Genomic DNA, 72,089 nt, shown 5'->3' on the forward strand with positions numbered 1-72,089 from the left:
GGTCATAGGTAAGGGATGACATTGGTCTATTGGGACTTTATTTTGCTGAGTGGGACACAGACCTTCTTTGAAGTGAACACACTGTCCTACGTGGTGTTAAGTTATTGGAAGTACATGATGATTTGAATAGTCTCATTGACCTTTTCTCCACCGTCTTGTGATATCTGTCATATTGCTTTGCAATTTTAAGGATGTTGCATGTCAGCTGTGTTGCTGTTGTTGTCTCTGGCATAGTCAGTGGGAGTTCTATGAAGAACAACTTTGACCCAAAAAAGTTAGCGATAAAATTTTGTATTGGTAACTTCTAGGACGCATAGAGAATCTTTGTCTGGTCTTGTCTAAGTTTTCTTCAGATGTTTGGATTAGTTCTGGAAAGAAATAAAACTAGTACCTCTTAGGCTAATGGTAGCCGTGCTGGTTTCGCTCCTACTCATCGTTAAAAAATTATGCTTTTTTATGGTCTCTGTGTTGTTGTAAGACGACAACGTTTGGCAATTGGATGTGGGCTGTGCGTTGAGTACTACTGCGTGGCATATGATGATGCAGCTTGAGTAGGAACCTGACATGGAGGTGTTCTGTGAGAGAGCAGACTTATGACCCAATTTGCGGGCAATTTTAGGCCGAGTCACTTTGCAGGCATTTGCGTGGATGAATGTGAATTGTTAGTACTGTGGGTCAAAGCCTCTGAATCACTTCCTTTCTTTGTTACTCCATTTGAACTACTTTTGCTTATCAATGTGTAATATGGAAGAATTACATCCACGAGAACAGGTAAGTGGAAGTATGGCTATTCATTCCTTGTTGTATGAGGTTTTTGGAGTACGACCTTCTCAGCTGGTCATGGTGGAAAATTTTCCTCCACGTGTCGGAAGAAGTACGTGCAGGGCTTCGATTATCAATCCGTCTACGTTTTGCATCTCCACTGTGAAGTCGCCATGATGGAGATCAGAAGAAATGTCTAGAAAGCTGAAGAGTTTGTATGTCTAGTAGGTGGCAAGTGTGTAGGTGGTAGTAGCTTCATTTAAAAAACAACACAGCTTTGCTTCCCTGCTCCTTCTGTCCCAGAAAAGCAACCGCATCCAAGGGACTCTTTAGAAAGAAGCTCTTACAGCTGTGATGTCCCACACCAGTTAGCATGTGAGATGAAGTGCTTGTGCCTTCAGAACTGACACCTCCACTCTTGTTTGAAGATGTCATTCTTTTCTGTCCTCCTGAATAAGTAAAATGTTATGTGGATGGCAGGATGACCATTAAACAGTTTCAGGATTTTGGCTTGAAATACGTTGAGGCTATTGGTGTAAATAAATAATTTGGGGCTTATGGTGACATTCCAAAGGTGTACTACACTCCTGATTCCCCCTTGACTCCATTACTAATATCCGAGTCCTTCAAGGATTCTTACTGAACTTCAGCAAATAAGACGATAATCACCTCTGCAATTGGGACCATTTCATACTGGCTGCAAAATTATATTTGTTAAAGCCAATCGTCATCCTGGTGCCATGATAAAGCACACTAAAAAGTACAGTCCATATTACTTATACTAACTTCTCATATTTTGGTGGCACTCAAGGAACTTAAGTATAAAATTTTAAGTTTTGGAAATAGATGTGCATATATATCCAGTAAGTTCATTCATTTTCTACTGCTGTGTTATTTTAAAAGGCTTTTCAACCTTTTAAACTTGAAGATAAATTCAATTAATATCTTTATGTTGAAGCAAAATAAGATCACAGACAAAATAACCTCAGTGTTTGGTTAACTGGCTGCCTTTTTCTAGTTAGACATGGCTTCTAATCACCTGAAATACCTCCTATTATATTTCATTTAGGACTGTGAAACAGGTACCAATTTATTCTAGAAGCAAAAGAACACCCATTGGGAATTCTGTGTTTACTGGTAGTCAGTTCTAGATTCGTGTATAAGAACCAAAATACTTTACATCAAAAGAGAGTTCCATTATATGATAGAAAGTAGGTGTTAGTTTTGAAGTTTTATTTTTAAGTAAATATTTTGTTTTCTTTAACAGTAAGGAATGCTGTATATATTTTAGTGTAATTCTCAGGCTATATAAAATACCGGTTTGACTTTGCTTGACTTCCGTGTGCTTATGACTTGATTTTCTGAGTGCGTGAGAGTGTCATGGAGTTTTGGTGGTTTTTTTTTTCCTTCTCTTTCTCATAAGAGGTAACCCGTTAAATATTAAAGAACTATGCATATTCCTTAGAAATAAGAAACTGAAAATAAAGGACTTGACAAAAGGGTATTCACAGTGGCCTTCAGTAAGGCAGCCCTATTTTGCTTTATGATTCAAATACACTGTTGGTTGCGTTGATAGGAAATCCTCATTAATTTTGGTAACAAACAGAAAGGTTAATGTATTTGCTCTTAAATACCAAGTTTGTTGATTCACATTAAAGTTGTTGTCAGTAATTTGAAGTAATATTTTGTGTTTTCCATGTACAATTTAGTTCTCATGTTATCTGAACCTAAATAGTTCTCTCACAAAGGCTCTGGTATTAAAAGTATATGAGATGGCTTTAGAGGGGAAAAAAATTCAATATGAACAGTGCACCTAACTTTATTTTTCCTAGCACAGAGCATCCCATTTATTGCAATGAAATTCCACTTTATTGATGAGTATATGAATCAGTTATCAGTATCATAGAGATGCTCATGAAGCTGACTTCGGTGCTCTTTTAATTTAAAGTTTTGGGGAGTTGTCTAATTTTGTTCACTGTATACATTTGGGGACAATGGTGTTGAAATCTAAAGTCTTACTTTAACATTGTGTCAAGACTCTATTAGAACACCTTAGGTAAGTGATCTAAAGATTATAGCTAAATCTCTGAAGGGGACTGTCGCATGCGTGTATTTCTGGATCACAATAATAAAATCGGTCTTTAAAACTCAGCAGTTTTTACATTAAAGTGTTGCTCTTTGTGGAAAAGTGATGTTTTAAAAAATGGCATCTTCTCACTGAAATGATACAATGCCCACGGATCAGAGCCTTGTCCATCATAGTCACTGGTTTCAATTAAATCTTAGTATGTTTATGCAGCTGTGTAAGAATGAGTTGCGGTTGACTTTAGCTCACATGATCCACCAGAAAGATAACGTATTTCCAGATGGGTTACAACATCTCCCATTTATACCTGTGCTCAGGTACCAGCAAAGTCAAAACTTGGAGGTAATAATGGCGCTGCTTGGCCTGCTGAATCTTTATTACATGTGGAGACGTGCAAGTTAGAGAGAACACGGCTCAGCTTTTGGATGCTAGGTTTGGTCTGCAGATGCAATGCTTAGAAAATAATTGTTGTTTTACATAGTGAGGAAACGCAAGTTTTTGACCATTGTGGCTTTCCATGTTGCATCTCTTTCAATGGAGTCACTTTTTAGGAGAGACACATACTTAAACCTGCATATTGAACTGGAAAGCAGAAATCTATTTTCAGGTATTTCACACATGTATATTTTAAGACAGATGACTTGCAAGAAGAGGGTATATTTAAGTAAACGTTACTATTTCTCAGCTTAAATCAACCTCTTTATTGATACAACAGTTCCATGGTGAAGGAATAAGACTGATTTCACAAGCAGGAAACAGTAACTTGAAATAGGATCTGGGGAACGTAGAACAGAGTTAAGCACCTACTCCTGTTGAATGGCAAGCTATGGGTGCAATGCTGACTTCAGTGACACTGGGTTTGTTCCCACCAGCTAAGCATCTGGTCATCTGTAAGTAATGCCTTATTTTTTTATTATTTCTTTTTTTTAGTGAAAGAGCTTTGCTAACAACTATTTTGAAGAATCAGCTATTTCTTCATATGTTGTCATTGATCTGTTATCAAAATCAGTTTTTAGAAGACAACTGTCTTCAAAATAAGATAACTTGTGAGTAATACTACCTTCAGTCAGTAGAAATCTAGAAATCTTGCTGTCTGATGAAAGTTTTCAGCACTCTGTTCCAGATTAGGTGTGATATGCAGTGCAGGCAGTATTCTTCAATCCTAAACTGGGCAGTCATCTGGACAATAGATTAAACTGACGTATAAAGCCAATAACAAAGAGTTAACCTGAGGTCCCTTCTGCCCAGGTCTTGTAGTTCTCTAAATTAAAGATACTGAGTGAGTTTCAAAAGTGTAACTGGATAACTCTGGCAATATTCATTATCTTACTAAGAAATTCCAGCATCGAGCCGCATATGGAACATTACAATGCACATAATGACTGTCTTGTTTACCTACGACGTCACTGTTACCACGATTCCAACTTCCTCATTACACTGTAAACTGCTTGGCTTATTTTGGGATACTGAAAACCAATTGATTTCTTACGCATGTTACAGTTTTGTTACAATCTTGATGAAGTGTTTTATCTGGATCAAGCGTAGTTTATCTCAAGGTGCATGTCGTAAGCATACTCCTGCTTGGAAGGGCTACTGAAAATACACTCTGTATAGCTCTCGAAAGCCTAAACATTTGCAGTGAAGACTTTCCCACCACCAAAGACACTGAACTGAACATGCTTCCCTTTGTTGTCCAGATTCAGTGTTCATACCTATCCTAAGATTAAAATGACATAAATTTTTGTAACACTTTCTGAATGACGAATACAGTGCTTTACTTTGGGCTCGTCTTTGATTCAAAATTAAAATCCAGCAGTAAACTCATTGTTTAGTAATTGTTTCTGAAAGTTAAAATATTTAGAAAGAGACAGTTCAAATAATGGCAAAATTTAAATGTGGTCTAATATTGAAAGAAATTGGCTAATTATTTTTTTAATCAATGGAGTAATTGTGATGGCCAGCTATGTTGTAAATAGCATTTCTTTGTCCATTCATTTGACTTTTAGCAGAATTACAGTTTCTTGGTTCTGAACACTTTCATCTGTGCAATCCCTTCTTCTTGTTCCTTCTTACCCATATATTTTTCAGACAATTTCTGCAGCACGTTTTATGACACTGGCAAAAAAAGATTAAATAGTTAACTGTTCCCTGTGTTTAAACTGTTAGAACAATGTAATATATCGTACAATCTAAAGTGAAATATTTGCAATGTAGGGTGACTAGTAGTGCAGTATGTGAATGCTGGCTTGCTTTACATTCATGCAAATAATAATATTCTGGTTTTGATGAAAGGAAAATTGTCCTTTTGGCCTGATGAATAACAATGTCACACTGTTTATTATCAAAACTTTAGACTCATAATATTGCGAGCTGAAGGGAAATACACTTCAATCTATTTTCTTCTATTACACAGAGAAAATGCGGATTCCAATACTATTTCAATACTATCTCATGATGAGTCATAATATAAAATGTTGTTGCAAATCTATTGGGTCTCTCAAAACTTTCACAATAAGTTGATATGATTGACCTGTGTAGGAAAAACTTATTCTTCTTGTGGCTTACTAAAGAAAGGAAAATATGTTGACTCTTGCAAAACTGTAAACGGTAGCAGCATGATCAGTAGACTACAACAAAACAGTAAAACAAAAACAGCATTGACAACATCTGTCAGAAAGACACTTGAAGTTGCCCCACTTGCGCTTTGCTAGATTTCTCACAGCCCACCCACAAAACTTGCAGCCCATTCCTTCAGAGGGGCAAAACAGGAACAATGAGGATATTTTCTTCCATGAGGCTCATCACTGCATTTATTTCAATTTTGTGAGGTTTAGGTGAAATCATCTTATACTAATGTAATCACTCACGTGTGCTCAGCACCCAGTGGATTAAGAAGGGATGCAAGAGACTACACACCACCAAGTCTGAGCTCCATTGCACGCAAATTCCTAGCACCCATAAAAAGAAATGGAATCAGCAGATATACGTGAACATGTCTTGGTTTGGAGAAGAGTTAACAAGAATTTTTAAAGAAAAGGCACATCTCACAGAACTCTTAGTGAATATCTGGATAAGAATGGCTCTGGCTGGTGTAAATGGATTTTCAAAAAACTTTCTTGTAAGATTCCACAGGAGCAGCTGCTAATGAAATAAAGCTGTGGTCCAGAAGGTTTGGTCATCTCGTAGACTACCTGAGAGGAAGCAATGAAGGGTGGCTATGACAGAGTTTCCAAACATCAATGTTGGGACCCGTCTTGTACAATAGAATCATCAATTATTTGAAAATAATCACATTTACTGCTGATAACTTATAGATTATTACTAGCATTGTCAAGAGAAAGGTTGACAGTGAAGAGCTGGATGACAGCAGCTGAAATTCAGTGTTTATAAATGCAAGCTAATGATCAAAGGAAAAATAATCCTGACTATACATGCATACCAATGAGCCCTGAAGAAGCCGTTACTGTTCAGGAGAGATCTTGGAATCATTGTGGAAAGTTTTTGGGTGTGTCCACAGTAGTATTTTAATTTGGATCAGGTGTGTGCTTTTGAAGTGAATCTCCCTGTGATCCCCATTTACCACACCTCTGTTTGCATCACAGAACTGTCTTGGAGAGCAGTGACCACATTCCCTTCAGATGAAACTCAACCAGAAAATGTGTTCCTGCTCCTAATGGGTGTCCAGTCCATGGGGCCAGTCTACTGCTTATCAGAGGTAAACCTCAGGCAAACAGAATTTTGTATGTTGTTAAAAAAGCAATTGAGAATGAAACAGAAGATGATCATCACCATGTCACTGGGGAATACTATTGTGCTTCCATATCTGCAGTACTACAGCCGCTTCAAGAAGAACACAGAACTAGAAGTAAGGCAGAGGAGGGCCAATGGGGTGTTGCACGATATGCAACGGCTGTCGGTGAAAAGACACCCTGTGACAACTTTCTGGCTGGCAGAAGAAGTGATCGAGGAAGATACGAATGGTACGGAAAAGACAAATGGGGGATGATTAGTTAATTCAGTGATGAATGCTATTTCTCATTGCACAAGAAAAGGCTTGCAACAAATGAAACGATTAGGCAAATGACTGAGACAAAGGAAGTACTTCTTCACAGTATTTAAATCTTGGAACTCATTGCCATGGCATGTTGTGGAAGTCAGAACCGTAAATGGTTTCAAAGAATGGTAAAACAGCTTCTTGGAGGATAGATCCCTTTATACCTTTCAGCACCAAAAAAAAAAAAAAAAAAATCTTTAAACTCCTAATCACCAGAAGCTAGGAGGGTAGAGCAAGGGCAGCACTTACTCTACAGATCCTGTTTCCTAAGCATCCAGTACTAATTTCTATTAGAATATACAACACGTTGAGCTAAATGGACCTTTTGTCTGACCTCCTATGGCAGTTCTTAGTTTTGTACTTACTGCAGTCATTAAACAAACATAGGTATTGACTAAGATGTTGATACGGTCTGCAGAGATCACGAACGTACTTGCCTTTCAAGTTGTATGCTGGTATTCTAATTGCTAATCATTGTCGGTTACTATCCTTGCAAACTAAAGAACAAATCAGAATAGTGGGTTCAGTTTCCAACACAGAAAAATTCAGTTTCTGTTTTAGAGACTTTACTGTCTGGACTTCTAACAAGATGCAACAGGTGGTAGAAGGAAACAAAAGAGTAGAAGAAGGGAGGAGGTGATGAAGTAACATTGAATCAAACGTGCATAATAAGAATGAAGTTTTGGCATGTTGCCGTAGCTCTGGCTAGTAAGTGGGGTAAAAGAGATAAAGATAAACTAGAAAACATTTGAGTAAATGCATGGAATGAGGCAAATGATCAAGTCAGTATTATTAGAAAGTTATATTAATATAATAAAATGTTTCTAGTGAACAAGAGCAGCTTTCTCCTACTTCTATGAGAAAAGCATTTCAGCACCTAAAATGGTTTATCCACAACTTTTCTGTATTTACACTTTTGGATGGTGTTCATAAGCTTCCTTGATGCTGTACAGGGTTGTTAATACACATTTATCAATCTTTAAAGGCCTTACCTGAATATACATTAAAAAGCCACTAACTTCTAGTAAACCCATCAAGTTGCTATTGGATTGGGGTTTTTTTCCAGAAATTATTATTAATATACTGAAATAGAAACAGTCTAATTTCTGACCAGCTCAACTTGTCAAATTCTTTCACGTATACAAAATTAACTTTTTTTGACATCACTTTGCAGTCACTGCGATGAGCAGTGGCATTGTAAACTGTTCTCAGATGTTGGGCTAACTACAAAGGAGAGAGCTTTGCCTATGTATCTTACTAGTCTTAGCAATAAGAGAGAGATTACAAAATAAAGTGTGACATTACATAGTTTTTTTAAACACTACTTTGTAACATTTGTTTGACTGTGCTAACGGACTTTCCTTTAAATGTTACGCAGTTGAAATTTGCTCTAATAATATTTTTGAAACGGTTAAATCTTTTCCCATTTTGGAGATGGGACTGTTTTGCAAAGTATAAAATCACATTATCATATTAATACACCTGATAAATTTGTGTTTCAGAAATCTTTCTGCAATAGGTTTCAGGTGTTTTAGCACAGGAAAGGTGCTGGGGAATTGCTGCTAAATACGGTTCACATGGAAAGAAAATGCACATTAATGCTTACTGGGCTCGTAAATGGATTCTGGGACTCTTAGACTGCAAAGATGTTGATCACAAATTTTTTTGGTGATTAATGTAAGGGAGGAATAGCGGATTCCAATACAAGCGTGAATACATGAATGTAGGATGACACAGCATGAGAAGACCTTCTTTGATGAGAAGGGATTGAACTTATCTCTACCTAAGGAGAGGAAGTAGCAACCTTTTAGGTTCAGCAATGGTACAACATAACAGTATAGCTTCAAATCAAATAGGAATATGACTCCAGTATCAAATCCATACAGGGAGGAGGATGGAGGCTTTCTGGATCCCAAATTAAGTACTAGGAATTACAGGGAAAGCTATGTTTATGTACTAAAATGCCTTCTCATGACTCCAGGGAAATAACCGGGAAGTTCTTGAAGGAATAAATACTGGCTGATGAGGGGCAATTAAAACGTTGCGATTTGACTGCAGTAACTGGAAGTGAGACTGTAATAGAGTCTGGGTGCACAAACTCAAGCTTTTCACAATCCAAAAATGTGAAAAGTTGAAAAGCAGCTGCCAGTCTTGTGTAATTAAACATTACCACTAGTTCATAATATTCTTCTGTGCTGAAATGTCAGAACTGATGTACTATAACAGTCAGAAGAGGAGATGGTAGAGATGATGAGGAACTTGGCAATGTTTTATCCAAGTAGTCACTATTATATACCTAATACTACTATATGCTGCAGATTAATACATAATAGTATGCAGTATTTATATAGTCAGCAAAATACACCGTACTATGGAAACAGTGATAAAAGTAACAGGAAACTGAAAGAAGCAATAGGTATCAGCTTTGGCTCTTTGGCAGCAGAAGAGGTGAAAAAAATTTTTTTTGTTTGTTTTTACAGTGGAAATACAAAATGACTGCATTATCTATAAAAACAAAGCGTGAGACAGGCAATTAAATAAAAAATAGACAATTCAGGTTAACGCTGAATGTTCAGTTACTTACCTTTATGGCCTGATAACACCTTACGTACAATAGAAGCCCTAATCATCTGTGTGCTGATGATACATAAAAGGTGCAACAGAAACACTGGAGAAAGCTGTGTTTGGTAATGTATTTTTACATGTACCAGGGAATAGCATCTCTTTCGCTTTATACCCACAGAAACACTCATGTTTCTTAATAAAATAAAAAGGGCGAGGCTCTTGGCCAGCTTTTATGGCCTTCTCACTGCTGCATTTTATTTGCCTCTTGGTGTCAAGAATGGTAATCGTCAATTAACTGCGGGAAGCGTGGGTCTTGGAGTGAAATTGTTCAGCATCACAGGGCTGAGCAATGCCTTCAGAGCCCAGGTGATTTGGATCAGCTCCTTCCTCTGACTTCCCTTTGGTTTAGGACCTGCTGTAGCATTTTGTACGTAATACTGATGGGTTAGAACTTTTAGGGAAGCTGGAGTATAGATACACCCTCAGGCTATGTGGTGGGCAGGCTGCCTGTGTGACCTGGTGGCAGCTAAGGAGTATCAGAGTGCTCTGCTCCTCCGGTGCCCTCGCTCAGCAAAGACCATTCGGAGGAGAAGACAGTTGGAAGGAGACTCATCCACCACCCTCCTGCCGTCTTCCCCGCTGCCTTCTCACCAGCAGTGAATGACTTCCAGTGCTTTTCCCATGCACTGGCGTGCACTTGTATCAGATGACAGGTCAAAGCAGGAGCACCAAGGTGGCTTTGTCATCTCTCCCTGCTGACTAAGGCCTGTGCAAACAGGATGTTATATGGATTTGTCAAGTGGATCAAGATAACAAAAATTCCAAGTTCCAAGGAAGACAGCCTTTTCTTTTTTTTCATTGTACATGTCACAAGCTTTGGATTATTATTCTCATCAATCTTTCGTTACACTGATAGAATGCACTTTAATCAAAGAACAGCATGGCTCAACACGTGGACTGCCTGTTGTAGTTCATAATCTTGTAGGAACTGTTGTTCTTGCTGCTTCAGAAAGCTTGAAGGAATTAGAATTGATGGAAGACTGCTGTTTCTGCCAATTGAATAACATGTCCCCTAGCTTTGTCACGAGCACCACAAAGGATGCCGGATCTTTTTCCTACATTGTTTGACCATCCTACACCTTGGCTTTCTGACATGACGTTACTTCTAGTATTTCTAGTGAGTACCAGTGACACCACATTTCTCACTCTTAGAAGTGGTATCAAGTATTGCACTGTGTGCATGGTTACCACTTATTGACAAGCTACTGTGGACTGTGATTTGAATTGTTCTGCAACTGTGCTGCTGTTAATTTTTGTGCTTCATCCACTCATATCCAATACCACGGACAACCTGCTCTGTTTAGAAGACAAAGGCAAGCCGCCTTTTAATGTGAACTGGACCTTCTGTTTGTACCATGAATGATGCAGTTTTCCTCCCCTGCTGTTAACTGTTGCTCTTGTAACCTATTTAGTATACAGGGGAAAAGGTCTTGCTTACTGATCAATTAAGATGTGTAAACTACTCTTCTGTTTTGGATGTACAGTCTGCATTGCTGTTGTATCTTGGAGTATGCACACCTTGATTTTCTACAGTCCATTTCAAGATACGTGTCCAAAGTACAGTTGATAAACCAAGGACAACATTCTTTAATCCTGTTTTATCCCTGAGCCACAAAGCAGAATTCCTTAGGTAACTGAAATACCTTCTGCCTTTACATAACACTTCTGTAAAATTTCTAAATTCCCTTATTAATTCTAGAGTTTTGTGCAGCTCAGAACAGCTCTAGCAGAACTTTCCCTAAACATCTTACTTCACGTCCAGCTGCTGTTGCTCCTGTTACCACCACAAGGCAGCCATTCCAAGATCACAAGCATCTTCAGTAATCAAAAGTCGCAGCCTAATGGCAGTTGATCTCTCAAAGTGCAGGGTTACGCACTGAGGATACTGTTTAGTACTGAGAATCACAAAGGTACGTTTTGGGTGTGGATTTCAATGCGCACACTTTTACAGGCATCGAGGGGATATCTGGGGATTGCCTAGAGATATTTAGTATTTGATATATCACTTATTCAAGATTTGGAAAGTACTTGAGTAGTAAGCCTCAAGGTTAGCAGAGGAACTGGGTGATAAACCTTAGATCTCACAGAAGAACTGATAGCAAGACCTACCTTTTCATTGCCCCTCTGATGATACAATAGTGTAATAGGGCCTTGCAGTGACAAATACAGTGTAACTGAGGGAGCCAGAGGGTGAACCAAGGCTGTTTTACAGTCAGTTTTGATGTGGGGGGTTTTTTTGTCTTTTGAAGTGACTAGTCTTTAGCTCCATTCCTGAGAAGGTTACTTGAACCTCTGACTCAAACAGAGACATCTCTGAATGGGGTAAACCGGTAGCTGCAGTGCTTCTGGGACAGAAACTGCAGGTTAGGAGCACGTTGTCCTTTGCGAACATGGTGACAGCTGCTTTCGATCTGTGGCTTCTCGCTGCTATTGTGTGAGGGAATCACACTCTCTGAGTTTCCAGAGCCACAACAGAGAGTAAGTAAAGCTGCGGCTCGTTTAGGACTGGGTGTTATTTTAATGAACTTAATAAATCCTATATAGGACTGAGAGTTTCTTTGGAGTTCTCAGTCCTGCAAAGCAGCGCTCTCAGGCTGACCTTTGAGCCTTGTACACTGTAGAGCTCTGAAAAACTGCACCAGTTCTATGCTGCACCAATTTCAGCAACATCAGCAACCCTGGTGTAAGTAGCTCACCCGCTTTGGTGGCTGTTTTCAGCATCAAGTTGATCAGACTTCTCTGAACGGAGCTTAAATGACATTGTACTGCAAATGGCTTCCACTGCCCCAGATCACCATGTTCACAGACATTCACAGAAGTCCAGGAGGTCCATACTCATGTAGCAACAAATTGATTTGCTTTGTGAAGTAAGTATCCACAGAAGATAAGGAGTTGGCATTTTTGCTAATCAAATTCCTCACATGATTAAAGCTGAAATGTTCATGAATGTTGATATTGTTCTTGTAAAACATGAATGGCAAGGATTCGTTTCATGCGCAGTATGGACACTGACCTTCAAAGGGCAAAATTCATTGCAGCACCATTTATCTCACTTTTCACAAAGCGGGATGGAATGATATCTCCTAAGTTATTAATTCTATAGTCATAGCTGTCAACTCCTCATCACAGTTAGCCACGTCATATAATCACTGTCATCAAAAGAAACAGATATCTGGATCAGACTCTGTCATACAATGAGCAGGGTTCTCACCGTCTCTTCCTAAAGGTTGCTTCTGGAAAGGATTTCTAACACCTATCTGCCATAGTGGTTAGGACTGAAAATGCACTGGAGGAAAGACTCAGCCAGCCAGCAAACTCTCAGGCCTCTTCTGCAGAAAAAACATACACCATAGAAACCTAAAAATGACTCAGGGTGATGAACTGGTATCATTTTAAAAGAAAAGTACTATCACACCTGTGTTCTGGCTACAGTACAGTTTTATTAATGAATGTGTATTGTAAATTATATATTCTTGGACAGTCTACTTTGGAACACTCAAACTAAAAAATTACTTTTATAAAATTATTCCCTTGTGCTTTAATACCAAAAGCTGAGAAATATGGTAGATATACCAAGAAAATTAAAAGCCCTAGGGCTAAATATTTTTATAAAAGTAATTTAAAAAACCAGAACTTCAACTAACCAAGTTGACCTTGCTCGTTACAGTGCTGGAGAGATTTGGTTGTACATAGCTATGAGTGTAGCACTGTTTAAACAACATGTCAGAATGTACCAGTGGTGTAATGTTTTGTGACTTCTACTAAGACAAAATCTGTATCTTTTGACTCGGATGATTAGGGAAGTGTCTGACATGCTAGGTTCTACTGTCACTTACAGGAACATAATTTATGTATATTAAAAAAATTAATGCTATCCTACTATTTCATAAAGCTATCTTTCCCTTCCTTTTTTATGAAGCCCTTTGAAAAGGTTTTCAGGTGTCCAAAGCCAAAAGATACCTGAAGGTCTGACCCTTAAGTGAAAATACAACTTTCCAAAATACTCATGGTGTAAAGTCTTGTGGCTCTTTTTCAGGGAAATGAAGGCATCCTGGAACACAACAGGATTGCTGCACCTCTCCTTATGATAGATCTGTGCTGCTCATTTTTATGTGTGTGTAGGTCAAGAAAGTAGTAAATCTCCCATGTGACATATGGATAAGGCAGTCGCTTCACCAGCAGGGATATACAGCTTAGGCAATACGTACCGTGATTTCAAGATCATTCCTAATCCCGAACCGCTTGTTCTACTCTGAAGGCTCTAAGGCACTTCCTCTGAGCTCAGCCTTGCTCCATGCTCTTCCCAGCCCATCCCTTCCCTTTGTGCTGCTAGTGGAATTTCCCTGGATGTTGCTGGCCTTGTCTTTGGGAAGTCATCCGGCAGCCCTGCATCCCTGCTGCCCATCTCCGGCACCCCACCGCCTCTCTCTGCTGCCTCCATGCATAGGAGAGCCTGGAAAGTAAGACAGGTTGTCCACAGCTGAGTCCACAGAAAACTTGGCTTCAAAATTAAGCTCAATATGTACAGCTTTCATGTCAGCTACAAAAGTATTACAAGGACAGGGAAGTGTAGTTTAGGTACTTTCATCAGTGAATGGAAATCTCACTGATACTCGGTTGCCTGGGACCGGTGAACTCGTGTACCACTAATGCAAACTACTGACTGACTTTACCCCATGGAGTTCCCTGATCTTTGAAATGCGGAACTGGGTTATTTTTGGAGAAATTGATTCACTAGTCATGAATTTCATTGGAGAAAATTGTGTAATTTTTGGTTTGCTGTCTGCTTTGAAGTGACAGCAATTCTTGTACACACCCCAACAGTCTCAACAAAGTATTTAATAAGTTTGAGGTAGAGAAAAAAATGCCGTTACTTCTTCAGTTCCCACAACACAGTTCATGGTGAATCACGTGTGCCTAGTGAATGGTTTCTCAGGTCAGTAAAACCAATTCCTTTCTTATTTTCGGGCACATATATCCAAAAGATACTAATCCTTTGGGTGAAAAGACTTGAATGTACTTTACTGTGTTAAAAAAGATACAAACCAGTAAATCCCAAGTATTTAAACTCTTTTCTCGTATTTGATTATGCTTTCTATGCCTGCTTTGAGAACATTCCTAAAGTGTTCTGTTTTAATTTGTTTAATTAGTATTTTTTAATTCATAGCATGTGGTTTTAAAAAACCCAAACACTGAAAATTTAATTTTTTAAAAAGCAGATTATTAAATTTTTACAGAATGTGTAACTTTCATATATGACTTCTTTTTAAGGTTTTGCACTACATAGTATTATGACTCTAAATAAATTCAAATAAGTATTTAGCACTTGAATTTTTCACAGAGGAATGAGGATATTGTTGTCCTGTTTCAGAAGGGGTACAGCTTTATGCGGATGTAAAGCAGTTTGTAGACAGATGTAGGTAATTATATAGTTGTATGCAATGATCCAGTATAGCACAGGGGAAGGCTGTTCTCTTTGTCCATATGACTGAACACATGGGTACAGATTTAAAACAATAAGTGGTAAACTTCTTGCATAGCGGGAATAAAACTGGGGCACAGAACTGAACACTGCACATCTTCATCACATTCAGTTTTTCATTTTTCTCTAGTCAAAATTGTGCCTTCTTTAAGAGGTGCGTTATTTTTCTAAGCAATAAATCAAAGAAAATAAGTGACTTGTATTGATCTGGTGAATGCAGTTATTACAGTCCTGCACTTCATAAAAATGTTCTCCCTTAAAATTATATGAAATAACGTGAATTTGAACTTTAAACACAAGCGATGAACCCTAACACTTACTATGAAGTTTTAGAATATGGCTTCTGAAGCAGCTACAAAATTTTAGACAGAGCCATCACATTAGCACCCAAATTTTACAAAACTTAAAGAAATATGGAGACCATCTGTTCAGTTAGCTGCAAACCACTTTGCAGGATTTAAGGACTGGAAAATGAAATTAGCTAACAGATATAAAAGGTGCCAGTGGCTGGAAGTTTACCCTTCATAAATTAGAAATGAGATGCACTTTTTAATGTTAAGGTTATAGCATTTTATTATAGCACTTAGAAAGTTTCACTAACAGCAATGGTGCACTTTCTGTGAATCACTTCAAATAAAGATGCGATGATTTTCTAATAGATGTGGTTTAACTAAATCAGAATTTGGGACGTGGTGTGGAACTGCCAAATGAAAAACATTCCTGTGTAACCCAAGACAGCCTAGATGGATATAATTGTCCCTTCTGGCCTTCAAATCTTTGAATCTGTGAGCGTGTAAGCAATATCATGACAGACGAATAATCAAGTCTGGGCCATCATACTGAAAAGGAACATAGGTTCCTTTTAAATGGAAGTGGCATTGGTACTTCTTTGGTGCCGTGGTATCTAAAACTTATTCTAGATCTGTATTCTAGTTTTATTCTAGTTTTTTTCCGAATGTTATCAAGATACTACATCCCCAAAAGTTTTATAGCCACAGAATAATGATTTGTCAAAAAAAAGGAAAACTTTGGTGACATTGAAAAAAATTTTGTGGTATCAAATGTCATTGTCATGGTTTAACCCCAGCCGGCAACTAAGCCCCATGCAGCCGCTTGCTCACTCCCACCCCCGCCCAGCATGATGGGGGAGAGAATCAGAAGAGTAAAAGTGACAAAACTCATGGGTTGAGATAAAGACAGTTTAATAGGACAGAAAAGGAAGAAAATAATAGTAATGGCAATGTTAATAATAATGATAATAAATAAAGAATTAGAATATGCAAAACAAGCAATGCACAATGCAGTTGTTCACCACTTGCTGACCGATGCCCAGCCAGTTCCCGAACAGCGGCCCCCGGCCAGCTTTCCCCCCAGTTTATATGCTGAGCATGACGTCATATGGTATGGGATACCCCTGTGGTCAGTTGGGTCAGCTGTCCCGGCTGTGTCCCCTTCCAACCTCTTGTGCCCCTTCAGCCTTCTCGCTGGCAGGGCATGAGAAGCTGAAAAGTCCTTGACTTCCTATAAACACTACTTAGCAACAACTAAAACATCAGTGTGTTATCAACATTATTCTCATACTAAATCCAAACCACAGCACTGTACCAGCTACTAGGAAGAAAATTAACTCTATCCCAGCCGAAACCTGGACAGTCATTCACTCTGGAAGGTCACTATTACTTTAATAGTTTTTCATTTTTAGACTATACTACACAATAAACACCTAAAATGCTAGAAAACTGGAGCTCAAACATGCAGAGTCTCTTTCACCATTATTATTTGAACATCTGATGAACAGGATATTACTAGCTTTTTATTTTAAACAGTGGTTAAAAATCTATAGTTTTAAGAAAGGCATGGTGACCAACTGTTCGAGAATGAGTTCTAGTGTGTGAATAAACTATAAAGCGCGTATCACTCTCATGTAGCAGAAATTTTCAGTACTTTATACTGTTACAAATAAGAAAGAATTAGATTCTTTAGAATTATAAATTTTCCTCACTGTACATGCAGCATATTTGGATTCTCACAGGATGCCATTCATTGAACAATGCCCACAATTACTTACAGAATTAGATTTCATGTTGCTGTCTTATGGGTCCTGTAACTAGACAGGTATTAGACATGGAAAGAACCTAGATCCTAAAATGCAAACTCTGGGATAGAAGAGTGCCTGAAAAATCTCTTTGCTCTCTAGATACCTACCATAAAAAAACTGAAGCCAAATAGATTTTTATGTTGAAGAAAAAATGTGGTTGTGTTCCTTACACAAACCTAGAGTGGCTTGTTGATTTAACTTGGACAGGACTCTCCATTGTTAATTCATATGTTATTATGAAGTGTTTAAAAAATAAGAAGGTACATCACCAAAGAACTGCAGGTGGAAAGATTTCAAACATTTGATTATCTTGAGTAAAACGTTATTTGATATTATATGGCCATCAGAGCAATCTACTAAACACCTCGGAGTGCTCATCTGAGTAAGGAAAATTTCCAACAAAGTGTAGATGTAGAGGTGATTTATACACTTTGTTCTCCCTTACCGTCACCTCCAGAAGACTCTTTCTAGCCATTTAGAGAGAAACTGAAGAACGTTCCATTCATTTTTCCCCAGTGGCTGTCACCTAACTAGCATATGTCCTTACACGTGTTGTACAAGATCTCAGGTTCCCTTTAAAAGTAATTCACAGGTGCGAACTTGCCTTTTAAAGTCTGCACTGACTATTTGTAATTGTGTGCATTAATGGAATCAACAAGGCAGAAATCGTAAAGATAATGCAGCATACGGTACTGCATGTGTTGTATTTGCCCTGTACTGCACAGTGCATATTCTGAATACTGCATGTGACATTGAACAGCCATGGGCAAGGTCTTCTCCAGAATAATGCCAAATTTTTATACTGCAAAACTAACGTCTTTGTCTTTGGGGCACATTAAGCAATCATTAGCACTTATGTGACAGACACTCTATTTTACATTTTGTGGTTAGCATATTCTGACCATTTAATTTTAAGAACAAGTAAAACATTATGGCACACTACATATTAAAGTAGTACATATTAAAGGAAAGTGCTCACTGCTCCAAGCTCCACCTGTTATGCTGTTAAATGATAGTAATGAGCATTAGTATCCATTTAGTAGGATAGATTTGCCTGGTGCTTTGTAACGATGAAAATAACATTTCAGAGTAGTAATTGGGGAAATACATACTCTCTAGGGAAATTCTCTGATTATTTAAAGACAAACTGTCAGTTTGTTTAAATCCTTCCTCCGCAACCGCCTGAAGTTTCTTGTTTCCTTGGAACTAAACTAAAAACTTTAACCATGTGCTTATCATCTTGAAATCTTTAAAGCATCAAAACATAAAATGCTTTCATCTTCTTATCTAGAAGGCAAGTTTAGTTGCGTTCTAGATACCTTATCAAGTTTAGTTAACATCCCTAAAAATATTCCAAAAGGATGAGGTTTATATTCCTTCATTAGGCTACAGCTGGCAAGCATCATAAAAGCAATACTTTCCCCAATATTTATTAGTATTTCTGTTGAAGTAATAAGAATATAACACTCCATCATATGTGTTACTGTTTATTTCTACATTTTTTTCCTATGTATGCCTTTGTACACAACTGCTTTTTGGAGAAAAAGAAAGGTTGAAGTGTGATCAGAAATTTCTTATGTAATTCCAGAGCCATCTAATCCAGGTGTATCATTTTTCCCAGCAAAAAGAAATGTGTATTCATCTTATGAGTCTCTTACCCCTCCCGAGCATGCTAGGAACCTCTTGGTCTTGTCAGGACATTATACTGCATAATGTACTACAAAACTGCTAAATACAAGCAGCAGTTAGCACAAATACTAAATGTAGATATACAGCAGAAATTAATCTTGGGGTTTTTTTTCTGTTTTTATATTGCTCACTAGGCTTCAAAACAGATTTGCTTCATCAAAAATTTCATTTTGCAGTCTGCTGTACGTAGAAATTATTTCAATGCACCTTTCCCATTTTCAACACCAGGTCTGAAATCACTTTACAGAGAGGGTGTTCTTTCCAGATAAGACACATAAAAATGAAGAGAACAGCTGAGGTGGTGAGGAGGACTGGAAACAGAAACTCAGCCTTTCAAGCTCCATCTAAGCATCCCGTCCTGCAGAGCATTCTGTTACTGTCTTAGCACAAACCTCCAGGATAGGTACCAGAACTTCAAGTATATTTTTATTAGCATGTTTCCTCTTATCTTTGTGGTAAATATATGGTAACTTATCCCTCTTATCTATCTTTAATTCCTTCATATTGGATGAAGAGCAAATACAGAGCTGCTATCACGGAGCATGTTCTGTGTTCACACCCCAATTTAGCACATTTCTTGTTCTGCTTATACCGTAAAGACCGAATGTTCATACAAACACTGAAAATAGACTAATTACTTCACAATGTATCTCAGTATTAAAAAATGGCCATTTAATGAGTAAGAAAATCTTTTTAAGCTTGCAATGAGCTGACCTTGGTCCTCCAACCCATCTCACCCTTGTACATCTCAGAGAGTAGACTGCTCTTGCTATATGACCTGAAAGTCAACAAACCTTCATGGTATCAAGTCAAGGAAAGAAGGAAGTTCAGAGCTGCTTGTGGGAAACTCCCTTCCAGCTGCCTGATAAATCTAAACTCATCTTAATTGAGTCAGTTCATACACCCACTTCCACAGATCGCATAGAACTGTTTTCCAAATGGAGCTGCTTTTCCAAGTGGAAAAAAATTAACAAAGAATTAATAAATTACTAGTAAATATTTTAGGCAAAATTTATGTATAGTAGAATCACAGAATAATGTAGGTTGGAAGGGACTCTTGGTGATCATCTGATCCAACCCCTTGCTTAAAGGAGCACCAACTTAATTAGGTTACTCAGGGTCTTGTTCAGTCAAGTTCTGAGTATCTCCAAGGGTTGATATTCCACAGCCTCTCTGGATATCTGTTCCAGCATTTGACCATATGTATAGTTTTTGCTAGGGATGACAGCAAGGACATCAGGAGATTATTATGGACTCATTAGAATTAGAAGACTAATTAGGTGCGAGATTCATAACAGTCTCTAACAACTTATTAGTCATTTGTTAAAACTCCTTTTTGTAATTTCATAAACCATTTGCAAGTGGGATTTTAGCATTAAATGTGACTCAGAGGTTTCTTATACTAAAGTGTGAATTTAAGCTTCCCTTCATAAAGTATCTAGAAAACAGTATGGGTGTTGGAGCACCAACGTATGTTGGTCTCTGCACTAACCCTCAATTAATAACAAGCAGACAGCTGCAGCCTTCCACAGCTTCAGTTTGTGACTGGCATAGTGCCACAGAGAGAACATACACTAGCCTAATCCCAGTGAGACAAATGTAGGGAATAAATCTCAGAAACCCTACATTTATAAAAATATAGTGCCCCATTCTACAGAGGCACATGGAACTAAAGCCCTTTGCCACATCATTGCTGTAAATGCATCCAGGAGCAGCTGAGGTATTAACACAACTGCCAAGTTAGGAATCTGACTAACAAATACATGGAAAATTTCCTCAGTAATGTATTCACTACTTACATATTCAGTACTGCTTCGAGCACAGAGATTTCTAAATGGTTCCTCAGCTTCATCAGAGTTCCAGGTCTCACCCTGACGCTTGATACATCTGCATCATCTGTCAGCAGAAAGAGAAGACAGCCATCAGCATGGAGATGTGGCACGTGCCTCCACAGTGACCCTTGGAGTGATCTGGCAGGCATTTTGAGCTAGATGGCAGGATCTGTACCTCTCCACCAGAGAAACCCCCGTGGTGTTCCTTGGGACCTCCCTGAAAGGAGCAATGGATTTCAGTCTATAGAAGCCCCTATGGCTGCAAGTACTGCCAACACTTGGCTGAAACCCTATCATCAGGAATAATGACGATCTAAAAGAACTCGGGACTCATCAATTAACACTTCCTTAGCTTGTGTGAATTACCAAGGCTGAAACAGGACTCAACTGAGGTCAAGGAATGGTGACCATCTGTTGCCAAAGTCAGCTTTCAAGAGGATCTAGAGCCTGAGGACAGCAGAAGGGTAACCTGTGATTGTCTCCTCTGCATCACACCGCTCTGATGGCAGCTCCCGGGGGACTCGGCCATTGCCAGAGGAGTTTCACAGTAGCGTGTGGCCAGAGCCTGCCACACAGTGCGGTGTAGTCAGTCTGTCTCACTGCAGGCATTTGTACAAGCACAGATGTGTTCATGCCTTTCATCCACACTGTAAGCAAACGTCCTTCTCACACAGTCCATCTAATTGCTCCAAAACATGCTCTTACATTAAATCAATGAATATGCTTTTATGCCTTTGCATCTCTACCTTTAGAGCACTGTCCCCACTTTTTAAATGCAGATTTCTAACTAGCTGCACTCTCAGATGGTTTAAAATGCGTCCGGCTGATGAACACTGACACCTTTACTATTGTCCATAAGATAGCTTGTTCCTTCCAGGCACCAGTAGTAAGTTGGTTTTACACTGGACAGAATTCAGGTCTCCAACACAAATTAAATCTGCAGGGAAAACCAATGCAATAATTGAGGCCAGAACTTGGCCTACTGACCCTGCTCATCTGAATGCTATTTCTGAGGGGATAATGATGTATTATTCTTCCTTTTTGACAATTACTCCTTCGCAGATAATTTTTGAAATTTTATGTGCCATTTTTCTGTGATGTTGCACTGGTATCCTGGATACTTGTAAAATTCTGTGCTCCTAGCATGCCATTATAGTTGCCTAAAGCATGTTTCTTTATTCCTTTTTTCTGTTCTACCTTTCTTTTTGGCTCATTCCTATATTCTGCCGTCACATTAGCGTCATTTGTGTAACCAAGAAAATGAAGAATTCTACTGAATTCTGAAAGACACCTTTGTGTTTCATGACTTTTCTTCTCTTATTATCCCACTACTTTACAAACTGCTACTTCAGCTTTTTACTCAAAAGATTGCCCCTCAACCTTCTATATTGTACAACGTTATCTATTTTTAGCCCTTTCCTTCTAAAACCTATCCCTGCACGGTACTATTCACAAATTTGACTGTTACTACCTTTGCTATATGGATGCTCCAAAGCAGTTGCCTCCTATTCTAGTTTGGATAGAAATCATGAAATTGGTATATGATTTATCCTTCTGACATCTCCTTATCCCTGTCCAGCCATTAATATAACACGGACAGAGCTCTTAATTTTCTTCTCCCTCCTGTCTCAGTGATGGGGGAGAGATTACCATTCTCCTTCACGTTCAGGCTGGGAATTCTTTTCCCAGCTGTAAGCTGGAAATTCTTTTTTACTTGCTGCTCTGTCAATTATGTGTTGATCATTTCAACAAAATATTTGTGTCTCCCTGTGTACAGTAGCTAGAAAACAGATACTGTCACTGGAGATTCTTTACACACCATACCCCAAAATTGTTATTCCACATCCTGTATCTTGGAGTAACTACCTTATATATGCTCTAATTGTCCATTTGTCCTGTTTTCCAACACAGAACCTTAATTTTTACCAAGCTATCATTTCAATAAGGGGCATGTTCCTTGAAAATATCTGCAAAGCTGTTACATTGTCTTGTTTCAAAGATCACTGTAAAATTCACTTCAAAAACTTCGGTAAGGAGAGCATGTTGTACAATGGCCACTGAGACTGACCAGTGTCACCTTGTAGCCCCTCAGTACGCTGTCCCCTCCTCTTGTCTCTTGTCTTCTCCCTGGCGTGTAAGCTTTGCAAAGCCAGCAAGCTGCCCTCGGACAATTCTCCTCAGTTGTCACACTGAGTCGGTAAAGCCTCTCTGAACAGCTGAAGCTCATGCTCACACTGAAATCCTAAGTCCTCAGCACCTATGAAACCACCGAGTGACGAACAGCTCCTCAAAACGTAGGCTTTCACTTCTTTGTGCTCAAGTTTACCACTTTGCTGTAAAAGAGCTAAGAAAATATTTTTCTACCTACCACACAAGAACATGTGGTTTATTTTATGACAGTTGTACCAGTAGCATTTGTAAAGCAATGAGTCACTGAGTGGTAGTACAGCAGAGTAGTTCAAATATTTATTTATAGTATATTATAGCTGAACCTTTGTATTTTTTTAATGTGGAACCTTCACTTCTGGCTTAGCTTTGGGATGGATGTAAAAGTGTTGAACTGAAGTCCTGGCCTTGAGTTGAATCTGAATGAAGCCCATACGGTGGAGAAAAAGACCGAGTGAACTGTACTACAGAACGCTAAAATAAGCTAGAACTGAAGAAGGTAAACGACAACAAACTGCAAAGGAATGCAAAAGAACAGAGTATTAATTTTTTTCTAATGATTTCAGGTGTAGCTTTTCTGTACATTAATAATTGCTTCCTGCATTTCTGGACTCGTTTTAATGTTGGTGCAAAGCACATTTAGTGATAGTAATGTTTTTATTTTTTAACCACTGCTTACACGTTTCCACATCTGTTTGGAAACACAAGTATTTTTAACAAATTCGAGGCAGTTTTACTGAAAGAACTGTGATATGTTCACATAAACACTGGTTTGCTTAGAAGTTTCTTCAAGTCCTGCTCCTGTTCCTATAAACAGCTTTTAAAATAAAAGTTAAAAACCTCATGATTTAAGTCCCCAGGATTCCTGCTTTGATTTTACTTGCATCTAAGTAAATTGGGAATAACTCTGCTGACTTGTACTACTGTAAAGGAAGCATAGGCAGAATCAGGTCCTTACTAGGTTATGCTGAACTCTTCTTTTCTGATAAACACATTTCCCATACACGTACTCTCAGATAGTATGAAACTGGAGAATCCCATTGAATTCAGCAGAGAAACATTTCAGGAAGTAGTCCACAGTATTAGAAAGCTGAGCGCCATACATGTATCCAAAACAGCCAGCTCTTTGTAGAGCTTAGCAAAATATTTTGTCTCCTTGAATTTAGATTTCTCATTCATCTCTTAGTCATCTGTGCTTGTCACAGAAATAGACTGTACAAGAACAGTTCTCCTTAAAGCAAACTTCATCCATGTCTCAATTCTCTTAGATTAGCAGCATACACTGTGTTTTTAAATCTCTCTTATGATAGTAAATAGGAACAGCATTTATTTTTTACGTTGTTGGTCTACAAACGAGGAAAATATCTGCTGTTTCTAAATTTAAAGTGTACACTATAATGTACAAAACAAATTTAGCAGTATAGTAAAAATTACCAGCTGTACTTTAGTACTGAAATAAAAGTAAGCATTTATCATTAAATTCAAATGTTCTAGGTAGCATTCTATCTAACAGATTCATTCTGAAATAAATTGTGCTAGCAAATTTGTACAGGGTGTGTTCAGAACTGACCACTTGTTAACATAAAGGACATCAAGAATTTGGTATGCCCTGCTTCTTGCTTTTCTTTCCTTAAGAAATACAAACACTGAAATACAATAACGAACAGATTTATTGTACCAAAGAAAACAGGGATTTGATAAATGAAATATCATTGACATTGTCAAGATTACTTTAACCTACTGCTAAAGAATATCTTTATTTTTTAGTGCATTTTTCTTGCACCTTTGAAAACTGTCTTGCTTTCCAAATGAAAACTTAAATATTTTTTACAAAACAATTACATTTAAGAATGAACAGCTGTTTGTTGTGCAACCTGTCAACAGTAAGCCTGGGCAGAAATACGTTCTGTGTCATGAACATACCCAATATGAAAGAGTTTATATGATGTAATTGCCTACAATGACAGGGACTACACGTGTTGACCAAAGAGTCTCTTCCTGATCCCTGTGTCATCTGTCAAATTTCCTTTTCCAGTCCTTTCCCAAGGGACAGTATCAGTCCATACAAAAATGCCCATCTTCCAGTGCAAGATTCTTGTGTATATTCTTATTCCTGTTTGCGCCAAAAAACACAATGATTGTGGCACTTCCAGTGCAGGTATTGTTTACAGACAAACACTTAAATTTCCTAATAAAAGAAAGTGATGTAGATAATGTCCTTAAATTTGTAGTGGGAGAGGAAAATGCCTTTAGCAGACTGGGAGATTTGAGCACTGTAACTTCTGACCAGGAGAAAGCTGCCATAAACAACCAGGAGAAGACAAGGGCATGAAAATGTCTTCTGTTAGTCAAGTCAGCAACAGGGACGGATGGTATCAAGGGGGGAAACACAGTCCTGGTGTGGAATTGGAGATGTGGCACCAGGGCAGTTTTCAAAAGAGCCAGAAAAGAACAACTGAGAGACCAGACCAGAATTTCCGTTTCAATGAGACTGAATTTCAGAGAAAGGTGGGACTTCCAAGAAAAATGGCTTAAGGTCATTAGAGATACGAGTCTACATGGAAGCTGTGGTTAGTTGTTTTTCTGCAGGCAGTCAGCCAGGGCTTCATTTGATCTAAACTGGTAAAAAAGGCAGGCTCCTTCTGCCAGAAGACCCCCTACACAAAGAGGAAATCATATTGCTTGCGTAAGCACGGAGCGAGGCTTATCTTTCAGTTTCTTTAAAATACCTGGATGCCAGGGAAGGTAACTAACAGTGTACTTATGCAGGCAAAATACTGTGTTCAGAAAAGTCTTTTAGCAGTAATTTCTAATTGCCTCATCACTACTTTAAAATACAACAAACTTGCAGCGCACGTCTGGTTTTCTATATGAACGTGGCCCATCAAATCACGTAGCAGGAAGCCTCTACGGTGTTACTGCCTATCAGGAGGGGAAGATCAAAGACGCAGCCTTCCATACAGGGAGAAGAAAATTTTACAGCATTTATTTGTTCTGTCGTAAGTCTTCACACCTATGTGTTGAAGGACACATATATGTAACACGGTGGTTTGCAACTGTGTATAATATGAGGCTGATGATAGGCTTTTTCCAGTGAAAATGCAGAACTTTCAGGATTTCCCTAGCAAGTTTAATACCTCTTCTGAGTCTAAGAAGATTGTAGAAAATTAAAAATCCACATGCTTAAGAAGAGAAAAAAGGAACTGAATAAAAAGCAGCATCTTAACATTAACAGGGTGTTCCCTGAATTTCCCAAGAAGATGTCATTTGATGTTTTGCCTGTGAATAATTCAGATGAGGAATGCCTTCCCTTTCATTTTTATGACTATCTAGCCCTTTTGCTTTCATTTTGACCTTCCAGGTGACTACACAAATTTTCTGCTGGGGGGGGTTTCCTAGCTGGCACATTGATTGGATCGACTCTGTTTTTAAACTATGGGTCAGATTCTGAAGAGAGACCCAGCATCCATTCCACTATTATTTTTCTAACATGAATACTGACTGCTTCAGAAGATATGGTGCCATATTTTTCATACATCTGGAACAAATGCTTTAATTACCAGATTTTGTGAAATTAAATACAAATACAATAGAAACACAAATCAGTTGAAAATGCAAGCAAGACATTTAAAACTAATGAAATATATTATTTCTTAAAGTGAAGGTAACAAAAAGGAGGAAGTTAGGGCAACAATGAATTTTTAAAAGACAAACATGTTGATTCAGATGGCCTTTATCTCTCTCAGAAATCTTACTGCCTTTCTTTCCTTGGCAGTTTCTTCAAATACCCTTCCAACACCCCGAGGCACAACATGGGACAAAGACCTCCAATGAAAAAAACACATAAACCAGTACAAGTCCTGTAATTCATAGTAATGAAAAGTGTTTTTTCGAGTGCATGTCATGAAATCAGTCTGCTGCTCTGTACGGCACGCTAACAGACACCACCTGACCATCACAGATTACAGTTGAAATCATTTACCTAGATATGCATGGCAAGAAGAGGAGATGACATGTACTTATTTTGGAAGTTACTAAGTAGATACGCAGTCTTCCGAACCATTCTGGAAGTTTCTGGTCTCCTGGAAGGTATTTTCTGGGAACATAAGGATTTTTATTTATGCTCTTTAGAGCTCCTGTGAACTGTGAGATGAGTATACTCTGCTCCAACTTTACAGTTATATCTGTAGAAATAATTCAGTAGGAATTACCTTTTTTTAACTTAGCTTAGATTTTTTTTTTTTTAATAAGTGGACAATAACACTGCACTGTTAAATGAGTGATTTTGACCCTGAATCTTCTAGAAGGAAGATGTGTGTGTGTTGTACTCTGCATATATAAGCACTTGATCGCCAGATCACAACACTAAGTTTATGAAGCTCTACATATTTGTACTGTAATTGACTGGTATTTTTTTTATTTCACATTAGTTTTAGAATACAAATTTTTATTAAAAGGTTTTTATTTATGACTTTCATCCTAGTTTGTGCAGCTGTGTATAAAGCTACATTTAAGGCTAATTGGAAGATAAAAAGTGTGTTGCAAATGCATTTGCACAGATACCATGGTCTCATTCTATTTGTTCTCTTTAAACATATTTATATGGTAACATTTCAGCACCTCAAGGCATCCAGAATTAGCTAGGAGGGGCAGGGAGAGAGACTTGATGGTTGGACTTGATGATCTTTGAGGTCTCTTCCAACCATACTGATTCTATGATTCTATGATTCTAGAATCTAGGCAAGTAATGGTGTATGTCAATCCTAGCACTCTCTTAGACCCCTACAAACTTTGTTGCAGCCATTTCACTTTATTAACTACTTAGTTTTTCAAACCAAGTATAGTGAGTTCAAGGATTTGGCAAACTGTAACTACCAAGGTCACTCTGGGGAAGATGTTATTTAGTTCTCAGAACTGAGAACTGAGGGGGGAAATGGAAAATCAGACATTGAAGCCATAGATATTTTCTGCATATTCTCAGGACTCTGTATTGCTTATTCTAGGGAAGGAATGAAAGTATTATTTCTGTTAATCACTAGCTGTCACAGAATTATTTCTCATTAAGAACATTAATATGAATTTGTGTAACCTTCAGTAAATGCAGAAAGATTATTACTTTATATACCACTCGTTAAAGCAAATAAACATCATTAAAAAAAACAAAATAGTGATGCTTGTTATTACTGTGGACTGTGAATAGAAGGAAAATGTGACAGACTGTACCAGGTGTGGGTAAAAATCTGATACTTATGCCTACACTGAAGCACTTCCCTGTACGCAGGGAAGGAGCACAGTGGCTCTCTGAAGGGGATAAATATCAATGAAGAACTTAAAACCGCGAAAAAGAAAAGGGACCATGTTGAGAGGTCAAGTATGTTTGATGCTGCCCTCAAATGCATTCAGTAATGAACAATGAGGCAGTAATGAGGATGAGGCAAATATCTGCTCAGACTTTCTATGCATCATTAGTCAAGCCAGTGGGTATGATGGCTGAACCAAAAAAACTCAAGGAAAACAGCTAATTTTGGATCAACCCACATTTTCTTCATTTTCTCCCCAGCAGAATAATAAAACTGAAGAGAGGGTTGACCAGAAACAAAACATTTTGTCTTCACTTTATTTAGCCCCCCTTTATTTTACTTTTGTTAGTTAAATTTGAAGTGAAACATTGATAGTTTTGTTCTGAAAATGCTGTAATGAAATACTTAGTCTTCCCCAAATATATTTGCTTTCTGAATTTTTTTCTGAAACCATTTATTAAATTTGACCCAATTTCATAAATACTTTTATTTTCCCTTCATGATGTGTTGAACTGGTTAATGATGTTCTCCACTGCCAGTATTTTGTTTCCCAGGAACAAAGACCACTCATGTTTTCTTCTTTTATCCTTTTAATTGGAATGCATAATGCCTTATCACCAAAATACTTGAGTGTTTTCCATACTAAAAAATGCTCTCTAGGAAACCTCTTCCCTCCACTTTTCCTCCTTGTATTACTGCAACGATGTGAAAATGAGAAATCAGTATAGTTAAATTTAAAGATACATGCATGAGTGAAAAAAGGTGAGGTTGAAGAGATGGGTTTTGTATGTGATTCTGAAAATGGCAAGGTATTTGCCCGTCCTTTCTGAGGTTCTTCCTTCAGTGAGCAAGTGGAAGAATGCAACTGGTGTAATCCCTCGAAAGAAAGACAAGTTACTCCGAGGTAGCATCAACCTGACACAGAGTTTGTGTTCCAAGTCCAAACTCCTGAATTAAAAAGAGAGGGGAATGCATGTATTCCTTAGCTAGTAGAGACAGAATAGCATTAAAGCAAATCGCTACAGTAATGATAGCTGTGGTCTACTGAGTTTAGCAGCAATTAAATTTTTCCCCCAGGACATATATATATATATATATGTTTTGCTCCTTGGTATAGTGAGCTGCAGTAATTAAAGTAACAAATCCACAGACAACCCACAGGCCACTACAGAGTTCTACAGTTCCATGTACAGTTTTTCTGGCTAGTCCCAGATAGGAGGATGAGAAATGTTTTAAAGCCAGGGATAATTTGGACAGCTGCTCTCTATGAAGTCAACAAGATCATAATAAGCCTATTAGTTTGACAACTGAAAGCCATACATCCCAAATGAGGACAAAACCAAATGCCAGTTCATTTTTTTTGTGAAGACTTTTCCCTCCTTTCAGACAAATGATCTCAAACTTGCCTAGACTGAGCTTTAGTTAATTGTTTTGCCACACTGCACAGTCCTGAAGGGGACTGTGCTAAATTCAGAGTAAAGAGGATGCCGTGCTTTGCTTCTGCGGTGGTTCCATGCAGATATTTGATAAGACAGAGCACAGAACGAGCTGTTTGGGATGCTGCAGTTGAGTGCCCTGGAGATGGAGGAAAGCTGTCCACTGCGACTCACACACAGATACCTTAGCACAGTTCCCATGTAAATGAATTGAGATAGAAGTATAATGTTTAGTTGCTAATTACATTTGGACTCCTTTGGGGAACCCACCAAGATTTCTATGAATGTACTGTTCCAGCCAGTGAACAGACAGAATTAATCCATTGGTTTGCTCTAACAGGGGACCTAAAAAGAACAATTACTTACACTGCTGTGATTGCCCTTTTTCAAGGTTAAATTCTCCATACAGATTCCACTGTTGTTCTTCACATGAGAGGACTTTTCTTTGAAGAGCAATGAAAGCTATTACATTAGCTATCCACTTATTCATTTTTCTAAATTAACAACAGTGCTTTTGGTTAATGATAATGATTTTTTTTTCATTAGTGGCATCTTTATCACTCATAAGCCACACTTTAAACAAATTTAAAAAAAAAAAAAAAGAATTGGAAAATAAAACTTTGGAGAGACTTCAGGTTTTCTCATCATAACCTGACTTTTCATGGCAGATGTTTGTCTAACAAAAACTCTTTGTTCTAAAAACCCTCCATACCTTCCCCACATTACCTATTCTAATGCTTAATTCTTACTACCGTTACATTTTCCTGATGACTTGATCTAAATTTCACTTGATGCAATTTAAACCCATGACTTGCTGTGCACTGATTGTGCTTGGGTTTCATATGCACTCTCCCTCTAGTTGAGATCTTGCCAGTGCTGAGATAGCACAAAGATTTCTTCAGTTGTACAGTCCATTTTCCACAACAGTGTGATACTGTTAATTCACATTCAGCTTGCAGTCCCAATATAGTCCCTTATCCCTTGGTGCAGAAATGTGCCTTAAACTGACAGTCTTCTAGCACAGGTTCATGAAATTCATTACTTCTACGTAAGAATCCAGCCTTTATGCCTTTCGTTTGCTTTTTCTTTTTTTTAAATTGGAGCGCTCACAAATTTTGTGTATTTACTCAACTATTGCATTCATAAAAAATACAAATTTCTGTAAGTAGCAAAGTGGATATACACTACTGCAAGTAAGGCCTTTGGTGTAAAATATTGTCATTTGTTATAATCAGTTCTCTCTTCCAGATAGTTTCAAGACATGGAAAAGTATGGGGACGTTTATAGGGACATAATGCATGTGTGGATTCAGGAGAATGATCAGTAACTGACTATATAGCAAAAGATGCTTTATTTAGCTCTTGCAAACAAGAGGCAGCTGCGGAATGTGACAATCACAGTCTCATTTTATAACCAGATTTTCAAAGAAGTCATGCTTTCATTCATGATCTTCAGGCTCTCTTGTTTCTTCACATTGTGCCTATTGCAGGTTCCCAGATCAGATTTGATCGGGTGTTTATGTCTCTTCTTAAGGTTTTCTGAAAGGGAAATGGCCTTGCTGTCAAATTACTGCTGGGGCCACTGCAGTCCTCTCCTGTGTTGCCAGGTCTGTTCCGGGGAATTCTTTGTCGAACAGGAACGTGTAACACTGATTCCTAAACATTATGTCAAGCAGTTTATACACACACCAGGTAGGTTCTCATCAGCAGTCAGCACGGTCTATATAGGATCCAATGGGAATACAGTGTTGGACTGCATCCTATCAAAATAAGGTAAATTTAAATCTGTAAAATAGGTTGCTACATTTTGGCTAGCCCGGTTAGGCTTTCCATGTCAGAGTCAGTTCATATTTTAGGCATTATATTTTAGGAGAATCTCATTAATACTAAGATGCCTTTACAGTGTCAGGGAGGCCTTCCCAGCTGTAAATGAAGAACATGGTTTTCATGATCAAACCTTTTTTCTTTCTAATATGATATTTTTGGTTTTTCTTTTAGGTAGAGAGGATTGTAGACAAAAGGAAGAACAAGAAGGGCAAATGGGAATATCTCATCAGGTGGAAAGGCTACGGAAGCAATGAAGACACCTGGGAACCTGAACATCATCTGCTACATTGTGAGGAATTTATCGATGAATTCAATGGACTACACGTTACTAGAGAAAAGCGATCAAGACATGGGAAACAGGCCAGCGCGCCAAAATTTTTACGGGAAAGCCGAGGGTCATCTGTTGAGAAAATATCACATAGAACTACTGAATCTGGGAAGTCTAAAGGGTCAGCACACAAAAGGAAGAGAATTAATCCATCTCTTCAAAAACAGAAAAGAGGATATGCAGCAAAGCCAGCATCTGCTAATGACAGGGCTGCTAAAACTGTGACTTACCGAACTACTCCCAGCGGTTTACAGATCATGCCACTGAAAAAGCCACATAACGGTCTGCAGAATGGAGATGGCAGTCATGAGAAAGATTCTAGACATTTTGGGAACGGCTCACAACAGCAAAACATGGATTTAAATGATCGTGAAGGAGAACAAAATTTGCCCAGCGTGTTGGAAGTTAGTAATGATTCACCTGTTGTGAATGGAATTGGTATGTGATTTAAACAACTACAGTTTGGGGCAGGGGTTTGTTAATTGCAGCAACTGCAAACAGAGAGTCCACTCGTGGAAAAATCATTGTCATGCTACACAAGTGATATGGTGAGAAGCATGTAAAAAAGTTTCATGCTCTTTCGCCATATGTCATACCATTTTTTTATCAGTTGGCTTCTCTCCTTCCATTTCCCATGGAGTGACATGAAGCCATGTTACATGCCTTTGCAGTATAAACTCTTTGTGGGGAAATGATGACAAGGCATGGAGTAGGAATGACAACTGAGGTATCGGCAACTTTGGTTTTGCGTATCACCAAGTAACAAAGCACTTCTCAGTTATGTGTGCTCAGACCCAATGGTCTAGAAAGATCAGGTTTATTTTAGAAACAGAATTAATACCACCCTTGCTAAAGTATCCTGGTGAGTATGGCTGAATAACATTCAAGTTCCTAGGTATTAATGCTCATCATGTTCAGGAGTCCTCAGAATTGCCAGGTCCTTGTCTCTGACAGTGACTGCATACATCAGAAGTTGTAGGACATACTTCATGGGAAGGTACAAACAGCCTTGAAGTGAACAAGAAGAAAGAGGAGAAATATCTTTCTAATCCTCATAGTTACACACTGGCTTAGTTTTCAAAGAATAAAGGTTTATGTTTTCTATAAATACTATTCAGCTTAATGCAACTAAGTAGCTTCTCATTATCTATATGTGTCCAAACTTTTTTTTTTTTTAATCCAACCAAATTTAAAGCCTCAATGGTGCTTTGTGGCAGTAATTTCCTGGAGTTAACAACGAGGTGCACATTTTATTTGATTAGGTTTTTGGGTTTGGGGTTTTGTTTGGGTTCTTTTGACCTTTACTTTCATTGAATAAGCTCTTGTCCTTATATGAAGGGATAAAGTGGAAGACGTCCTGTCAATCAGTAGGCAGCCCCAGCCTTTTTAGCCTTCCTACCACGTGGAAGTCTTTCCAGATTCCTGGTAGTTTTCAGTATCCTCTTGTGCCTTTGGTGTGTGGGGGTTTTTGTAATGCCTTTTAAAAACAGCAGGAGCTGTTCCAAATGATTTCCTACTGCTTACTGATACAGTGGTGATACAACCTTTTGAGAGTTATTTTTTCTGCTGTTGCACACTGCGTAAAGGTTTTCATTGAGTGATACACAGTTGCTCTTAGCTTATTTTTCCTTGCTGGTTACAGTTAATTTAGAACACAGCTATATGTATGATTCTTTTCATTATGCATTTAATCTGCTTTACTGTTGCCAGTTCACCTTTTTCTTATGACTCAGTGAAGCTCTTCAAAATCTTTCCTAGGTTTTACTCTACTTAGTTTGTATTTCCTTCAAATTTTCCTCTCATACTTCTCTTCCCAGTTCATTAATATGTACGTTAAATAAACTAATCCTTCTGCAGATCCTTGGGGCAGCCAACTACTAATCATTTGACATGATGAAAAGTAACCATTTGTTCCAATTATTTATTTTTATTAGCCACTTTCTATAGCTCATGATAGCGCTCATTTCCTTAACAGCTTCTTGTGAATTGCCATGCCAAAAACTTTTCAAAAGTCAACATAAATGATAACACCCCACTTTCCATTTTCCACCCTACTGGCAACCTAGCAAAGGAAATTCTACTTGATTTGGGAAGTAGAACTGACCTTGCCTAGTCTTGCTGGTTACATCCTGTAACTACTGGGATCTTTCAATCCAGGTGTCAAATACCTTGTTAAAGACTTGCAAACAAGCAAAATGTGTGGTCAGCTTTAAATGCGTAAGTAGCCCTGATGATGTCAATGACACTAAAAATTGAGAGTACAGGCTTTTGTATTTTGGTGAGTTTGAGCTTATATAAGACTGCTTTAAAAGTTACCTGCTTCTCTAAAAGGACTTGCATATCTAATTACAGGTGTGTATAAAGTTATTTTTCTTGGCTTTCTTACTGTTTCTAATGAAGTTTTTTTTATTCATTTGTTTTATGTTATTCATTGGGGAAGTTCTGATACAAAATGCATCTTTAAAATGCATTAATTCCCATATTTTAGAATCTTTTCTTTTAATGAAGAACTAAAGGGCCACAAAGAACTGTAAGGTCAAATGAGCCTTTCGTTTGTCCCCACAAGAGCTAATGAATGGCATCCACCAGCCTCTGTTTGAATAATCCCTGTAAGAAAGCTCTATTTCAGTAGAAAGCTGCTTTGCCTAAGCAGCCAGGTGTTCTGCCATGTACAGAGGGCTCCTGACCTAACAGCTGATATATGCAGCTCCTTTAAGATATTTCTTTATGATGGTTTTTGCATTCACCAAATCCATCGCTTCTCTTCTGTATTTTGCTCTCCTTTCTCCCTTGCATTCTGACCTCCCTGTAGGCAAAAGCAAGAGATCTTTAAATCTCTACCTGGTTCTCATCTGAAAAACCCACACTCAGCAGCATTTCCAAGGTGAGAAATCCCTCCAGTCTTGTTTTGTGATACCCAGCACACGCATAGTGAAGAAAAGTGCAAAGAGGAGAGATGAGACGTCCAAAGTAAGAGGAGAAAGAAACTGGTGAAGAAGGGTCAAAATAAAAATACTGGCTTTTTTTCTAATATTGCTCTACAAGCTTGAGAGAAGTCATATTTCCTGATACAGGATTTTGCATCATTTGAAATGCCAGATCGAAGAAACTTGCACTACTCTTCAACAAGTGCAACAATTTACTGAACTCCCTCAGTATTCACACTCACAGGGAAGTAGCAGAGAAGATGCCAGTGTGATTCTGCCATGTATCCTGTTAGTATCACAAACTCATTTGAACCGGGATAGATGTCACGCTAAAACTGGTCTGAAATTTTACAAATTACAAATGAAGAAAGTTTCAGAGAAAAATGCCAATTTGTTGAATAACAGAAGTTTTGTTCCAAACATCTTGGGTTTCAAAACTTTCTCCAAATCTGAGCCAAGGTCCCAAGGCTTTGTCCCTTGAGACCGGGAGCAATGTGGCAGTCTGCTTGGCAGGCCTCCCACATTTAACTTTGAGGCAGCCAGCTATGCCAGAGGTTTCAGGCAGTCTGCCACAGAGTCTGGAAGTTGAAAGCCTGGCGTGCCCCATCAACGCTCGCAGGGCTTCCAGGCACTATATGTAGAACAAAGAGGGAGGCTGGAGGACCTGGGTTTGGCTCCCAGAAGCTGTGGCTCCTGGGCATCCCTGTGCAGAATCCGATGAAGTAGACATTTGTGTCCGCTTTGAGATTGGCGACATGGAGCCCAAATGAATGTCAGACTCATTTCACAGCTAAGTGTAAGACTGCACAGAAAATGTATACAGAAATTTTAAGTTGGTCTTGAGATGATGCCTAGATTTGGAAAACTCAAAAATTTCACACAATTTGAAAACCCAGCAGTAGGCCCAGCTCTGCCACCAGTGTTGGCCTATGGTTGAAGGCCTCCAAAACCCATCAACTTGAACCAGTGTTCTTTCATATTATAATCATGTTTAACTACCAGTGTATTGAACCAAGCCATATAATTAGTAATTTATAAACTATAACTAATCAAAAAATACCTATTTTGTTTGTTTGTGGTAAGCCAGTTCTGTTGAAACAAGTAATAGCTATTTGAAAACTAGGTTTTGATGAGTCCTTGAATGGACTTCCACCAGTCTGTGTTTGGTTTTGTGTATACATCCACTGGGGTACAAGTGTTTCCTGCTCAACCTATAGATAAAACTCTCAGCAGCAAGCTATTTACCCCAGAAAGATGACTGTATACCTGCAGATGTATGCACAAAATCATATATGCACCTTAGTGGAGGCCTGGAACCTTGCTGAAGTTGGGACAAACCTTTCTTGCCAAAACCTCTCCTGTACCTTCTACACATCCCATCATAAGGAGAGTAGAGTCATCTTTACTGACTGTTGAAAAACTCTATGGGAGAACATCCACTGATGCTCCCAGGAGCTAACAGTATCGTTCTTTCTGATGATATTTGTTGTCTTCTGTTATCACATTTCTGTTTCTCTCCAGATATTGTAATTGAGAGTGATTGTTTTGTCAAGTTTCTTGACAGCATCAAACCTCATCTCTCTTTAATCTTCTCTTTCCTTTTTCTATATCGGTCTATTTCTGTACCATCTGCTGAAGAATTTTTGCTTGTCATGTGTCACTAACCACTGTTTTTCTCCATTACGAAAATCTTTGTAGTCTCATGGTGCCCTTAATTTAAATACTCTCTGTGAACTTAGTCACTCTTATTTTTAGCTTGTTCTGTTTTATTTATTCTGGAGCAATACTGGCAGTAAAAGACAACCAAATATGCTTGCTTTCTCAGTTTGGATAAAACCTCATTGCTTTTAGATATCTTACAGATGCTCCCTTAGCTGGAGAAGTCTGAAATTATTAGTAAATTATCAACAGAACACTGCTTTTAAGTATGTACAGTATTAACCATTACCCACAAGAAAGACCGAAAGGAGACAGAGAAAGGCTATTGGGAAGACTGAGGAATGCCAAGCTGTTTTGCCAGGGAGAGTAAGGAAGCGTGGTTTCTTTCACCTAGAAAAATGAAAGCCCTAGCTCCATGGTCCTTTCCATTCAGCATAAATGCCTACTGCTAACGAAAGGAACAGCCCAGCTCTCCTTCCAATGATATCCTGATCGTTATTCTCATCCTTTACCCTGCACCAGTTTTCCTACTCTTGAGGCTACGAGGTGAACCTGATCTGTTTGAAAATTAGCCACAGTTTTGCAGGGTGTGAATTTCCAGCCCGAACAGTTCATCACGTCAGTTCACAGTATGGCTACCTACCTGCACACTAGTACCAGCACAAGGATCACTACATAGGGTGGTGGCACAGAGGGCACAGAGATTGCTCCATTAAACTGACTGTGATGAAATGCTAAGAAAAGATGTATCTGAAAATAACAGTAGCTTTGAGGTGTCCTCTTCCAGTGGCTAGAAGCAGTGGAAGGAGATAGGGAGATCAAAGTCCTCTAAAGCATTGAGTGGTCTGAGGCTCATTACGATCTTCTCTCTCTTTCCTCTCCTACTCTTTGTTTATCTCGTTTTTTTAGGCTATAAATTTCTAATGTGTTTTCTGCGTTGCCTAGTATAATGGAGCCCCAGTCTCAGACTCAATCTGGAGTCTTTAGGCTCTTTCTGGTAGCAATGGCAGCAGCAGTAACATCATTACATGTTGTCCCCTTCAACAGTAGCAGAGTACTAGAGAAGATGCAGGGACAGGCATCTAAAATGAAGAGAATAATAAGAATAAAAGAGGCTTCAGTTAGGAGAGGGGAAGGCCGAGGGGGAATATGATCAAAGTTTGCAAAATCATCAAGGCCTCAGATAAAGTAAATGCAGAACTGTTGTTCACTAAATTCCTCAATAGCACAACTAGGGACCACTGAGTGAAACTGGTAGAACATCAGATAAAAGCACAGATGAAAGAAAATTCTTCTCTGTGTAGTGGCTACATAACTTCTCAAACTCATACCACAGGAAGCTGTGGAGACAGACAGCATCAGCAGGCTCAAATGGGGATTAGTGAAATCCATGAAAAGGTCCACGAGCAAATACTGAAGGAAACAGGAATGATGAATCCTCTCATATTCCTATATAACACTTAAGGACGATACTAGGGGAAAGGACTGCAGAAAATGGCCAAGCTTGCATTTTCTCCTTAAATAGCATCCTTTACTGCCATTCTTGGAGAAAGATTACTAGATGCATCAGTGGTCTGGGAATATCTTAAGTTCTCCTGAAAAATATTGAAACTTGTTCCCAATGTCAGTGTTGGTTTAGGTATTCCAGAAGTTCTACTGCTGGTTAAAAACAAGGTCACAATTAGATTAAGCTCCCACTAAAGGAAGGAATATTTTGTCCCGTTTTGTTTTCTTTCTGTACTTAGACTGAGCATCAAATACGCACTGCTAAGCCAGTAAGCCACACTTAGAGGTACCTAAAGCTTCCTTAGTTAATTTGTGACATCCTTAATTTGTTTCACATGCAGTATAGATTGCTTTGAGAATGTCTCTTTTTTCCTATGTCACAGTCATTTTTCATCTTGACATATTAAGGTACTGTTACCCTTGTGTGCACTAAGCAGGTGCTAACTGTTAACCCTCACGCAGAGAAAATCCGGACGCTTTAGTGGCTCCAGAACAAACCTTCAGTAGCTCCATCACATCCATGCAAAAGACATGCTAAATTGGCCTGGTTTCACTTGAGGGTTGTCTTTAGATTTTGCTGATCATTTTCTCCAGTTTATCAGATTAAACAAGGTTACAGGGATGTACTGTATACACTGAAACAACAATTTACTCACTGTATGTTGTTCTGTTAATCATCCATTCTTGGAAATGACACTTTTCCATTTATGTTTCTGTCATGTTTAATTTAGGTCTTTCTTTCTTCCAGTTAAATTTCTGTCAGCTGGCATGCAGATAGTTAAAATATTGTGAGGAGATCTATAGTTTCTTACATCGTGTATTTAATTTACAAACTGCATACATTACTCAAAAGAAGAATACAACAAAAAATTAAAGTAACATTATTACTATGAGGCTTTTTGTTGAGCTGGATTATCTGTGTGAATTAATCTTCTACTATTCTCTTACCAACTGTATTTAAAATAGATCTGGCATAACCTTCAACACTAGGTAGATAATCAGTACAGTTAGTCTGACACATCTTCCATTCAGTGTTCGTTTGTGCCTCTGATTTTGTAAGTTATTTACACTTTTGGGGGAGATTTAACTCTTCATATTTTAGTAGCTTATTGCTGAGTCAAGCAACATAGTAAATTTGAATAGATAGAAATGCAATATTTAAAATTCTGCCTCAGTCAAATAATTCATTTGTTTCAGTATATTATTCCCAATGGTATTAGTTTCCCATTAGTAATTTCACAAGTTTATTTTTCTTTGTAAGAATAGATGTCAAAATATGTGCAGTAGCAAAACCTTATGAAAAAGAAGAAACATGCCACAAGAGATTATTCATAATTTTTAAAATTTAAGCACATGGTGATTTCTACACTTGTAGATAATTCTTCTTGAGAAAACAAATTTCAAATGCTGCTGGCTTCGAATGATTTTTTTTTCAAACTAATGTTCTAATGTAATTTGTCAATGTTTGCATTGCACCAGTTAAATTCTCTATTCAATATAATATAGGCAATGCTTTATCTCTTAATTTAACAATGAAAGAGAGTTTTATGATTGACTGAAATAGCAGACTTTTTAACAAACCTGCATTTCTGTATGTAGAATATGTGTACGCACATGCACACGTTACATGATGAGGCCAAATGATGCACCAGTATAATACTATTAAGCACTCTCTATATTTTAATATCACGTATCATAACTGCAGTGTATATACAGGCATTTCACAGGCTGTGAACAGTTCCACAGGCCATTGCCAACTGAGAGGTGTCAGACAGTTCAGTTACCTACATAACATAGCTAATCCAAAATGAAGGTAAGTGGTTTTGGTTTAGAGAGTAATCTGTTATGAATTCATCATTCAGTTCTATTCCAACAGAGCATTTCTAATTGGATAGTGGTCATTTAAACTATAAAATTTAAATCTATGTTCTAGTATTCATGTCATCTGCCCTTTAAAAATTCCTGGCTATTCGATACCAGAAGCTGGAACAGGTCAGCTTTGGCAGGAGTAAAGAGTAGAACTAACAAAGGTGTTTTCATTCAGCTCTTTCTTGGCCGTTCCTAAATATGGCGTATTGTGGGCTCATGTCTATTTAAACAAAAACAGATTTGGAAACTATTTCAGTGAAGAGAGTGACTTTAATCTCTGTTCCTCAACAACTTGTCTCTGCTTTACTTTTAATGGCAATAGTGTGATACATCTGTAATTAGAAAGGGAATATTGCAGAAAAATCTTGTAAAGATACTTTCAACTCTCTGGCTCAGCATTGTTACCAATCATAATGTATTGCCTATTACAGAGGAACTGTAAACATAAGCAAAGTTTACAGTTCATACACAGTGTAGTCAGAATAAACTGTCTTTTAAAATTGACGCACTATTGCTCTCATTTGGTTTTAAGGAGGAATTATCTCTTTCTTGTCATAGTTCCCTTTTTTCCCTACTGCTGGATACCCTCCAAAATGGCATCAGCATTAATATTTTCCATGTACAAAGTCCAATATTAATATCATACCTGTTAGTCAAAAGTCAGTAATTATTGTTACTGTAAAATGTAATGAGCAGAAGCTTGGGACCAGAGTGAAGAGGATGGCTAACTGCTACTTCTAAGGCTAACCACAAGGGTATGTGGAAGAGAATGCCGGTTGTGTCAGCTGAGTAAGAACTCCCCTAACTTACTGTCACATGGAGATGTGCAACAAGTGTGTATTCAGATCACAGAATCACAGAATAGAGTCAGATTGTCATTTGAAACTGATAATGACTTTTTGGTCACCATAAAAGGAAGAAAATGTAACTTTGAAAGATGGGATTTGGACTAAAGCTGTCATGTCAAGTTTTTCCAAAGCTGAATTAGAATCTTCCTGTGAATTCAGGAATCACCCCAAATTCATATGAAAGACTATGATACAATTGCTTTCATCTTCAAAGCAGAACTGAATGCCACCAAGAGTACCAGTCCTACGTGCTGTGATTCAGTGGATCTAGCGGTTGTCTGATCAGAGAACAAAAAGTACTGCATGTTGGGATATCGAATAAGAAGAATGGCTTGAGGCCACGTTTGACTAGCCGGGCGTATTTTTGATTTGTCAAATTTATCACAGTGGCTGTTGTAAATTCTGAGCTATGTGTAAGCTAATAGAAAGTATCACTCCATTTCATTGAAGGTATAGACATAATTATGCTTTGATTCTTTCCATCTGAAAGGTTCTTCTCTGGCCAATGGAAGCTTGAATCTACACAGCACTGTGAAAAGGAAACTAGATGGGGAGAAAGATTATGTCTTCGATAAGAGACTAAGATACAGCGTGCGTCAAAACGAAAGTAACTGCCGGTTCAGGGACATTGTAGTCCGGAAAGAAGATGGTTTCACACATATTTTGCTGTCGAGTCAGACTTCAGATAACAATGCACTGACCCCAGAGGTAAGCATGTAGTCATAAAAGCCAAAGCAAGCCATCCTAACGTGTGGGTTATCTTGGAAACACTGCACTTGAACTGGATTTTAAGTATTTTTTTCCTAATTGATTATTTTAGAAAAGAAACACGGAGTTCAGCTATATCTTAACTTTTTCACGCTTGGGATTCCTATCAAAAAGAGTGCAATGGAAATTAATTTTTAATTACATGTCTGAAACAAAAAATTAGAAGTAAAGAAAGGAATAGCAGGATCAGTATTTCCAGCGTAGAGTTGTGTGAAGCAGTGTTTCACATGTTGAAGTTACTGATATTTACTTCCCTTAGGAGAAATCTGGTCTCATTCATGTTATTAATTTAAATAATGCTCCAGTTGCTGCATATGGAGAATTTCAGGCTATATCCTGAGACAGTAATTCTAAAAGTGTATCTTGATCCCTAATTCCGTTTTCTCTGAATCACTTTGTGCATCCTGATTATGAAATCTTAACCAATTAGAGGCTGTATTCTCAGCTGAATTGCATAAAGTCATAGAACATATAAATGATGTTAATGAATTCCCTTGTTCCAAACATTATACACTTAAGGTCAGGCTTGGACTTGTAGCTTGTACTACTCCAGTAAATACACAGGTCACTGGAAGGGCTGAGCAGCTTTTCCTTCTGTTCCCTGTGATCCTAGCACAGTGGGCGGTGATGCCCTGGTATACCTTTCCCGTGTCAGAACAAAAGGGGTGTCAATAAATGCCTTCATCAGGATGCATGTCCTGAAGAGCAGAGAAGATGCTTGAGCCCTGTTCCACGTGGGCAGTAATGGCCTGATGGAAAGGGGTTACCATAGATCAGAGAGGAAACAACAGGAGCTGCCTTCCAGCACCAATTTTGCCTGTCTGAGCATTCTGCAGGCAGAGTTCCCCCACGAGCTGCCTGCAGTGTGGCCGATCTCTACCTTTTCTGCCCTCCAGACATGCCAGTGCAGCTCTGTCTTATACAGTAACGTCAAGATAAGAGTGTATGAAATAACCTGTTTGAGCGCCATCTGAGGGAAACGTAGATTGTAGCTTTGAGGAATGATTTTATTCAATAAGAAACTGAATAACTTTGAAATTAATTACTTATAATGAGCTTCAGATAAAACCACTGGCAGGTATGATATGCGCTAAATTTTACTCACTTTCCCAAATGCACACCTACACAGGCATATTAATACACAGAATGATACTAAATAGTTAAAACTGATGGTACGTACATTTATCACTCCTAGTTTTTAAACTATATGATATTTAAAAGGACTATTTGCTAATTAACAGAACACCAAACACCTGCTTTTAATACCAATTCCTTAAAATGCATTAGATGACTGCATCAAATCCATCATTCCAACCATGTATTAATTACCACTAATTGACACCGCAGGTAATTTAAACGAAGAGCTCAAGGGCCTGAAAGAGTATGAAATCACAGACTTACTATGTTCAGGCTGAACAGACATACCTTTACGTTGCTGGCTGTGCTGTTCCACATCAGCAGTGTTCAAATGCTCTTATGCTGAAATGCCAAGCAGTGAATTAATCCAGGCTCTTCAGGTCTGCCAAACCAATCCGTTTCATTCTTTGAAATTTTTCAAGGTGCCAGGAACCCACCTCTGTGGAAGAATAAAATGATAAGCATATAATAGTCCTCTTCTTGCATCACCGGCATAGACTATTTCTAGAACCTTTGTTGAAGCTCACTCGAAAACCAGGAAATACATTTTAGAAAACTACATTACTGACCAGGATCTGGATGGTCAGGAATTAATCGAGGTAATGAGTTCTCCACATGGAGATTGTCTGTTTAAAACTCATCCAGGCTGAGAGCAGTTGAAAGCTCTTGCCCTCTGAAGGCTGCTTGCTGGCAAACCTGAAACGACTTCTTTGGCCTCAGTCCAGGCTGCAGCCCACGATCATTCACACCACAAAATCCAGCACCTCCAATATTGGCAATTCCACATCCTTGCTGGCAATTACAGCAAAAATCCAAGAAACTGAAAAGAGGAATATGTTGAATGCCTTGTCCCTGCAGTTTGTCACACCTAGCCATAGGTGAGGCAAACTGACAGACTATGTTAGGGACGTTTGCAACATTTTCAGTTTTGACGCCGTTTATCACCAGTGAATAGAAAGTACAAACACAAAATTCCTACAAAATGACAAAAGTGTGTTTCATTTTGTCAAAAGAAACACTAACGTCAAGCTTTATTAGACATTCAGTGAATTATGTTTGCCAAATAGTAAATGATTAATTTACTCAGAGCAGGTCTACTTGGTGTGGTTAAGATAGTGGTCTGGTTATTCTCAGCCATCTACGTTAGGAAAAAAAGAAAAGGTGTGCACTGCCCACAATCATTATAAAATTAAGCTTATACAAAATCACTCTCACCTCTAAACAGCCCTGCTTCGCTTTGTGTTTTATCTTAATCTTCAGATGAAATTTAATAGTTTTGTTCAACCATTGGCCTCTGCTATTTATGCCAAATTAATTAAAATAACAAATAACTTAATTAAACAAAAAAAAAAAAAGAAAAGAAAAGCTTAAGAGAAGTCTACCTGAATCCTCATCCTATGTTTTTGGTAACCACATCACACCTATGGGTTTGTGCAGGTGATTTTAGCATCAAATGCACCGATGCTCCTTCCAGCAGCATTTACACTGATTGAAGTTGGCTCAGTGCCACTCTAATAATTGAGGTTTTTTCTACAAAAATGTTCAGGGCACTATAGAAATTCTTTCTCTTGTTTTACAAGACCTTATAAAACTTCCAAGCCAGTGTCATGAAACAGCACAGCTTGTTTTTATTTCAGTGGCTTAGGCTTGCTACTTTTAAAATTAATTTTTAAAATAGATATGTGAAATATTTCATCATTATAAATTCCATTAGGGCATTCTCTCTCATGGGTCTTTTGCTGCTTCTGAAGTTCTTTCTCCAATGTTGATGTTGCTGTTTTAATTCAGCACATTTCAAGGATCCAAATTCTGTTTCAAACTTAAGATTAAATGGATCCATCCACTGTTTTTACTTTACACTATTAATAGAGCTAGGAATTAATATTCTCCTGAATTAAAAGCAAAACATACCCTAAAGAGCTAATGTTTCCATTGAAGACTGAGAAACTACCTCAAGTACAAAAGAATCAGGTTTCAAACTTTTAGCCATGACAATTAGAGGGTTTGAAGTTCTACCAGGTGCATTTTGGAGCACTGGTTTGCCTTCACTTTTCCTTACTTACAACTTTTCTTAACTTTACAAAAAAAAAAAAAAAAAAAAGAGGCAAGTACAAGTTTACTGTTGTCTGTATTTTTGCTCTCATACAAAGACAAATTGTGGGTTTTGGCCAGTCGTTCTGCCTGAAGGTAGCCTTATAGGTTCCCAAGTCCTTTATATATCAAACAGAAATGACTCAATCTGTTTGCACAAAGAGTTAGTAAGTAACAAAAAGTGTATTTATGTAAAAAGGTACAAGTGTGGAAGAGGTTCTAAGAAGAATTGAATGGCTTTAAAATTTTGTTTTACTGTACTGTTTACAAAATATTTACCTTTAAGAATATCAACAGTGAATCCTTAGAGATTCAGAGAAGTTAACCTTTTAAACTAGTATTTCCATTTACACGAACAAGAGACTTCTGTTCAAGAGACTTTGTGTAATTACAGTGATAAATTCCCAGCTCTCTGATTCCCCAGAATGTAAGCAATATTGAAAGCAAAGGGCACCAAATGCCTTTTAAAATTTCCTATGTCCAGTGAAAGGCATTAAAATAAGCTCTTAGAAGTTTAATGAAGTTTTTAAACATTTGATGTTTATTTTGCAATATAAGATGTCCTGTTAAAGAACTAACCAGCTTATTTTCTTGACAGCATTAAAAAAAAAGACAACTTTTAAGAAAGTGATAATTTTATTATATATTTGGGTTTCAGTAAAACAGTAAGTGAAGCATTAGGCCTGGTCTAAATTTGTAAGTTGATCGATTATCATAACCTAAATAACTGGCCCATACTGTTTTGTAAATACTTCCTCAGAAATTTTAGTCAAATGCATTCATATAGAAATACTGTCCCCACAACTGAAAATTAGCAAAAAGACCACAAAAAAGCTAATTTTAAAAAGCATGGAACTGGAGAATACTGCTATGGAGCCCTGCAAATAGTAATATTAGATCTTGTCCGGTGCAGAAAGTAAAATTTCATTGGACAAATGCCATAGTCATACCAAAATGAGGGAATGTTTAAGGACTATGAAAGAAAGAAAAAGAATATGGAATCTGACAAAGAAATGTGACTAAAGACACATAGTATCTCTATATTTGTAAACTGAATTTACTACCACGTTAAATGGAAATTTGTGCTTTAAACCAGACAGCAGTTCTGAACTAAAATCATATTTACTTTACAGTACTGCAGTTTAATACACAGTTCTGCAACCCTACAAACCATCTTTTTTACCTTGATTTTATTGTTAGTAGCTTTCCTATAATCATTCAAACATCTGTAGCGAAATACCCATACCCAGATAATGAAGGAGGAAAGCAGCAGCGGACAGCGGGTTGGCTGTAACTAGGCTAAGTGACAAGGTGACCAGGTGAATTTTGGACTGCGCCAGCAAAGGAATCACGGCGTAGAACAAGGGAGTGAGAATTGACTTTGCTGGCATTGCTGTATTCCAATGAGGCTCCGAGCACCTTTTGATGATAAAGTTAATAACAAACTTACAGATATTTTAAAAAAAAAAAAAAAAACAACAACTTTTTGGAGCCTGGAAACACTGATACATTATGGTTTCCTGGTTTCTGATACTGTTTTCTTTTGCTAGAAACTAGTGGAGCCGTGGAACTAAATTTCCACTCCTGCTTAAAAATACTATCCAAAATACTGTCAAAGCCTTCCCATTTTCAACCATATCTGAGAAATCAGTTCCTAATAATAGACTTTTAATATCACCCTCTCCAAAACATTGAAAAAACAATGATAGCAGAATACTGGTTTTTCCTACAAGTAGTATAACCTCTGCTCAAAAGTTTGGTGTATTTTTAGATGGCTTTAGCTATCCAAATCAATGAGAGGTAAGGTAAAAAAGAGACAGGTTTGTACCGTTTGAAGGATAGCCGTGGTAACATCAAAGAGATAGTGCCTATGCAAATATCACTGGAGGAAGGGGAATGGTAAAGAAACTTGCTCAGTGGAGTATCGTATCGTGGCATCACATTTAAAGCAACACTCCTCATTGTATATAAAAATGTTTGACTGGTATTCCCTGATATTATTTATACATCCTCCCTAAGAACAAGCTGATTTTGAGAACATTTAAAATAAACTAAGAGGACAATCGCATTCACATGGAACTAGGAAAACCAAAATACGTACCTGTTTTTATTCTAACCTCTGCCACCTTCTAAAGTTTCTTTTTTAACTTTGAACAGAGGTTTCAGGGTTTTTTTCCTTTGTTGCCCCTTTACAAAATGTGCAGTTCTGCTATGTTTTTACCAGCTGAGGGCTGAGACAGCCTCTAAGGCTCTGAGAATAAACAGTACTTGTAAAATCACTGATGACATTTTTGTACCTGCACAAGAATTTCGAATACACTTCCAAATTCTGCTGCTTTTAATTACTTCACTTCCACCCACTGTCACATACTCGGTATTACAGGCGTTCTGAAGTGCACTTGTAAAAGCGAAGCATCTAAAAGTTCACGACCTGCTTTCTCATGCCCCAATCGCAGCAGCCAGTGACAATCATTTTTATGCAAACACGTATGGAAAGCAGGCGGGTATCATTGCACAGCATGGTTTGAATATACAAGTTCAAGGTTAGTCTCACAAGCCACAGGATTTCTAATAAAAGGCTACCGAGAATGGCATAAACAAAACTTCTGTTCTGTGTTTACGGACATTTCTTAAATAAGGCACTTCAGAGATCTAAAGAATTTTTGGAAACAGAAAGTAGTGAACAAAAATAATCACAAGCTAAAAATCTTGTTTTTCTCTCACGAGGAAACCATATTTAATCCCCCAACCATATTTAACTATCTTTTCCTAAATTTACACTAACAGCAAATCTGTCAGTACAAAAGAGAAAAATTTGACTCAACAGGACCCTGTCTATAGGAAACACTTTGACACATGAGTATGTTTAAGCACAAGAGGTATCACACTAGATGAAGTCCTGGCCCTTGAAGTGAGGAGCAAATCACTAAAGAGGGGAAGGTGAAATGGCTGCAATCAGTTACAGTTACAAACTACGCTGAATTGTGACCAAACAAGAAGTTACCCATGAGAGGTTTAAGAAATAATATTTCCTTTTAAAAATCATTAGAAAAACAATTATCCGCTCAGATGAAAGGCCATTTTCTTACAATACCAGCAGCTGAGTGTTATACAGATTTTGATTAGGTTTGATTTATGGTGCAATTAATAGCTTGATCCAGTTGTAAATCAGAGTCAAAACGTCTCTCTTTCAAGTAGCTTTTTTGTCTCTTAACTTTTGTAGAGTTTAACAGTTATTACTGAACACAGAAAAGTGAATAATATATTTGTCATGTTGATGTATATGATGTCCTCTTGTCCTGCTTTGCTCTGGTTGAAGTCGTATAAACAAAAATACTTAAAGAACTGAAAACTGGGGTTTATAGATTTTTCTTACAACCTGTTGAGGTTAATAGGATATTGTTGTGATAACCATGTTACTGAGAATACAACAATGCAGAGGTATCTGAGCATGTACATTTATGTACACCGAATATACACGATGAAAATAAAAAAGTGATATTTGAAATTATTAAATTGCAATCAAATAGCATAAGCTGGCTAGAATTTCCCATAGAAAAAGCAAAGAGCAGCCAAGTCCTAAAAATTTTTTGAATTAGTAAGCATCAACAAAGCACTTCCAAATATAAAATATTTTGTAAACTCTCAGTGTTATCATTCTAAGTATATTAAAATTATATAAATATATATAATTGATGTAAGTATTAATAGTGCCCAAACTTTAAGTCTCTCAAAATCAATAAGGTTTGTAAAACTAGGGAAATGATATTGCAACGGCATGCATGTCGAATTGTTTACTTTTCTTTATCCACAGATCATGAAGGAAGTTCGGAGAGCATTGTGCAATGCATCAGCTGATGACAGTAAACTCTTACTTCTCAGCGCAGTGGGAAGTGTATTCTGTAGTGGCCTAGATTACTCATATTTAATTGGCAGGTTATCCAATGACAGAAGAAAGGAAAGCACTAGGATTGCAGAAGCTATAAGGTGACCCAAGCTTACCTATGATCTCTAAATTATGAAATGCAGTGTGTGATTATAAAGATATTTATCAGGTCCAAAAATGTTGTATATTTAAGTGTTAATTGCATTCTAATTATAGTCCTACAAATTTGTTTAGTAAGAAGAACCTTGGACCTTTTCTTATTAGAAAAAGCACATTTATTCCAGTGCTGATATCCATAGGGATTTATTTTATTCCAATTCTCTGTATTTAATATTTGGAATCATTCCTCCAAATTCAAATACAACTTTGTTGTTGTTTTTCAAATTAGCTATTGCTTCATGTTCTAAAGTGGTTCCTGAAAGGCACATATTTTACTTGTTTTAATGTTCATCATTTTAATGAATTTCAGTACAAATGGGAATCCACAGCTTACTCATATTCTGTTGAAATAGCAGTCTGCCACTGTATTTCAGAACCTTATTAGAAGGGTCTCCACTCTTTTTCTTAAATTTAAATTACTTAATATATATGTAAATGTAGTTTTATTTTCATAATTAAAATGTGACTTTCCTTATATATATCACATTACCTTAATAGAAATCCAGGGTTTATGACATGCACTCTACAAATCAATCTGCACAATACATCACCAAATATTTCCATTATCCACAAGGTATACTTTATACATAATTGGCAGATCTTCCAGTGTAAATCAGTGTTCCTCCACTAAAGCCAATGGTATTTGAACAGTCTGTACCACGAGAGGGTTTGGTCCCTTTCTTTCCCCCCCCCATTTCCTACAAATAAATATTATTCTTCTGAGAGCTTTAAAACTTTATGCAACAATTCTATGAAGGAATATTAAAGAACTTGTTTTACAACAGATCTGTATTTTGCATATATTAGTATAACATAAGATCAGGTTTAGTTATTACATGACATGTATTAACCACCAATTATCTTGGTTACAACTACTGCAGATCACTTTGGATTCTCAGTTTAATACTTTTGAAATTCTCAAAGTACTAATTATTTTGAAAGAATTTAAAATGTATGTCTTAAGTATAATTATGATGTGTTTTTAAGACTCTAGCTATGCTTGAATATCACATAGTGATATTTTAAAAAAGAAAAACCCTTTGAAGGATGCATCCTAATTTTATTTTTTTTTAATATGTGAGGGATTTTTAATAATGTGGAACCAAAAAAAATGTGAGGGAAGAAAATCACTATTCTTGTTTGAAAACACAGGCACACTCACACTCTGTTAGAAGATACAAATTTAATATTATTCATGTAAATATTCTGTAGATATGTATTGTTATATATGTATACATTTATCTACACACATTTAATATACAGGTATACTTATCAATTCAACAGTTAAATGAGTATAAGCCAGACTATGATACTCAGTTTTTCCATCCTTGGTCTCACAGAACACTCCTGAAATACCGGTACAATGTACTGCTCCTTGTCGAGAATGTCGGCTTCAGGCCCACTGGAAATAGATTTTTATTGTACTTCTGGAAACAATACACTACATTTTCCATTTAGCACTCTCTATGCTTTCTGTGAACAAAGGACTCAACTCATGGAAAATATACTGTAATAAGAGTAGAAGAAAATGTACACTTTGCTTTTTCAGTGGTTGGACTGTCCTAAAACACATTAACGGATCTCTGCCTCCACTGCTTTACATCAAGTTAGACTTGTATCAAAATGAAATTAAAATCTTGATTACCGTGTGTTTCCATTTTCTAAAGTATGGCTCTCGTATACTGATCACAAGTTAGAACTGAAGTTTAAATACTCATCCAGTCTCATCTCACACGCATGATTTATTCATTTGGCCCCTGCCCTCACCCGCTGCCTTCGGAGCTGGCAACTCACAAACATGTGGCACTGTAGCTTCTCTCCAGGTACTGAACGTAGGTCCATCAGCCTGAGCTGCCATCATCCAGATGTGTCCCCGGCATTGCACTCCTGGAGCAGGGACAAGGCAGACAGACAGACTGCACTGCAACTGGGCGTTATGTGGCCTACAGAGCCTGGCCATCGAAAGACTCCCTGGAAGGCATTCCCAGAATCAGTCTCACATCATCTATCAGGCATCGTTGTGACCTGATACATAAAATTCTGGGTGTTCTCAGAAGAAAACAAAGAAAGCCGACTTTACTTCCTCGACTTCTTTATAGTCCTTGATGTACTTATGAGCCCTCGCCTGCAGCAAGACCTCTGCAGCAATGCAGAGGTATCTGAGCATCCTAAAGTGTCTTCAATGGTCAGCTTCCCAAATACCCTCTAGCAAAACCAAAAGCCTTCCGCATGTGACACTTCTTCCTGTCTTCGAGCTTCTGGCTTTACTGAGCAACAACAGTTACAATTGTAAGTCCTTTTCAAAGACCGCCTTGAATTGAAACAAAGATCTTCTAGCCCAGAAACTACATATGTGAACTCAGGGTTTGGAGACATAGAAACATGCCAGGTTCTGGGCACAAAGATGACTCACTGAAACAAATTACGTACTAAACAGGGAACGCAGATAAGTGGAGTGCTGGACACCGCAGCTGCTGTAGACCAAATGCAGGCATTTGTTCCCCTTGTAAGCTCCCAATATTGTAGCCTCCCACTCCACCCTACAGGTGGCATGTTCCATACCTTCCATTATACCATCCTCTGTGCTCCTCATCCTTCCCTCATGACAGAGGCTCATTGTGTCTTCTCAATGATCTGTTCCACTCTCTCTCCATCTCCAGGTCCTCCCTTCCTTGCTCACTCATAGGAAGATTTCACATTTCCTTTAACCCTTCCCCTTGGTTAATGTGTTCTGCTTTGTTCTTCCTCCCCATCATCTAACCGTTTCTTCTCCACATCCCTAATTGCTTTTCCACATTCACTTCCAGTCCCATTTACCACCACATGCTTCCTGCTTTTCTCCACAACACTGTTTTCTTCTGCCGCCACATGGTCCTCAGATCTGCTGTCACCATTTATTCATAGTTTGTTCTTTTTACCTATCATTTGTCATGTCCCTGTTCCCATCTATAGTCCTACTTGGAAAGCTTACTTGCTTAACTAAGTTTCTCAAAATTCTGGAATTAATCAGGTGCAGTGATCCACAGTCATTACTCAACCATAAACAACTGAAGAAATAACAAGATAAGGGAACGGCATTGCTTCTGCAAACAAAAATGAACCACAACTCTCCTTAACCCTGCTATCTTCTAGAAAGAAATGGTCTTGAACAGACAAATATGACGTTCCTTATTTCACTCTCTTTGTCTTGCTGCTGATCTTCTGTTCTGTTACTCACTGTGAACACAGCTGCATCAATTCCCACGAGTCTCTCTTTTCCCGTGGTCAAAAATCAACTCCTTACTAGATATAGCCTGAAAAGCAGAACTCATTCACTGAACATTTAATGCTGGGTCACCTCAGACGCTTCATTTTCATTTAAAGCATAGCCAATGCCCTTGCACTTCAGTCCAATAAAATACTTATCTTCAATACGTTTTCCATTTTTTGCCAAATCAGCATGCTAACCTGCAAGGCACACCTCCTGTTCTCAGGTACAGAAGTCTAGGTCTTTCTGACCTCAGCGGGAGAGCTGCGACTCATCAAAGGGCACATTTGACAAAACGTTCTTTCCTAAAATCTGTCGGCAAAGATGCACTCTGGGTCTAATAAATACCCAGTGCAGGAACAGAGTCTCCTCTTTTGTTTTGAATTTGATTTATACATGTCTCTTTTCTAAAGTAATTGAGCAGCTCGTTTGCCTCCATATACCTGCTGTGCCCTGAGCTGCTGGAGCCCATAATTTGCCCACAATTACACTCATGCTTTTTCCTAATTGGTGTATAGGGTGTTCCATGCAACAGATGTCTTTCCACTGTTGCTGGTAGGTAACTTATTTAAAATATCTCATCATTGCACAGAATTTAACATGTTCTAGTTCATTCATCCAGATGAATCCGTTCACATTTACTTCCACATTATTTCCCGTTGCTTCACATTTACTGTTGTAGGCAGGCAAGAGCATCTACTTTGTTATATCTTTGCCAAAGAAATTTGTAATGAAGACTCAACAAAACTTGCCTAATTCTTTCCCTGTTCAATCATTTCTCTCTCTCTCTGACTCCCATTTGTGGGTCTTGTTCCTTCTGCTGGTGTGCCATAAACATTTACGATCTTCCAGTCCATCAATGGGACTTGCAGTAACCTTTGATGTAGGTTTTCAAGAGCACATTTTGAAAAAAATAAATACTCAGCAATCCACCTATGAGTTTCCTGTATTTCATGCTGTAATATGTTCATCAAGTTAGCCAAACCAGATCATCAGAATCCATACTAGCCATTGTGGAGCAAACTGAGAAGTGCTCTGTGTACAAACTTATGAGTTACTGGTCCACAAGCAAAACTAAACCTAACCAAACCGTTCTGCAAAAAGTACAACAGTCAGTCCATTCCAATTAATCAGTTCATATACAACATATACAAACCTATTTAATATCCCAGGTACTCAGAAAGATTAAATAACTAAATACGAGCAAAATTTTCCATGTGTAAACTAGAAAGTATCTTGCAATTCTGACCTCATAAAACTGGGCCGTGGCATTTATTGGGTTTGTCTGTGGTTCTAATTTGTTTTCAGATTAAGTACTTTAAGCTTGGGTATTTATCTAAGTGTTATTTCTGTATTCAAGATCTTTCTTTTATTTTTTATTTTAGGGATTTTGTAAAAGCTTTTATTCAATTTAAGAAGCCAATTGTGGTTGCTATCAACGGCCCTGCTCTTGGGTTAGGAGCTTCTATTTTACCACTATGTGATATCGTTTGGGCAAGTGAGAAGGCCTGGTTTCAGACACCATATGCAACAATCCGACTCACTCCCGCTGGCTGCTCATCATACACATTCCCACAAATTCTGGGTGTTGCACTGGTAAGGTTTTCCACCTCAAATTGCTGAAGAACCGTTCTTAAATTCGTGCTCTTCTTTCTCTCTTTAGAATGTAAAACAGAAATCAACTGTTTCTCTTAATTGTCATGAATGGAAATGAAATCTGTGGAAGTTCATCTAATCCCTACCAATTCCTTATCACAAAATGACCTCAGAACTCAATATATTACACATGCGGTACACAAGAAAGACCAAACACGGGTTGAAAAAGCAAAGATTGTCAAGATCATGGTAGAAAAGGGAAGAAATGCATTAGCAGAATAATGTTGCAGAGTACTTGTCTGTATCGTGTTAGGATTGTGCAGTAACAGAGCAAGATACTGCGCTGTGCTCTCTAAAGACGACCTATACTAATTCCAGTAAGGTTGCTTAGTTTTTACCAGTACAACAAAGCAGAATTTGCCCCACAAAGTATTTCATACTAGGTTCCATGACTCTTGGCACAGTATCACCGTATCAATGACAGTTGCTCTTGTAAAATCAGCAATACAACAGACTCATCATGCATGCCAGCACATTTCCCCTAAATGAAACCCATGCTGTGCTCTGGCCACCTGCACAATCCTTAAATAGCTACCGAAACGCCTTTTAAAGTATTTTGCAGTATGGAAATATACAGGAGACCATTTGTAAATTTAGTCTTGAAAATAGCAGGCAAGTATGGAAAAATTTTTAAGGGAATTATAACCCAAGATCTCAGGTAATCTTTTGGTTTCACAGGCAAATGAAATGTTGTTCTGTGGGAGAAAGCTGACAGCACAGGAAGCCTGCAGCAGAGGACTAGTGTCACAAGTATTTTGGCCAACAACATTTAGCCAAGAAGTAATGCTACGAGTGAAAGAAATGGCATCCTGCAGTGCAGTGGTAAGAAATCAAACCCCTTTGTGATTAAATTACATTTCACAGAGGCAAGGTGTGCTCCCGAGGCTCATCACATGGCAGGTCCTCAGCTTCCACAACCATACCTGTGGAAGAGGGCTAACAACAGAAAATCTGGATAGGGATCAGTGAGCTCATGGAGTTCCCCATTTTTCAGCAGCAGAGAGGGTTGTTTCCCTTCCCCATCTTCACATTTATTCAGTATGAGTGGAACCTCCTTGCCCCAGATTTTGAAAGGGGATTTTAGCATAGGTTTCCTTCATGAAGGTGGAAGTGTCTGAAACTATACAGCTGTACTGGGAAATCTCTGTAGGGCATATATATATTTGCCTTTCACGTTGTCCTGGCCTACTATGTTCAGCTGACTCTGCCTTCTTTTCTGCACCTGCATAGTTCCTGATTCTGCAAAATGTTCTACACAGTGCACCAGAAGGGTAGGACAGTGCCAGCTAAGCTCTGCTGTGAAGGAGAGGTGAGATCCAGACACAGAGGGATTTCAGCACAGTCTGGTCACAGTGTATTGAGAGTTTCCTTTTGTGTACATAAAAGTGGAAAGAAAATACTTTCCTATTTTTACTTCCTAAGGATTTTTCCCTTCAGGCAGATATACTCTTAGTCTGAGCACATCTTTGTTTAAAATAAATGCAGTGAAGAAAGTGACACTGGCTGCAATAAAACTGCACTAACTAAAGTGCAAATTGTTGCAGTTTCTTGCTATACTTCCTCTGCCTGAAACTGTCTTAGCATCCCTCAGTTTCATTTAAAAGATCTGTTGGAAAAGAGAAGGTAGAGGTACAGGAGATTTTTAATTAAATGAAGTGTAGATTAGATCTCACAAAAGACATTCAGAATGAAACTCTGCAGAAATGTAGCATAAGCTTATTTGATCATGCTGATATAACATGTATTATATGAGTTGGGAAAAACTCTGGGCTTTACTGTGAATTCTTCCTCCCTGCACTGTTATTGGCTGTCAATGACATTTTCTCTTGAGATCTGTTAGAAAGACGTGGTAACTTGTGGACGAGAGTTAAAACTGTCAAAGACTTCATTTACTCTCTTGAGATCCTAAATACAAATCAGGCTGAAGTCACAAAAACAATGAATATGATGAGCTCATCCAAGTTCACTGTGGATACTTGTTCACAAACACAAAAAAAATACGCAGGCCCCATGATTTGCAATTGACGCCATTTACTTGAGTCAAAGAGAAGTACTGCTTTGGAATAGCAGTGTTGTAACCTAAAATAGATAGGAACTGGGCTTAACATGTTGGTGTTGACAAAGCTGAATGGAGAGTATGCGTCTCCCTTGCCATAAACACTGTATTAGTTTACATTAAATCTTCTGCTCTCAAAAAATCAGTAATGTATGAATTATTAATGGTTTCGTTTGACTAGTTGGGTTACTTGTGAGATACATACTGGTGTTACATATTTCAAAAAGAATCTTAAAGGATGCAATCTCACTGTGTTTAAAAATTGATCTGGGGAAAATGAGCTGAACTATGGGAGCAACCATGGACCTGCTCTTCAGGACTTTAAGAACTTGGAGCAATTACTAAGGGCTTGAGATTGGACTTTCCAGTGCAAAAACCTTAGGTGATCTGTTATGACTACTTGGATATGCTAAGCAAATTTAACTCCAGAACACAGTCAGACAGTGGTTGTTTTGCTTAACACTCTTCTTTTATAAAACATTTCACTTTTATAAAAATGTAAGTAAATAAACTTAAAAAGGTATCTGCAGTAAAGGCCCGTCCTATTAATTTCTGGTTTGATAAGGAAATGACGCATGAGGGAAAACTGTTAAACATGATGGACGTCCACATTTGGGTTTCCAACCTCTATAACCTTAAAGACTACCTTCCAGAAAGCAGGTAGCCAGTATATCATGCCTCACACATTTTCATTTCAAGGGATCACATTTTCAACAGGAGGGAGTTCAGCTCCTTCTAGTGCTTCACGGCAGACCTTCAATAAACTAAGGTGCTTCAGAATCCCTCATTCCTTTTAAAAATAGTGGCACTAATGCATGAACCTCAGAAGTCCTTAATTCTTAAGGATGCTGACTATCAGCAAGTGGAGTTATGGCTGTAAATCAAATCTAATTTCTGTGCCCAAAGGAGTTATTTAGAATGTAAAGAGTCGGGAGTGTAAAAATGCTGTTCACGCCATTGTCTGTAATAATTTTTTCAGATTCAAAATAAAATACTGAGTGAAATTTTGGCTTTAGGTATTGGAAGAGTCCAAATGTCTCATGCGAAGCTTCCTGAAATCCGGACTCGAAGATGTGAATGAGAAAAAAATGTTAAAACAGCTGTGGAGTTCTTCCAAAGGACTGGATTCATTATTCAGCTACTTGCAAGACAAAATCTATGAAGTCTGATGTCTTGGCCTAACTGAAAGGAAAAATGCACCACTTGTGAACAGAGTCAAACGTTACCTGTGTTTGAAAAGCAGAGGCATCAATGCATCAGTGAGGAATTTGTGACAGTGTATCCTAATACATATGGTTGTGTCGATTTCCTTGTGAGCTACACAGCTGCTTGTAGCTGGTTTGATTTTGTGTAAAACCGAGACATAGGCAGGCTTGTTCAGTGCACGTAATCTCTACAGAGGGCTGCATCTTTCACATTGCTCATCCAAATAAAAGTATACATTCCATGTGCTGAGAAGCACCACTGAGGCCCAATAAGGCACACCATCTGTAATGATTCATTTTGTCTGTCCTTCTTAACTTATTCTTGCTGTTGCAACACATCTGGGCTGACACAGGGAGCTCAATCTAAAAACTGGGCCAGCACAATGTTTTGTAGACCCAAACACCATACTTTAGAAATATTTTAATTATTTTTTCTAAGTTCTAACAGTGTAATGGAAAAATCTGATAATTTATATGTATAATATGTAAAGTTAGTTTGACAAAAACTACTAGGAATTTTTTCTTTGTTGAATTTATTTAACTTATTTATTTTGTGTTCATATTCAGCTGTTTATCAATCACAGATCTTATTTTCATGCTTCCCTCAACTGAATTAATGGCATCACATGAGAATGCAAACACAGTTTTAGCAGCAAATTGTGTAGAAAAATAAAGGCTATATAGAAAACACACAGAATGCTGTGGGCAGTAAAAGAAACAGCCACGTGCATGCTCCTCTATGTGTAAAATTGTACAAAAAAATCTATGAAATAATAGATACATTTGCCAGGTTTAAGGGGAAAAAAAACTGGATTCTGAAACAGTGAGTCCCCCTTAAGTCTGTCTTCACTTTCTGCCTTCTTGAGGAGCATTGAAGGGCTTGCCAACGAGATGCTTCAAGTTTACTATATTCCTGTTAGCCAGATATCAGTAACAGGGTGAGTGGTGCCGTTATGTGGCATCGTACTGTTTTTCAGGTTTAAACATCCCCTTTTGGTCTGAAGTCTAAAAGCAAATCCTTATGAGCCTTAGTCGAGTTGCCTGATTCCTCAGGTGTGAGATAATTTCTGCTCTGGAGGCCTTTGGGTGTGGGCCAACAGTTTATACAAGGTGCTAGGTATTGAACTAAGTGGAGGGAGAGGTTTTGTTTTGCTTTTCCCAGCTCTCCACATCTGGCCACCCCACCATCTGTTACAAGAACTTATAGCTATCCATGAAAGCAGTCCACAATAAATAACAAAAATCCAATCTGCTATTTCAGAATGTGATCCTAGTACTTTTCAGTGACACTGACTGACTCCTGAACACTGGATCTCTCTCAGTTCTATCTGGCTAGTAAGGCAATTGATATGGAAATAACACAAGCATGCTCTGGGACTTCACCTGCCCTTTTAGCGTGCCCAAATTAAAACCTCTTGAAGCAGAAGCTTTGCACGTGTGTTTGCTTTGTAATTTGTGCACTTGCTCTCCATCCTTGAGCTCAGTGACTTGCTTATGGCTTAAACCTCTGCAAATGAGGCTGCTAGGTTTTCTCCCTCCCAGTATTTCCATGAAGAGTTTCAACAAAGCCTTTGTAAAGTTAGCAAACAGGTGATGATAGTAAACAGTAGCCTTCCACACATTAATGTAACATTTCTTTTTCCACAAATAATTAGAAGTGCTGTTTCTCTGGCCTAATTGTGTACCACTGAATGTTAAGGAAATCATTATCCTAAAGGCAGAATTTCTCATGGGAGTTCTTCATTAACAAGACAAAACCTGGCTTCTAATTAGCCTGTTTTAAATGCTTTTAAAAAAACTTATCAAAACCAAGTAATTTATTTGTAAATGTTTGAAACAGAACTCTTTCAATAACTATTTGAGGCGATAGATGCACCACTTGTTTTGTACCAATACTTGCTTATTTCCACAACCTGCCAGCAATGCCACAGAATGCAGGCGCAAAGACCTGGTTGGGTCAAGGCCACCGGACCCCCTCCCATGCCCGTCACCTGTGCGGCAGTCCCATTACAATGAGAGGGATTACTCAAATGAAAACCACTCACATGCATACGTGTTTGCACAATCAGGCCTCCAGTATATGGGTTCAGGAAAAAAAAAAAAAAGCAATGGAAAGTACCATAATTCCCCAATGTCCTTTATTTCCTTTATTCCCGTCCAGAAAGCCATAACTCCTACTCATGTGTTAATAAAATATTAGGAAGTTTATTTCAATGCTAGGCTTGGGTTTTTAGATAAAGATAGAAAAATTGCTCAGCAATGTGAAGGTATGCTTTCCATATGAGATTTTCAAACAGAGAAGAATTGTAAGTTGTTAGACCTTTAAACTGCATCATTTCATCTGAATTTTCAGATATCTGTATCTTAGCATTTTTTAATGACAAAGGAATGGTTGAAATACATTTTCTATAATTATTTTTCCATTGAAGCAAGTGCTAACCATAGTTAACATTTTTAATTCTTCATATCTATACAGTTACAAACTAGTTTTCATGGAATCTATTTTCCCTTCAAAAAAGAGTAATAACAATGTCAAAAGCTTCTTTTCCAGTATTTAAAGATCAGAATCAATTTTCTCTTGTGTTTCTGTCCTTACTAGGTATTCAGATATCTCGATGTACTGTACATATTAGTCTGGGTACCTTTACTAATATTCACAGTATTTAAGATTATAAATGCAATTTGTTGTTAAGTATGTTATTTTATTCTTGTGTAAATTGTTTTGTACAATCTTTAAAAATCTACAGTTTTGCATTTGTAGATATTAAAGGTAAGCAATTTATTTTGTGTTGTCCTGCATGTATATTTTTGCTGTAGATAAGTGTTGCTTAGTTTACTATTTCAGTACATTTCTGTTTAAATGAATAAGCTTACAAACTTTAATACAGTATATATTTTCAGAATATAAACTTTTATATTTCTGTGGTAGGTTAGGGTATGCGTTTTAGGCAATCTTTTTCACTACTATTAACTGTTCTTTTAATCTATAATATAATGGTTTTGTGCCAATAGTTTTTCATTAGAAAAAAATGCTCTTTTAATGTTAGGGATAAACAGACAATTTTGGTTGGGGTTTGTTTTATTTTGTTGGGTTTTTTTATTATTATTTTGCCAGCCTTTACAGTTTTAAATGTAATTTATAAATGTATTGCATTTGTGAATAAGCCTTACCATTAGGTACAAGAAATCTTTAAAGCTACATAATTGCTTATGTAGTACTAAGGACTTCCCCAAATAATTGCTGTAAGAAAGTTAGCAAATCAGAGTACAGGGCCTTAAGTTTTTCTTGTGAAAAGGATAATACGGGTTGTTTCTTTTGAACAACATAGGTAGACTTGTCAGCATGGGCTTTGTTATATATAAACTGTGCATTTGTGCTCCCAGCCACAGCAGTTTAATCTCAGGCTTTGTGTGGCTGGGTCTATAAAAGTCAAATCTGGCTAAAGCCAGCGCTCTTTAGGAGACACTAAAGAAGTTTACATAAGAGACTTATAGACAATCTTACCATAGTACATTTGGGTACTCGGTATCCTAGATGTGTTATCTGTGTCTGCCCAATTAACCGTATGTTTTAAGCCATATTAAATCTCTTTACTGCTACTTTAAATACTACACTGAAAGTCATTCACTAGCTTGCTTACTCACAGACAGGATTTCAATTTTTAGTGAATAAAAATATTATGCCTTCCATAAAAACAAAGGACCAAAGAACTGCATTATTCTAACAAAGCATTAGTTCCTTCGCCAGTGAACTAGTTTGACATTTGTACTGAAGATCAAATAGTCTCTTTCTGCTACAAACACTGCATTCTCATCCGCATCAAGTGCAAGGGGAAAAGATGTATCCACTGACCTATTGGGAAAGGAGTGACGTTCAGCTAGGATGGCATGTCTATTGGTAAGGCTTATTACCAAACCTCCGAGATGAAGCAAAGAACCAAAAATTCACAAATTATGTCAATGTAAATTTATTTTCAGAACTTGCACAAATAATTAATTGTAGAACTTTGCAAATTAGGCCCTTAAGTTATTTTGTCAGAATGCCATGGAACAGACTAAAACAGTTTCTAATATTTGTAATGATGAGTACATACTATAATATTATGAGGGTACAGGCACCCCTATATCACAGTGTTGTAAATATTTTCTGAAACTGGTACAGTACTGAGGGACTTGTATCTTCTGATATATCAAATATTGACTGTCTAGATCAAATTGTACACAATTTATTTGTTGATGGTCCTGTAACTAGTGTATGGACACATTTCTGGGTGCCTTAGAAGTTGTATTTTTCATGTGTGTTAATATGCAGTATTTATACATTGTGAGAAGCTGCTTTGAATAAAAACATTGAAACTTCATTTCACTGCAGTGATTTTCAGTTTTACATAGTCAGAATGAATGTGATAAGTACTAGCCACAGACCCTTGTATTATACATGATAAAGCTATTCATGGACTCCTGCCTTTTAAAAGAAAGCAGGCTTTTTAAAAGAGAAATTAAAGTTAAAACTTTTTTTTTTTTTTTCAACTGGCAAAAACCAGGGCACTCAAAGGCACTGCAATAAGAACTCTCTGAAACCATTCATCATGATCCATCTCATTTATCATTTCATGATCAAATCCAAGAAAACTGCGAAGAGCTGTCTTATAAATATGCTTCTAGGACACCTTCTCCACCCTGATCGCTTCCACTATTTGATGTGTGCACACCACCTAAAGCGCATCTGCCCAGAACCAACTACTGCATACAGGATTTCAGCTCCACATGAGGAATTTGATTTTGAAGAGTTATTTGCCAGGGAGGCCAAGATTCAGCCCACAACCCCTGTGGTGCAGTGTGAAGCTGGATCACCCTGTGATCCTCCTACATGGTTACAGACGGCTAGTCCGTCCATGGGCTCTCTTGTATACAAGGTGATCATTTGGCTGTAGCATCCATGAATGCTGTTACCAGTCATGTATCTCCCATGATTAGAAGAGTAACTGTAAATCACTTCTGCCTGGGGCAGAAAAGGAAGGGTATTTTTACAGGGAGCTAGTGTTACCCAAACCACCTATACAACGAGGTCTGAAAAAATGACCTACCTTTGATTCAAAGGACAACAATTATGTTCTAGCAGTTATATTTGTTAGCTTTAAACTGACAGACACTGTTAGTAAAAACTGTGGTCAGCTATTTAGAGCAGAGGATTGGGCAATTTAGTCTTGCTTCACCATCAACAAATCCAATTATTTATTACAGTGACTCTTGTCAGGAATTAACTTACCGTAGCTTGCACTGGACTGTAAGCATTGTGCACATGATGAACAGAGTATGACACCTTTCTTGTCTAACAGTTTTATTGATACGTTTTGGTCTTAACGTAGACTGCCAGCATGTGAATTTCATTTTAAATAACTCATTTTAAAAGGAAAGCAAAAATTCTTTAAAAAAATCTACCCAAATATACTATCAAGTCAAGGTTTTTTGAAGCAAGATAAACGTTAGTCCTTGTTGCTGTAAATTAATATACAAACAAACTACATGGAAGAGGAACCCATTAAGTAGGTATAATGAAGGTCTACAAATTCAAGCAGACAAAAGACTAATCTATGAATTCCATGTGTAAAAGAACAGGCAGGTATTATTCTCGCTTAAGATATAAAAAGTACTCAAACAGGTCAAAGCTCTACATAAACTAAGACATGCCGTTTCTCATTCTGAGTTTTGAATAACAGAAACAATACTGCATATGGAAAGAACAAGTAGAGGTTCTGAAACAAATGAAGAGCAAATGAAAGGACATGAGAAAACCAGAAGGACATCATTTTAAAGATTGTGGGAGTGCAAAATAAATCAAGTCTCAGAAGTCAGACTAGGGGGCAGTTTGGCTGAGGAGGAAAAAGTCAGAGAGTGAAATTCTGGGCCTATTAACTTCAGGAATTCACCTCTCCCTGGTGCCTTATTTTTCATGAAACCCCTTCAGAAGATTATAAAATTTAATAAAACTTAATGCATCTGTTCACAACTCTGAAGTCTGACTTATCCTTAAAACCAATCTACAGTCATAGCATGGACAGAGTTTCAAATTACTAAGGAAGCCAGACTAAAAGCCCACTCTAGAATTCAAACCATTTGAATTGTGCTAGCACCGCTTTGCTTTCATTTGTACTCTTTCCTTGGTTTTACAAAATTTGCTCATTACAGATATATAATAAAAATAGAACTGTTGAAAACTTTGTTGAATTCCAATTATTAAGTCCATCTGGCTTGACACAATAATTTTCACCTGGAACTGTCAAAAGTACTATGGGAGGAAGGAAGAAGTTTTCATTTGGGGAAAAGGAAACAGTTTATCATTTAGTAACTTTAAAAATCCTAAGCTAAACTGTACCACCTTTCCTTTATCACTTTCTGGCACTGGTGTCACTTGAACAAATTCAGCGGATCTAAGTCAAAAGCCACCAACATCAATGGAGATCCTCCTACGGAAGTCAGTTGCTTCTACATCAACCCCAGTGGTTGACAGATACCACAGCAAACTCCTTCACCGACCGTAATAGTACGGGGAATATCTTGGAGCCGTCTTCATTGAAAAATAATGTGGCACTGATCAGAAAGACATAATTAGCATGGGAGGGAGGGTTCCATATCCTTAGCTGTAATTTTAACGGCCGTGTGTAAGAAATTTTGAATAAAATTCAACATTTTCAATTTTATCACTGACTCTTGTTAGAAAGACATGCTCTGCTGTGTTTTCACCTTCATCTCTTTAGTCACATTTATCAACTTGGATTCTGGATGACTATGTAACATCTGTGAAACTTGTTTTATACATTGGTCATAAAAATATGTTGGTGAACAACTACAAAGAGAAAAGCGAAAATGCTCAGTCATGTTTGAAATAGAGGCTATTGAACTGCCACTGCCTCCTAAGGTGTTAGATAAAAAGCTGCATCTAACATTAGAGTTTCTACAATGAAAAATGATATAAACACTAAGCGGCAAACTTGACTTGTTAGGATTAAGTTAATTACTATCATGTGGAAGTAAGTTATTCACAGTCATCCAGAAATGTGTTTCTGATGTGTCTATAAATAAGTGCTACAATTCCTATTACTTCAAAAAGATCAGCAATTTCATACTGCTGTCCTTCCAGCCTTCTGGTTCGCGATTACATATGCTGCCTACCAGGCTCTAGGGTATTCACTTTCTACAAGAGGTTCATTAAATGGATAAAGACATTCACAGAAAACTCTTCCCATGCCCAGTTATTCAAGATCTGCATTATCTTAGCCTCTCACTTGTTTATTTTGCATGCAGCTGCAGTGAGTTGTTTGTCAGGGACTCGGACTCCCGCAAACCATTCCCTCCAAGTCCACTTTTTGCCCATTAGGCTCATAATGAGCAACAACTCAAAACTCCTGCCAGCTGAGCTGCCAAGGGATTCCCTGCTGGTGCAAGGGTAAAGGTCAGACAAGCATGGCTTTGCTGCTCGGCAGCAGCATGCCCACGGGTTGGAGTGTGGGGTTTGGAGTCGACAATTGCTCGACCCTGATTCTCCCTTGATTTCTGAAAGCAAGCCTTAATAGTACCAGTGGTCCAGCTCTCTGTGGGTTTTCCTGCCAGACTGACCTTTCATCACTCCTTTGCATAGGGCTGCTCCCTGGAATGACATCTGAAGCGATGATGTCAGTTATTAACTATAAAGCAACCTGCAAGTCCGTTATGCCAGTGACCAGGCCATCTGAAATAAGCAGCCGACAAGGTGATCATAATACCCATACTATCCCCAGCACCACGCTGTGCCTAGCTTAATCAGACCAGAAAAACAGGACATTATATTTTTCACGTATTTACATGTAACAGGATGAAACAGATAGACCTCTTTTCCTGGATGCTAATATGATGCCAGTTGGAAAGAAATATCCCAAAACATGTTAGACCTGTTAGGATTCATCTTCCATACATGGCTGTAACTACTTAGAACACAAAGACACTGTCCCTCTCCAAATGATGTTTCTTAAATCACTTTCTCTAAAAATCTATTGAAAGATTAAACTGAGCTTTAAAGAAGTAGGCTGCAATATAGCTGATTTGAAAGGCTAAAACTTTTCCCAACCATTTCAAGTATGAGAAAATCCAATAGCACTCCATTTGTGATTCAAGCACTTGGTAAACACACTCCACAACTGTACCACGGCTGTGTGCCAACAAAATGGTGAGTCAGCAGGCAGGGTAGGGAATCAAGTGTCAAGAATGCATTTAACCCTCACTCCAGAGAACGCTTTTCTTATGAACAGAACAAAAACACTCCATAAAAAGGAAAAAATTACTGGGATTTTTTCTCCATTAGTACAGGCAACTATCTCAATTTTTTTCCAACTTGGAGAAGCTCTCAAATTTTAAATTAGGACAAATGCTTAAGAAAGTAGCAGTCGGGAAACTGCTAAGAAAGAGGTTCAGGAACACGGATCAGTCCAGTCCTATGATCCTTACTCTGACAAAAATCCCACTGATGATCCTGGTGAGGCTGAGTGCAGAAGGGTTTCATGAGAGCGTTAGAATCAATAATAATAAATACTTGCACAGATATAAAAAGGAGTACATTTTCCTAATGAAAATACAGTTCAAATTATCTGTCGTATTCCCAAAGGACTATCTGTGCATGCTACTTTGCTTCACAGTGTTCTTGTGGAGTGTTTGATGAAATCATGAGATTTCCTAAATCATTTTTAAATTAATCCTTCTTAAGAAATTCCCCACTGAAGCATCACTTTGCATGATCACCCTAGATATTCTATTCAAGATAGCAAAAAAGGATAAAAAGATTGAGGATTAAAAAAAAAAGAAATTTTTTGAAAGAGGACCCAGTCTTCCACCTGAAAATTTCAACACTCATTTACAAGGTTGTTAAACACTGTCAAACCAGAATGGCAGCATTTTATACCTACTTTCTTACTCATTCTTCACAGGTGTAAATAACCACATTGGACACCTGTGGAGGAGGGGAAAGGGGGAAAAAAAAAAAAAAAAAAAACAAAAACAAAAACCAACCACAAAACCAAACCAAACCTCTAGTTATTACCTTCACAGTGTTAGTTAAGGGTAATTATAGACCAGCTGTGAACTTACAGCTTACCCCCATTAATGACTAGATGCAGCTTCCAGTTAAAGGCTGAGAACAGCTAGCTCTGCCATACCTCACACTGCTCAATCCTACAAACGCCTACAAAAATGAGTAATTTTTTTTACACATCTTGCTCCACTGAACTCAGTGGCCTGAGCATCTTCTACAGGAACTCAACTCACAGCCAGTAACATCCATTTAATGTTATTGTTTGTCCTGCCCTGGATTAAGCCTGGGCTGTGAAACTATGGAAGTAAGAATTAGTTTGCACAGACAGCTAATGTATGACCATGGGGAAATACTCAGTTAGTTTCCCTGCACAGATCTATGGAAGAATTTTTCCCTCATCTAACACCCCTCATAAAGCCTAAACCCCAAGTTTAGACAAAACCATCACCTATGGCATTAAGAGACAAGCCTGGCCAAACCCTGCTGGACTGGCTGAAAAGACTTTTACCCCAACCTTGAGCCCTGTCTTTCAGCCAGATGTTAGCAACTGTAGCAGGGGCTGCAGATTAGACAGCCGCATCTGCACCAAGGAAGATAAATTTGAGCTGACTATGAGCTCAAATGGTTGACAAAAATCTAGGACACTTGAAAGATGCCAACCTCTCACAGAGGAACACAGCAGCAAGACAAAGCTTCTCTCTTCAAACACCGCATTCCCCTCCACCATGATCTTACAGACTGGAAATACAGAAGTATGACTGAAGAATAACTTTGATGAGAATCTGATGTCACTCACTGTGAATGATTCTGTCATGGCTCACACTTGGCTTACACAAGTGTGAGAACAGAATCAAGTCCTGCTTCAGTTTTCAAAGCAAATTCCCCATGTATGCTGCTAAATTCCTCCATCTGAAATTCATAAAGAAAGAGGAATGTAAAAGATTGTCAGCTTGCAGTATTAAGCTTGCAGTTTATGGAAGGAAATCATGACACATCTTTCCTGTACGCAGAAAGCTCTAAGTAATCTTCTATCATTATCCCAGCACTAATTCCCAGAAATCCTGCAGAGCTCCAGAACTCTCTAGAGCACTATTTCATATACCCAGCACTCCTCCATCAAAAACTGTTTGTTTTTTTAAAAAAATCCAGTTACAAATGGAAGATTATTTGCCCATTCTTGCATTCCCATGCCCAAACACCTTTTTGGTCTTCTGTGCGTACATCCCCGGGAAATGGTTATACCATTTACAGGTTATACCAGTTTACACTGCTTGCAACATATTGAACAGATCAGGAGCAGAAGAGATCAAATGAGATGACACATGCAGTGGCACCACAAGACTGATACAATTGTTGATTTAGCAGCAGAAAAATCCAAACACTTTACAACGCGGTGGCTTGTTGTATGAAGGCTCTTCACCCAGATCGGAACGTGAATTAATGTTGAGAATTTTATTTATATAGTCTCTGCAATTTTTATGCAGAAAGCATAAGCAGAGACTGTTTTAACCAATTTCAGATACTCAGCCCTAAATAAGTGTCTCACTTTCAAGAAACAACCAAGAAAAAACATTCCACAGAATGTCATGTATTTCTTCAAATGAGGACTTACATTTCATCAGGATGGATACTTCAGTGAAATAAGTCTCAGTATGGGGACTGTTTTCAGCAATAGTTGTTAATTAAGTAGTAAAGTACTAATAAAATTTTTAGTCAGGTTGCATTTAAATAGCACTATAATGATATATAATTACTAAAAAAGAGTGCAAAAACCATTCTGCGATAGACTGCATTCAGTTTTTATGCACTGTGCAAATCCATTTAAAAACAGAAAGGATTTCAATGTCCACTGTACAGTGGCCAGCGAACAGGCAAGCTATGAAACTTACGCTCTAAGTCACAGAGGAGGGGCTTTTATTTAAAAGCACACTTTAAGTTTCTTTTGCAGGAGCTACAGAAGTTAAAAAAATTTGTTTTTAAATTTTGAAATATCCAAAGCACTGAAAAAGATCACCACAAGCACAAAGACATGCCACCATAAATGGACTGAAATTGCACCATAAATGAAAAAAAAAAATTCATATTCTTAACACCTACAGGAACAAATAAAGACACACCAGCAGTGAGGCCAGCAGCTCTTCTGAAGAGTCATAACGAAAGCCACCACGAAAACAAGGAAGAGCCTGTCGGGAAGCCCACAATACACACTGAACACACCACGGGTGACACAGCAGAAACCGGTCCCCAGCCGTACACAGCAAAGGGTTAGGCGTTCAGTTCAAAAGTGAACTTGGTGGCAGAGGCACCAAAATGTTTCGCTGCAGCTAGGCATGGTGACATAGGTATAAGGCTGTGTGTGTAAGCAAAAAGTGCAGTAGGCAAAAGAAGCTCAGTGCAGCCAGGATGAATTTCAGCCAAAACAAAATGCAAATATTTAAAACTGAAAAATGTGTCAATGAAGATAAAGGCTCGGGCAAAAAGCATAAGGATGAAATGTAGTCCCACAAAACTTCCAGAACAGCAGAAATTAAATAAAACGTACTGGAGAGAAAATGTTTATAACTTAGATATCATTTATATTATTATCTTTAGAAGATAACAACCACTAACACCAAGTACAGAGAAATTTTGATTTTCTAACAGCTGCTTTTATTGATGACAGTAGTTCTCTACTTGTGGTATAAATGCAGTAAGCAGCTGACAGTCTAACATGTCCCAAAGTTGCTTGCAGAATCTTTATATTCTTCACAGATCTTTACATTCCTCAGTAATAGCCACTGGTTGTCTTTTAGACTAACAATAGGCTACTGCGAACATGGACTCCATTCCAGAAAAAGTACTGTGTGTTCTTAAATCAACTCTAAGTAACATTCATATAATTACTACAAAGACAAATAGTTTATAAATATACATAATAAAAATTTTGAAAACTTAATTTTTTACTCTATGTTAAACTAAAGCTCGGCAGGCCCTTCCAAACTAAACTATTTTATGATTTGCAAACTAACGTGGTACATCTCTGCACCATTAAAACCCTAAAATTTCCTGAGGCCAGAGCTCTACTTTAAGAGTTCCACTTGTTCTTAAGACAATCTGTGGAATGACTGTACTACACATCATGGCAGCAACGGGGCTCCTTCCAAGACAAAGAAAACAGGGCATCTCCTCGTGATTTTTTTTAAATTTGCATCAATGGAAATTAGGTACCAAATTTACACAGCTGCTTTTGAGAACTTCTTTCATGTCTTCACTGTCAAGCTTTCTCAGCGTTTAGGCAAAGTCTTTGTTCACTTAGAATTGTGCCAATAATCCCTTTTAAAATACAAAAGTGCCTGTTTTTGTGAGTACTGGCTGACTCCAGCATGTCCACTGAGGTAGCATTTTGAGCACATCCTTAGTAATGTAGGCTTTAGACAGTCATATTGTTAACATGTGTCACTGCCATATGTTTAAAAACATTCTTTCTTGAAAATAAGCCTTCATATCACCTTACAAAACAGAGGTAGGCTGAGATACTGGATTTGCTGAGGCTTGGATTATTTTTGCCTGTGTATTACTTGCATATGATCTACCAAAACACTAAATCACAGTTTTGGTTTTTTAATTAAAGCAGCTGACCACAGCTTGTACACATGAAAATAACTATCTTTTTAAAACAAGAGGAAGGTCTTGTTCATTTGACGAGAACAATACATTTTTTAGAGATTCAAATCTTACCACTAGAAAAATAGGTCATTTTCAACTGATATAAAAAGAATTATAACCAACCAAGAACAAAAGCCAAACCCACATGCTTGGGGTGAGGTTCTTACCCTGTAAGTCAATTAATGCTTTAAAATGTTCTCACTTCCATTCTGCAAGACCTCCTAATTTTCACTGTGTAAAACCTGTGCTTCAAACGTTAAGAAAGATGACATTTATATTATGGGAGTATGATATGCAGCAGGTTAATGTTCTACTTTGTGAACAGATTACCAAGAAAGAACCTTCCTTTGTCATAAAAGCCACTTTTTTTCTTTTAATTCAGAAAGCTGATTTGACCATATAACTGAGTCATCAAGGAGACTGCTGAGCAGCAGCACCAGCCAAGAGATAAAGATTAGATTGCCTCTGCTGCTGCTCAATTCTGCACCTTGCTTTTGCTCAAACCCATTTGTATTTAGTCATCACACTCTATCGAGGACTCCCCCTGTACAATATACACAGAAGGTTTTTTTTCCAGATGTTGTGCTGATCCGCAAAGCGACACTGCTGAAGCAGAACAGGAACCTCATTCCCACCCTCTGTGGTGGGACTCATTCATGACACCCTCCCAGACAAGTGCCCTGACCAGTACGCTACAGCAATGTGCTTGCTCTCTCTCGCTGGCCTATTGAACATTTAACTGCTCTTTGCAAAGTAGAACAGTTTCAATGGGAGGCACTGAGAAAGCCCTCCTTCACTTCCAACTACCCTGTTCATCATTTGCGATATACTTTTGGATGTTGCAAGAGGTAGATTCAAATCCATTAAGCAGATGAGGGCATTACAGCTACACCTCCCACATGCCGTATTCTGGAAAAAAAGCTGTGATACGGGATAGAAGTAGATAGTCTCTCTTCGTTGGCCTTCTTACATTTTCCTTGATTTTTCCTGCTTGGTTATGGATCCCCTGCTCTAACCTAACCCATTTAGACACCTCGGGACCTAACTTCCTGTGGATCATGTAAACCTTAAGATTCAGGCATTGCAATGCGGGCCAATACAAGATCTAAATTAACTACGTGTAGGTTTAGTCCACAGACTCAGTTCTTCAAGTTTTACAGAAAGAAGCTTTGATTTGAGAGACTGTTGCAAGACAGGCACCTAGAATCCAGAAATTCATTTTTTGCAGAATTCGATGTTACATTTTTAGGAGAATTATGTCTTCCTTTCTTTCATGTAGTATTATACATCCACTGCTTAGCTACAAAGCAGGATGTTACATGCTGTTGACTTAAAGCAGTGTAAGTTAAATTCAAGGAACCTTCCCAGACTGATTAGTAAATAACACTAAGTCATGTAATTAAAACAAAACCAAAACAATAGAAGCATTATGATACTGCATTGTCACTTCAAACTGACAAAAGGATTGTGATAATATGTATAGACACAGTGCTCATATGTATATAATAGAGCCAAGCAGAAAGGAAAACTCTCTCTTAAGAATGCATAAAACTGAATGCAGAGTGGGCAAATTCACTGGTTCCAATGTGGCAGTAAGGTGATGAGTAACACCCAAATCCTTTTCCCTTCTCTTTTTCTTTCCCAGTCTTTGATGCTGGTAGACATGGCACTTAGGGACACAGTTTAGCGGTGGACTTGGCAGTGCTAGGTTTACCATTGGACTCAATGATCTTAAAGGCTTTTTCTAACCTAAATGATTCTATGATTCTATTACAATAGAGATGAGATCCCAAACACAGATTTGGCTCAGCTGCCAAGATGCTGTGGTAACACAGACAAAGACATAGCTCCTCTCCCAGAAGGAGGAAAATTCACCATCAGAAATGCAGAGTTATAAATACAGATACATGGAAATTTAATATTGACCTTGCTGTACTAAAATCAATGACAGATTTTTCACCAACTTGAATGGAAATAGGATCAAGCCCAGAGATGGGAGGTATGCCACTATAGCTCATCAGACTCTACCTAGCCTTTGCAGTCTCATTTATTACAACCATCACATTCGAGGGAGGTCTTCAGGATCAATACAAAGCAGAAAGAGACATAGTAAGTTTGTATGAGATTTTAAAATTGGGTTTATGGGCTGAGGATTGAGAGACAATGAGACAAAAGACAAGTAGGAAGAAGCACAGATTAGCAGCTGATACAAATCGTTCCAGCTCCCAGAGAACTGTGAAACAACTTCATGACCACAGGGCTTAGAAACTAACAGGGAAAAGCACAAAAAAATGAAGAGGTTGAAAATGGGGCTTCACTACAAGAAAAGAGGATGGCTGAGTGCATTTTTTTTTATAAAGGGGAAAAAAAATGTGTCTCAAAATCGAGACTTGGAATTACTCAATGCATCTATGGATTTGTTGTCACCCACATAGTGAAAAGTATTAGATAAGAGAGCTTTTAGTGATTTAAAGGGAAGTAGGAACTAGCCTAAACATGAGGGATGGAGTAATGCACTGATTAATTTACATAGTATTTCAAAGTCCGCAAATGACAATTGTTAAAATAATCACAGAAATGTAAAGATACTGAGAATTGATTGTTCTCAGAGTGCACAATGACATTAAGAAGCAAATGAGCAGTTAGTGGGTATCACATGATTGATTTTCAAGTTCATTGTTATGA

The 72,089-nt window shown here is 37.9% G+C and overlaps 1 protein-coding gene across 1 annotated transcript; it reads left to right on the forward strand.

Annotated features, from left to right (window-relative positions):
- Positions 1–6,638: 6,638 nt before the first annotated feature.
- On the forward strand, positions 6,639–56,662 carry CDYL2 (chromodomain protein, Y-like 2). The gene is made up of 8 exons (XM_009699822.1): positions 6,639–6,828; positions 10,544–10,644; positions 31,528–32,122; positions 40,984–41,201; positions 48,304–48,476; positions 53,167–53,377; positions 54,116–54,259; positions 56,510–56,662. Exons 1-8 carry the CDS (start codon positions 6,639–6,641, stop codon positions 56,660–56,662), a joined length of 1,785 nt encoding a protein of 594 aa, XP_009698124.1.
- The last annotated feature ends 15,427 nt before the right edge of the window (positions 56,663–72,089 follow it).

Source organism: Cariama cristata, unplaced genomic scaffold (assembly GCF_000690535.1).
Source record: "Cariama cristata isolate BGI_N322 unplaced genomic scaffold, ASM69053v1 scaffold615, whole genome shotgun sequence".
In the NCBI taxonomy this organism is placed as follows: Eukaryota; Metazoa; Chordata; class Aves; order Cariamiformes; family Cariamidae; genus Cariama; species Cariama cristata.

Coding starts and splice junctions, on each gene's coding strand:
- CDYL2 (XM_009699822.1), top strand. CDS start 6,639: ATGTCACTGGGGAATACTATTGTGCTTCCATATCTGCAGTACTACAGC. Junction 6,829..10,543: donor GATCGAGGAAGATACGAATG/GTACGGAAAAGA, acceptor CATGTCCCCTAG/CTTTGTCACGAGCACCACAA. Junction 53,378..54,115: donor AAATTCTGGGTGTTGCACTG/GTAAGGTTTTCC, acceptor TTGGTTTCACAG/GCAAATGAAATGTTGTTCTG.